Here is a 72089-nt window from a genome sequence, read left to right as displayed (position 1 = left end):
CTATGCTTTCTGGGCAAAAATATGTAGTCCAATAATCATAATCTAAATAAAACCAAACACCTTTGCCTTTATATCCAATACTAAACTTGTCATATGACTATATTTAGTATCTATGTGTTTCACATAGCTATAGGTGCTAGGATCCACCCAGGATCCCAGGCTAGCCATTATTAGGGGATCTCCCCTAAAGGTTGGACTTGCTCTGAAATTTCCTGCACATAAAGCACATTCTAATAATGCACCACATTATTCCTCCCACCATACTACAAATTCTTTCACAAGGGGCAATTCTTCAATAATAAAATAACAACAGGAATGGGTGCAAAGTAAATAATTTAACAATCCAACAACAACAATATTCAAAGCATGCTAGACGTTTAATTCAATAACAGAATTAGCACAAATAACAGGAAATTATGAAAGAAATATTATAAGAAAAGAAATGTTCTTCTCTGAACACGGTAGCAGACGGAAACGTTGAGCTCGCACCTCAAACAATCAATGTTTACCAACACTCAGGCCTAGTGAAATGGATTCAAAACAAAAAAATAATAACATGCTGATTATCCCACTGAGTGGCACCTAGCTATGTAATAAAATATATATTATTATAAGGAAATGAACAAATAAATGAATAAATAAATAAATAAATAAATAAATAAATATTAAGGAGTTTCTCTTAAAACCTTCATCATTTCACTCAGCTTGAAAAGTTTTCCTTTTTAAAACTATTTTTACAAAACCCATAATTTTGATATTCCCCAAAAATCAAAATGGTGACTAAAAATAATATTAGAATAAAATTATAAATAATTTTAAAAACAACTATTAATTCAAGACAAAATAAAATAAAATGTAATTAAAATTTATATGAACCAATTTAAAATAAAATAAAATAAAATCATTACAAAATAAATTAAATAATATATTGTAGAAATTAAATCCAACAATTTAAATCAGTTGTAAAATAGCAATTGGAATGGTTTAAAACAATACATCAAATAAAATATAATAAAAAATATTTTAAAACATTTTAATCTTAAAACTCATACCATGAATCAACTTGATCCACTACACTATATACCATGTGATGTCAAGTTGTATTCGATATTCTAAGTACCACTCTGATGAGGAGGTTAAGAGACATACTAGCAATCGGACACTTTGATGTCCCAATGTCCCAATACTAATAATCTATCATTCTATGGCCAGGGGAGAGAGAGGGGGAGGGATGACTGATGCTCACTATACAAAATACCTGCCAACCCTCTTGCCCATATCTCCCTCGGGATGGCAAATAAATATCGTGCACTAATCAACATATACAGTATAGAACACCAATATCGGATGTTGCATCTAAAATAATAAAATTTGGCAATGCAACAAACACCAAATTTTTATAAAATAATACCAAGTTTTCCAATATACTTTTCTAATCCCATAAAATTACTCACTTTTGTTCAAATCGAAATCCTAAATCCATAAAATTTCATAAACACAATTCTTTCCAAATAAATATAAATTTAAACATAATTATGTACACAGAAATATATTTTTTTGCACAATAAATTTAATGCAATTATTTTCTTCAAAACCACAAAATCAAATTGTGCATCAATTATATATAAACCACATAAATTTGCACAATATAATTTAATAGTAATTTTTATTTAATTTAAAATACATCATAGAATTTTCAAAAATTTAAACAACATAAATATATAATTATAACTGCCCGAAAATAAACTTTGAAGAAGGACAACTCACCTAAAATACACGGATCACTTGGGTCCTCCAAAGGGTCAGTCCCACGATTCACACAAGTACCTAATATTTTAATCGGGATATTTTATACAAAATTTACCAAAGGGAGCCAAAAGAAACTTTATCCAAAATTGGTAATATATTTATTAAATCGATGCTTACGATGCAAGGATCACAGATCGGGGCTTACCTTTCGGGAATCGGACCAGTGGTGGACAAGATCTGATTGAGAAGTTTAGGTAGCTAATTGTTCCCATAATCTGGTAATCCAATGAGAATTGGGCGAAACAGACCTTAAATTTGGAATTAAGGACCTCAAAATAGGTGGCAAAATGTGGTGGACTCGTCGGAAACTTACCAGTATTGATTTTGTTTTACTTAAATTTTTAGTTGTTAATTTAAGTTTATAGTTTAATTGAAATTGCCTTCTTGATTAATTTCTTAAATAAAATTAATTTGTGAAAATTTCTAGTATTTGGTTTATAGAAGGAAATTATTTTGAAGCCATTAATTCTCATGGGAGTGATACTCATATACACTTTATTACTTGTTTAATCATGCATCTTTGGGATTCATCATAATTAAATTTTTAGCTTTGTTGCCAATGATTTATATAATCTTTTATTATCGTTTTAGATTTTGGTTATCAATAAATTAGGTTTTTGGCACCATTACTGGGGATTGGATTTAGTTTTCGATTTTAAAAATTCTACTTTAACCAATATTTGAGTTAAACTAGTTAATTTTATTTTAGGAGCAACTTCTTTTCTTCGTCTATAATTTTCAGCATTTTTGTGTTTAATTTTTAGTTTGTTGGTTGTTTGTTTAGTTTTTTGTTTTTGCATTTGTTGGTGAATATAAAGGAATCAAAATCCTAAAATTGGACCTTACAATCCAAAACTTAAATGTGCTTAATGTAATCTTGCGAAAGTGAAAAGAATTCAAAAGCAAAAGTTTCAATTTCAAAAAATGTAGCTATGATGGAGGAGAATATTAACAATGAAGCTCCACCATAACGTCATTCTATTTGAGATTATTTCAAGTAATTGACGTTTGAGTATCTTTTGGTAATTCAAAGGCAATTTATCAATGTAAACAATTTTGAGTTAAAAGTGGTGCAACAAAATCAATTTGGTGGTTTTACTGGTGAGAATCCAAATACTCATCTTGCTATGTTTTTAATAGTTACAAAAATGGTCAAAATTAATGGTGTTGGAGATGATGCAATTTAGTTAAGATTGTTTATTTTTTCTTTGAGGGATGAAGCTCATAATTGGTTACACACTTTACAACTGGGTTTTATCGCCATATGAGATGTAGAGAAATTCTTGAACAAGTTTTTACCACTTTCTAAGTCTTCTTAATTGAGGAGTGAAGTTAGCGGACATAGACTTTACTACGATTTCACATGGAATGCATCAAGTGATAAATTTAGCTTGATTCTTTCCAATTATTAACCATTGGGTTCCTAAATACATTGATCTTAACTTTTAAGGTCAAGTTAGATTATAGGCAATCTTCATAAAAAAGGAACTTTTTCCTACTTGTACCAAATACCAATTTAGTTAAGCAACCCATTAAATACCCAAGACAAATTGGTTCCTCAAACTTTTATCTAGCATATTTCAAGGTTACCCAAGACTTAATAGGTCATCTCAAGCTTAATTGATTCTTGAATTGTGTTCATCCAATTCTAAATTCATTAATTACACTTTTCAAGATCATAATCTTTAAATCTAACTAGCACCCAAGTAAATTCTAATCTAATTAAAATGCTCATTTACCATAAATATTATGGTAACACAAACAATTGAAAAAGAAATCCATTTAAAAAAAAAACCAATTAAAGTTGATCAAGTTGACTAAATTGGATTTTGACATCGGACCAAGTTTGAAAATTTTTTTTAGAGATGGATTTTCGCTTTGACTCTAGTATCATTCTATAGAGTTCATTGATACAAGTTCGTAGATTAGTGTAATGCTTAATTCTTAGCTACATTTAAAACGTTATGATTTTGGTAACTTTTAAGCATTGGTATTATATTAGTATATGGGTCAGTCTTAGATTTTTTGTTTATTAGTGACCCAAAAGCCTCTATATACTCATGATGTAAGCAATTGGACTAAACAATTCATAAAATACTTAAGAAATCCCAAAAACCTCTATTGATTTGACACTTCACTGTAACCACCTATAACTTATTTTCCCCCTAATTGGGTCATTGCTGATTCACCCACTTTTGACCACCGATCAGTCATATACACCAGAACAGACAATAGCCCATCCTTTAGTAACATTGGCCACAAAAAATCATGGCCAGTCACCATTGGACATACCCAATTGTTTTGGGGAAGCTGACAGAGGCCATTTTTAGTTTTTCGGCAATCTATATATTTTTTGACTAATCCAACCCGACCCATACCTCTATCCTTCTTATCCTCTAAGTCCATTCCATACCTCTATTTCATCAAAATTACTCACTGTTTGTGAAATGCATCAAAATCAAAATTTGCCAAATTTTTCGATCAACAGTGGCAAGATTGGACCAAGGTGAGCACTCAACTATGTTACCCATCTCTTAGGCATTTCATCCATATAAAATTTATGAATTTCGGATATCATTTGGTTAGTTTTCCATTTTAAGGTTAATTAGTTCAATACAGGGTAAAATTGTGTTGTGTTTGATAAATTTGGACTAAATTGAAATTCGTACTATGTAATTAGATATTAATAAGAGCAAGGAGATGGTTCGATTCATAAAATTGATCTTAGGGTAAAAAACCCTATTTTTGGTACTCCATCCTAAAAGTTCACTGTATAATTGAATCCTTGATATCCAATTTTAGTAATCTTAATATTGTAAAAGTTAATTTCAGATAATTGGGATGCACCAATGTCTTTTTTTTTTTATGAAGCCTAAGTATTCTTGTTATATTTTAGGCATCGGGACAGTGGTTGAAGTTGACTATCAGAACCCATTCAGGATCCCTTTCTGGAGCCCTATATAAGCCCTAATCCCGGGGGAAAGCTTACCGGACCGTCCTAAGGAAAATCCTCCCTAAGGATAAAGCATGTCCCAAAAATTACCTGCATGAAAATACACTTCTATACAGTACCACCGTATTCTTCCCTCCTTACTACAGATAATTCCACAATTGGCAGCACTTCGATAAAAATATAAGAACATATATATTAGAAATAATTTAACAACAGGAGATACCTTTAAATATTCACATTCGTCCATACCACCCACTTAGTGTCGTACTACATTTTAATATTATTTTACAAACATACCAATGCATAATGTAAGTAAGAGGATAATAAAACAACAAGAATAATAATAATATTAATAACAATAATAGCCCAACTTTCCCGAAGGCGTCCATACTTGCCCAGGGGCTAACATAATTGTCCAAGGACTATCGTATAATAATAATGATAATAACAAAAATATTAATGACAATAACAATAAAAATAATCATAAGAAATAATAATAAATACAATAATAATTAACAATAGTGATAATAATAATTATAAGAAAAATAATGACAAATAATAATAATAATAATAATAATAATGATAACAATTAATGACAATATCAATAATAATGATAAAAATAATAACAATAATAATAATAATAATAATAATAATAATAATAATAACAACAACAACAAAATAATAATAATAATAATAATAATAATCACAATAATAATATTAATAACAATAACAATATTAATGAGTCACTAATGACAAATAAAGATAATTCCATAACTATTAATGATCTTAATAATAATAATAATAATAATGAGAATAACAACAACAAATAAGGATAATAATAGAAAATCCAAATCATGAATAGATAAAATCAAATCATATCAAATCAAATCAAATTTTAAAATTATAAATATTTTATAAAATATGCACACGCGTAGTGGAGCCATACACGATATCATATAGCATGCTAATACGGGATCCCTTGATATCAGTTGTTGCTAGTACTCTGCTACCAACACAGTGCGTGGTGGTTGCCTATAATGATCATCTAACCCCCTGCACTAGTAGGCAACAGAGTCATGACACTTAGCTACTCGTGGACTGCATCGGATCGTTGCCCCCGTACAATATGGTGCATAAAAACATAACATAGTATATATGTATATATATACATAAACTCGTATATACATGGAAAACAATATTTGATACACCATACTATACATCAGTGGTACCATACAGTATTTGACGTCCCAAGTACTACCTGATAGGGAGGTTAAAGGGAAAACCTGCAAGCGGTCACCTTGGTGTCTTAACGATATCGATGCTATCAACAGCCATCCTGGCCATGGAAGGGGGCAGCTAATGCTTACTATGCAATACTTGTCAACCCTTAGGTCCATGGCTCCCATAGGAAGATCCAATATATCTGTGCACTAACAACAGATACAATACAGAACACCACTATCGTGTGATGCATCTAAAACCATAACAACCTAATGCACTACACTATAAACCAGTGGTGCTAGGTGGTATCCAGTGTCCCGGGTACCACTCTGACGAGAGGTTAGGGAGAGAACCTGCAACGGTTGCCTTGGTGTCCCAATGGCGCTGATGCTATCAATAGTTATCTTGGCCGTGGAGGGGGAATGGTTGATGCTCACTGTGCATTATACTTGCCTAATCTTAGGTCCATGGTATCCCATAGGACAACCAAATAAACTTGTGCACTAATCAATAATATAGTACGAAACATTAGTACTGTATGGTGCATCTAAAACAAATAAAATCATAATCGAATAAATATCATCGAGCTCAATACATCTTTTTTAAACCCGAAAGATTTCATATTTCTTTTTAAACCATCATCATAAATCCATAAATTTAAATATTTCAATTTTTACTGCCATAAAACCAAATCCATGAATAAATAAATAATTAAATGAATAAATATATTTTTTATCACAATAATTTAATATAAATATTTTCTCAAACCTTCAAAATCAATTTATACAAAAAATTTAATTAAAACCTTATAAAATTTCATATATAATTAAATACACAAGAATATATTTTCTTATGCATCATAACCTCAACAATAAAATTAACAATACTTTAACAACAATTTAAAACTACAGTTCCCTAAATTTCGAAGATATAAATTATATGCCATACATATTTAATTCAACATAGATTTGGCATTACAAATTTAAATATCAATTTTCTTTAAATATTAAACACATACACTTTTCATAAATTACAATAACATAGTATTTATATTTATATATATATATATATACCAACATAACAAATATCAATAGTGTACACCCACATTTAAACACACACACACACATATATATACAAAATGTATATATTTACAACAATCACATATATATGTGTACATGAACATGCATAATTATACATATACAATCTAACTCAGTTTTTCAATTTTTCACATTTAGTGTAATAATTTATTCAAAAATGGCATCTTTTAAAAATACACTATCATAATTTGCAAACAAGGTACCAATGGAAAGCTAAGAGGATGAGGAACACGAAACTAAACTTCATTGAGCTTAAAGTTGCCGAGACTGGCTGGAAAATGGCTACAAACTTTTGGCCAAACTTCCCCTCAATGTATCTCACACACGGCTTGGAATTTGGACGGATGGAGGTCATTTTTGAAGACAGGAGATCAAAAAATAGGAGGAAGGACGGAGATCAAAAAATAGGAGGAAGGACTGAGCTCACAACCAGAGACCATTGAAAAATGGGAGACCATGAAATCACTGGTCAACGACTTTGGATTGCCGGTTTCGAAGTGGTGGAGATCGATATGAACCCGAGTAGCTATTTTCGTGCAAATTTGGACTCCAGGCAGCAAGGAATGGTTCTAACACTTCATGAAATCAATGAATATAATTAAGAGGACATGGAATCCAGCCAAGACAGAATCAAAAGCATCTAAAAAGGACTTGTACGGACAGCCTCTCAATTTGGCCGAAAATGTGTTGTGTTGCCGCTGTCTTTGACTTTTCTTCTTGTTTGACTTATTCCAATCAAGGGCCAACATGTGGGAATCATTATTAATCCTATTTGGAATCCTACATGGCATATGGAAGCTGATTTGGAGCCCCAACAAGCTAAAGATTTGTCAAAGATACCTTAGTAGTCAAACTAGTAAACTAGTTTTGTAATTTGATTTTGACTTTTCGTTTTAGGAAATTAGTCTTTTATTTTTATTTTTATTTATTTATTTGCTAGACAAATAAGTTTAGGAAAGTTATTATTTTAGTATTTCAATTGTAAATTCCTAATTCAAAATAAAAGAATTAATTAATCCAAATTAGTTTAGGAAACTAAGAAAAATTAGGCACTTTTCTTTTCTCTACTTTCTTTTTCTCAACACTTTGTGTCCGGTTTTGAATTAATTTTTTAGGGCTTTTGCTTTGTAATCTTAGCCTATTTAAAGGCTTATTTTCAATGAGAAATCAAGCTTGAATTTTATACAGAAAATTATTTGTGAGATTCTCTTTGTTCTTTTGAACATCTAAAACACTATTAGTGAATGAGTGTTTTAGTTTGACTTATCAATAGGCCTTCCATCACCTATTGTGGCGTCTTCATTATATACCAAAGTTTCTAATCACAGGTTGGTTAGTGGTCAAGGTGACCATTAGAACTTGAACATAATTAGATCCGGGCTAACATAATATGGGTTTAGGTGCAGGTTGTCTTAGGTTCGTATCACGAAGAGAGACAAAGATAAAGAGAGGGAGAGAGAGAAAGAAGAGAGAGAGGGGGAAAAAAGAGAAATTGTTTTGGGAGAGGGAAGAGGGAAAAAGGAAAAGGAAAAAGAAAAGGAAAATGATACAAACCTAGAGCGACCTGCCTCTAAACCCGTAACAAAGATTGAATTACGATCGTCTAATTACAAGTTATCAATGGAAGACCTCGACCCATTACCTATATTTGAGGTAAGAACCTTGGTATAGTGAAGATGCCATAATAGGGTGCGGAATAACCTATTGATAAGTTGAATATGAACTCCACAAACAAAGCTTGAAAAAGTTCGATACAGTTCTTAGAGAACCAAGAGAATCACTCTCACTTTGAATCAAAATTGTAATCTCCTCTTTATTCATGACTTATGTGCCTTTAAATAGGCAAAATAAATTACAAAGCTTTCCTAAATTTACTAAAAGTAAAGGTGGAATAATAATGGATGAAAATTAGGTCTAGGAAATCTAATTTTGATAGGTTTAGGAAACCTAGTGTGATTAGGTTTAGGAAACCTAATTTGGTTAGGTTTAGAAAACCTAATGTGCTTAGGTTTAGGAAACCTAATGTGGTTAGGTTTAGGAACCTAATTTAGCTCATAGTTTCCTAATTTGAATGCCCTTTAATTCTTTGACCAATTCAACTCTAATAAAATTAGGAAAGTAATTTAAAACCTAATAAAAACTAAATTAGGAAAGTAAATAGGCAACATGCCAAAATCCAATCAAAACGTAAATAAAATTAATATTTTCCTAATTATAAAATTTGGCCAAGCTTAGTTGGATGCTATGTCACCATATGATGCCACATCACCATGTTGTAGAAGTCCATGCATTAAACTCTCTTTCACGTTGGCATCCACTATCTCAATCATATGGACCAATTTTAGTTCATCGTCACTAATGAATTTGCTTCCTTGGGTTGAAAACACCTCTTGAATTAAACCATTTAGTACCTCTTTCAATCTCTTTGCTCGTGCTTGGGTTGTGGGTCTTGTAGACATTTGAAGTGGATCTGGACTCCATCTTGAAGGGTTTTTGATCATGTCCTCATCAGAAAAGGAAAAAGAAAAAGAAAAAGAAAAAAGGGGAGAGAGAGAGAGAGAGAGAAAATAAAATATAAAATTTTTTATTATTAATATATGGTGACACAAGGCACTTTTCCATCACTACACATGGCCCTCTTCCATCATGACATATGGCATCTCCCAAGCAGTGACACATGGTGCAAATCGAGGACTCCCTCAGTTATTTTACTACCTAGTAAAAATCTGTCTTCGAAAACATGGACATAACTTTATAGATCCGTAACTTTTGCAACTGCAGGTCTAAATTAAGCATCCCACCAGTCTTCAGACTCGTATTGATAAGCACTTTCACATAACACATGGTTCAATGCCAAAATCAATGTAAATAAAAAGTCAACTCCAGAGTCGTTGATCAGTCCGAATCGCATCTTGTTTCGACCATAACTTTTTTTTTCTTAGGTTTGATTTCGGCATACTACCAGTCTACAAACTCGTGTCGATGATTACTTTACCATGGTACCTTGGTCAACATAAAGTTTCACCCACAATAAAGGTCAACTGTGAAATCCGCTTAGTCAACCCTTATTAATCTTGGCCAAACTTGGTCAGAAATTCAAATTCGGGGCATTTTCTTGGGTCGGGGTGTGATAGTGACCTACAGTGCATTAGGAATGAGCAATATCACCGTGAGTGATTTTCTTTTCATAATATTTTGGGCATGGTAAATTTGTGATTTCATCGTATTGAAGTTTTATGAAAATTTTAATGAATTATGCTTATATAATTATATATATTTATATATATATGAATAGATATAAATGTTATCATTTTATGTGATTTTTAACAAAATTTTAAATGTTTCTAAATATTTATATGCACATGGTAAAACTTTGAATTTTGGCATTTAAGTAAGTTTTGGTAGTTTGATTTATCATGCTATGTAACTTTACATTATAATATTCCTGACATTAAAGAAATACATTTGTTTTGATTATTTTTTTTTAATATTATCTTATTATATATAATTTGCGTATGATATTGCCAAGTATATAGTATTGAGAAACAGAGTATAAAAATAAAGGGAGAATAAACTAATGGTATTATATTTTGGGATACTTATGGATTTGGGATGCAGTGCACCAATACTTTACTATGGTTATAAATTTGATGGATTATGGTTAGATGCACTTTGTTGACTGCTTCATGCTTGATTATGTGATTTTTTTAGATTGAGTGGGTCGTAGTCTGCAATGCCTCTAGGACTTCAAAGGTCGTATTGACAGTTTCCCTCTCTCCTGGTAGTCTACAACACACTAGAACATTAGGTGTGAATGTATGATAGGATTTGATAGATGGTATGGTACATAAGGGATTGGATATTTTTTATTATGGATATAAAGTTTATTTATGATAATTTGGACTATGGATAAAATGGTTATTAAAGTTTATTTATGATAATTTGGACTATGGATAAAATGGTTATTCAAACTTATTGTCACTTACATGAAATCCAAGTTAAATTTATATTGTATTTAACATTATTTTTATATTTTTTTTATGAGATATGAGTCTTGTTATAGTGGAAAATACATGGGTTTTGTGAGAATTGTTTTTCAAATAGGGGAACTATAAAACAAGTGAATGTAAGGTCTTGAGGGAAATATTTTTAACAAAATGAAATCATTTTTCCAAATTATATTTTTATTGACTATTGATGTCTCATTGTTTTGTTTTAAACTTTTTCTGTAAGCTTCAGCTGACAGGTTTTGTACATACATTTAAGCATCTTTATTGTTCATACATTATTTTGCTTTTGATATATTGCCTTTTTTTATTTTTATTTTTCTTACTCTGATGGTATTATGTATGCCTCCTTTTGCTATTTTTAATATATAAATTATATTAAGCACTTTCATTATTTTGCATTTGTTCATTTGCAATACTTAGATTGCTCTAATGGATTAGCCTAATATATATGACTATTTTATTACCTTTCTTTCTCTTGGGTCTTGGGTTTAGGGCCTTGATGTTTATGTTAATTATTTTGTAGTAACTCTACTTTAAATATTTATGATGTTTTATCTATATGGGTTATATCAAAACTAATGGGAGGTTTTTGTGGATTTTTCATAGATAATTCAGTAGGATTTTCCTAAATGGGATCACTTCAGATGTCCATAAAGGACTCATGGGGCAATCTCATCAATACACCATTAGAGGAAGCTATACAAGGTTAAAAATAGTAGATATTGTTGAGCTTGATTTGGTTCTTGATTTCATATTAAAATATCATGATATAATTTTGGTTCATTAACACCCATAAACATAATCGGTTAAATTAACAACATCTATGTCCCACTGATAATGAATAGAAATGATGACAAATTCAATATTTCCAATTTTTTTGATGAACTTTGGCTTTGGATAGTTCATTAACTACATGGCTAACTATAGTAAAATGTGTAGTTTATTACAAAGGTAAATTAGCTAAATCTTATATGTTATTACAAAAAAGAAAATAATAATAAGAACAATAATTATATAAATAAGTAAACATATTACTTATGATGAAAGTGTTTGGTAACCAGTACTGCCAACGTATAGGCAATGTAGACTACAATGCTACTAGCTACTAACACATTATAATCAAAATAGTAATCGTAATATTGACATTAAAAGAGTTTTACTTGAAAGATGCTCAAATTAAGCGACTAGTATATGGCACGCCAATTTTAGGCAACCAGTTATCCCCCAGCAAGAAACTGGAGACTATAAAATTAACAGTATCTGTAGCATTGATCACATGGTAACCAGGCCATGTAACTCTCATGGAAGTGTTGGATGCAGGACCGGTGTTATTATACTCTGCATAATATAATGTGCTTAGTGCAAGATCCTCACTCCCTGCACTCCAACCAATAGGATCTATCAAACTATCCAAAGCATTCACTGTAACCACTCTTCTTTATTTTATTTTTGTTATTTGTTGAACTTGTCACTTCATCATGCCTTGTTTGCATGGTATCGTAACTTATATAAATAAAAATTTATTTGCTTATATTTATATAGATATATTAATATTTTATTTTATATATATATATATATAGAGAGAGAGAGAGAGAGAGAGAATTTCATCGATGGCAAAGTTTTGGAGCTCTGCTATGGTTGTGTTATGGCATCATTATTTTCGATTTTCAGTTGCATTGAATGGAAATACAGTACCAATCAACCAAAATCTTCATCAGTTGCATAGTTATTTCTTTCTTCTGATCAAAATGATGCTAGTAAGAAAGTTTTTTAGGTGGCTGTGGTGGATCAACCAGAAACAGTTTCACCTATTATCATTAGTGACAAGCAACAAAATCCTGCCATGAAAAATTTAGACACATAAGCTAAATAGAGGCCCCACCGAGAATGCATTAGTCAAGGCTACAAAATCATAGTGAAACAAATTTTTGACTCCATGTGAGGGAACGCATAATCCTATCTTGACAAATGGATTTGAAATTTATGATGATGATTTAGTTATGAAATTGTTCATATTTTGAGGAACTGATTTGATTAATTGGATTATATTTTCATATATTTATTAATGATAATTATATGGTATTGCACTTGGTTTTTTATGTTATACAAAAAAGATAATTTATGCAGTTGATTTATTTAATTGGTTATATTAAATGAGAGTCAATGTCTATTTATTTATTGAATATCGAATTTTATTTAATAAAACTTTTCAAGTTATGAATATGAGTTTTGTGAAAAAAAAAAATTCAAAATGTAGAAACTTTCCAAAGTTATAGTATAAGATTTTGAGAGGAACAAATTTCAAGGTTAAATAGCTATATTCTTATATTAAATAATTTGCTCATCGATATATTTTTATTTCACATTTTATTGTTTTAATTCATTCCCCCAGATCCTGATTGTTATTAATAGTTTTCCTCGTGCATCACATCGCTTATGGTTATTCATATTGGCAACATCCCTTCTTTTATTTTTAATCTTGCTTGTATTTTATTTTATTTTTATCTCCCTTGCATTCATTTAAATTTTATAAAATATCAGTATTGGTCTGATCTACATCGATCATAATATTAGTAACATTAATTACAAATAATATTAAATTTATGTTTGGTTATGGATGTGGTGGTGGACACTAATTGATGAATTGTAGATTGGAGTTTGAGTTGCTATTATAGATAGTTTTGAAGTGTGTTGTATTAACAAAAATATATTGGGTTATTTAAACTTTATGGGAGGTTTTTGCTGTTGGAGTTTGGTGTGGTTTTGGTTTCACTTGGCCAAGAGTGTTGTACATAAGGTCTTAGCTATACACAACTTTTAATCTGATTTTTGGTTTGGTGTCTATGAGATTCTTGTATTTGTTTGTGGTATGGTGATATTGTGGCTTATTAGGGTTTTTGTTTAGAATGAAGAAGAAAAGAAGATGCTAAAGTAGGCCACACACACTAGACAGCGCAATCATATATTTTCATTTCATTGTTGTATTATATTTGTACAAAACTTGGTTCACACATGTGAAAGACCAAATAAAGTCTTTAAAGTTCACAAAATTTAAATTTCCCACCCAATAATCTGATAACAAAATGTTCAAATACGAGCTGCACATATAAGTTACAAAGATGATAAAGGTTAGGGAGATTTTAAATTCCAAAAATTGTCTCCTTCAAAATCGGGTAAAGCTCCTTTGACCTGATGGAAGCTAAGATATCTTCATCCAAACTGCCTGAATTTTGACATGTGGCATGTTGAAATATCAAAGATAAAATCTAGAGAAGATTAGGTTCAAAGGAATTGGGTAGCACCTCCAATTCAACTCAAACCCGTGGGCCATAACTGCTGAAAATCTCAGTAGTTATGCCATCTTGCAACCTGCATATCTTGGACTTATCAAGTCCTTTTTGAATCATTCTTTTTTCTATATTTTCCTTTACAAGTCTATTACAACATATAAAAAATTCATAACTTAATTCAAGTAACACAGAATACTCTAGCCCCATAATGGATCTATGTTGCTGAAAACACAATTTCCAGCACATAGCCATTTTAAAAGTACATAGCAATACCCAACAAAAAAGACAATTCCTAAGATAGATACATCAATACTTAGGCAGTCCGAAGTCATTAAAAAGAGAATAAGACCATCTAAGGCTTTGTGAAGCTTATAAACCTTCTCTTCATGCCCTTGAACTATATAGCCCTCAGGTTGCTTCATATACACTTCTTCTTGTAAGACACCATTTAAGAATGCCAATTTCACATCCAAGGGAAACACGCTCCATTGCTTGATAGCCGAAAGAGCAAAGATGAGTCTAATAGTTTCCATCCTTGCTACGGGTGCAAATGTCTCCCCATAGTCAACTCCGCTTTGTTGTGCATAACTCTTGACCACCAACCTTGCCCTATATTTACAAATGTTGCCATCCGGGTTGTATTTAGTTCTAAAGATCCATTTGAAACCAAGGACCAAGTCTCATTCTTCTCAATTATCTCATTTCTATATCCATTGCTTCTTTCTACTCTTTCTTCATCAAGGTTTCTTGCACACATGTAGGGTCACTAAGTGTAACATTACATTTTTCACGAATCTCGAATAAACAAAAACTTCTCCCCTATTGCTCCAAGGGTTTCTTAAAGTAGATCATAATCCTTCTAATTGTCTTCATCATTGTCATTTTTATCATCATTGTTTTCAATATTTCTTGTTTTATTTTCTTCTTCAAACCGTGGCTCATCCTCATTCACCAATACTCCTCCTTACTTCAATCCCATTTTAAACTCTCATCAATCTTCACATCTTCAGTTACCAAAAGCTTTTTGGTCTCTAGGTTATAGATCCTAAAACCTTTGGTAACCTCACTACATCCCACCAAGACACCAATATTTGCTTTCTTGTCAAGCTTATCTCTCATGTGTGAGTGAACATGGAGAAAGCACAAACTACCAAATACTTTAACATTCTCTAAAGATGGTTTCTTTCTAAACCACAACTCATAGGGTGTGTTGCCTTTAATGGATTTGGTGAAGCATTGGTTTTGAATGTAGGAACTAGTATAGATAGCCTCGGCCCAAAATTTCTTTGGCATGTTCTTTTCATGTATCATACATCTAGCCATCTCCATCAATGTCCTATTCTTCATCTCACACATACCATTTTGTTATGGTGTGTATGGTATGGTAATTGATGAACTATAACACTTTCTTTGCAAAAATCTTAGAGAGCTACTTTGATTTTCAACAACTTTTTGAAATTCAATCAACTTTTCAAGAACATGTGATTTGTGTGTGAGAAAATAAATCCAACACATTCTAGAGTAATCATCAATGAAGGTAAGAAAATATCTACAAGCATTCAATGAAGACACACTCATGGGACCACACACATTCAACTGAACAAGTTCTAACTTCTTCTTGGCTGTCCATGCACAAGTTTTAGGAAATGGCAACCTAGTGGAATTTTCAAGTTGACAAGCTTTACAAACATTTTTAACATCATTAATCAAAGGCATATCATTCACTAAAACATTTATATTCTTCATTGCACCATAACTAGAGTGACCAAGCCTTTTACGGCAAAGTTAAGAAATGGGCTCAACTTTGCCTCTCAAAGCTTGTTCACCATATAGTAAATTCAAACTATAGCTTTTATCTTTCAAGACAACTTTAAAGACCTCATTTCCAAAAGCATCTAATATCAAACAACCATCATAACCAAAGTTCAAAACATATCCCTTTTCAACCAATTATGTAACACTTAACAAGCTTTCACACAATGAAGGCATATATAGAACATTTTGGATAAGTTTTTTTTACCTCTATTGGTGTTTGATAAGATGTCTTCCTTTCCTTCTACATCTATGAAGCTTCCATTCCCAATCTTCACCATTGTCTTGTAGGATCAGTCAAGCTCCATAAAGTTGGATTCTTCAAAAGTCATGTGATGTGAGCAACCACTATATACCAACCAACCAAGACCACTATTTGTAGCTTTAAGGTATGTAGCCATAAATAAGGTCTCAGCCTCCTTATTTACCATATTTGCTTGTTGCCATCCTTTCTTACGTACTTTACCAACATGTCCTGTTTGTCCACAATTGTCGCAAGTTGTATCTCGCCTCTAAAAACACTTGTTCGGTGCTTGTCCATGCTTTTTGCAATTGGGGCATGGTGGATAACTCCACAGTTTTGTTGTTGTCCTCTTTGCTGTTGCCTTGTATTGTTGTTGTTGTTGGAATTGTTGTTGTTGTTGTTGAAACCTCCATAACCGGTTCCTCCTTTGTTTTCATTCTTATTCTTTTTGCTTTGACTGGACATAAAAGCACGTTCTAAGGAATCCTCATTTCTTATGGTTCTTCTTTTTTCAGTTGCTTGGAGGGCATTGATAAGCTCTCTTAAAGTAATCTAACTATGATTCCTTGATTCTTCAAGGGAAGAAATTTTAGCTTCAAACTTTTCAGGTAAGCTCACAAAGACCTTCTTTACAAGCTTTGATCGGTCAATGGCTCTCCAAGGTCTCTAATTTGATTTAAAACCTTTAGTAGTGTATTGATAACATCCTTAACCAACTTATTTTCTTTAGTCCTTAACCAACTTATTTTCTTTAGTTCTAATTATTTCAAACTCTCTTCTTAAGTTTAAAACTTGCATTTGTCTAGTCCTAGTGTTTTCTTGAAATTCTTCTTGCAACTTGAACCAAACTTCTCTAACACTTGTACAAGACATGATTATAATGAAGATGGAGTCACTCATGAAAGAGTGAACGGGTGTCACGGCCTTGAATCCTTTGACTATCTCGGCCTCATGTACAAATCTTTGTGCTTTTGTGGCATTTGCTCTCAACTCTTCAGCTTTATAACCTTCTTCCATCATATCCCAAAGTCTAAAGGCTTGTAGGTAGGCTTTCATCTTTATGCCCTAAATGGAGTAGTTTTAGACCTCTAATTTTGGTGGAATAGGTGGTACAAAACTTTGAGAAGCCATGACATAAAACTAGATTTTGAAGAAAGTAACTCTCAAGTTGGATTTTTGGTGAGTTTTCTAGTTATGTTTTTATACCATTTCAAATCGAAAATGAAAGGAATGAAATGGAGGGTTCTCTGACAAGAAAATAGCTTAGATAGAAAGCTTACAAAGTTCCTCAATGGTTTAAACAATGCTCTGATACCATGTTGGAGTTTGGTGTGGTTTTGGATTCACTTGGCCAAGAGTATTGTATACAAGGTGTTAGTCTTGTGCGCAACCTTTAATCCAATTTTTAAATTAGTGTTTACATAATTTTTGTGTTTGTTTGTGGTATGTTGATATTGAGGTTTGTTAAAGTTTACTTTCTTTTTTTCTTTTTTCTTTGTTTTTTTTTTATGAAGGAAGAAGAATAAGATGAAGAAGAAGAGAATATGCTAGAGTAGACCACACACACTAAACAACTCAATAATATATTTTGATTCCATTCTTGTATTATATTGGTACAAAACTTGGTTCACACATGTGAAGTGTATGTGAGATCAAATAAAGTCTTCAAAAGTTAAAAAATACTAATTTTCTACCCCATAATTTGATAACAAAACGTTCAAAAACCGGTTGCACATGTAAGTGTATGATGATGGTAAATGTTGGTGAGATTTTTGTTGTGATCCTTTGATTACGAAAAACACACATAACCAACACAGAAAAATAATGAAAGACAAAAAAACATAAAAATTGAGAAGAAAAAGATGTATTATTTACATTGAAACTTATACATAAAAAAACTCTTTAAAACTCCTTTTTGGAGTCTCAAAAACATGTGTTGTAATACAAGACTAAAAAATTAAGCATCTATTTATAACGCTCTAGGGTTGAAACCCTAATAGACTGGGCTTTACGGTAAGGTTGGACCTCCATAATTCTCTCTCTCAAGCTGCATTTCAAAAAAACAAAACTTGATGGTCACCTACCATCTATACTAGCTATGTCTCAACACAACTTCAACTTCTACGGTGTGACAACCATTGTAAACATATCTGCTGGATTCTCCTTTGTGTGAATCTTCACTAATCTGAACAATTGATACTCAATCATATCGCGTATCCAATGATAGCGGATAACAATATGCTTTGTTGGAGAATCATACATTGAGTTCTTACTCAAATCCATAGCACTCTGGCTATAATAATGTAACTTATAGTCTTTTTGCTTAATGCACAGTTCATGGAATAAATGCTTTAATCACAACATTTCTTTACTGGCTTCTACTACAGCGATGTACTCTGCTTCTGTCGTAGATAAAGCTACACAATTTTGTAATCTTGTCTACCATGACAGCTCCTCTAGCAAAAGTGTAAATATTACCTAAAGAAAATTTTCTACTATCAAGGTCTCTGGCCATATCTGCATCTGTATAGCCTTGCAGAATTGGATCACCTCCCCATAACAGAAGCATACTTTAGATGTACCCTTCAGATACCTGAGAATCCACTTGACTGTTTCCTAGTGTTCATTTATAGGATTTGAAAGATATCTGCTCACGGTACCAACTGCATAAGCAATGTCTGGTCTGTACACACTATTGTGTACATTAGACTTTCCACAGCTGAAGAATAAGGCTTTGAAGCCATCTCCTCTATCTCTACTTTAGATGAGCGACAAGATCTCTTACTCAAATTGAAATGGTTAGCTAAGAATCTATTTATAATGCTTTCGGCTTGAAACCCAAATGGACCAGGCTTTAGGAGAAGGTTGGACCCCCACAATTTTGAATTCCAAAGACTGTCTCTTTCCAAATCGGGTAAAACTCTTTTAACTTGATGGAAGGCTGAGATATCTTCATCCAAATTGCTTGAATTTTGACATGTGGCATGTTGAAATATTGAAGATAAAATCTGGAGAAGATAAGGTTCAAGGAATTTGGTAGAGCCTCAAATTCATTTTAAACCGGTGGACCATAACTGCTAGAGATCTTAACAGTTATGCTAACTTGCAACATGCATATCTTAGGCTTTCCAAGTCCTTTTTGAGTCATTGTTTTTACTATATTTTCCCTTACAAGTCTATTACAACATAAAAATTCATAACCTGGTTCAAACAACATAGAATATTCCAGCCCCCACAATGAATTTATTTTGCTGGAAACACAATTTCCAGCACATAGCCATTTTACAAGTAAATAGCAATTCCCAACAAAAAAGACAATTCCTAAGATAGATAAACAATACTTAGGCAATCCAAAGACATTAAAAAGAGCATAAAATATAGACATAAATATTGCTTTAAGACATTCAGCAAAACATTTTTTGTGAAAAAAGAAAGAGGGTGCAAACTTTGTTGGACTTTGGCTTGCAAATTGTGGCAAGATTACCACCTTTTCAACATTTGCTAGATATTCCGTAGAACTATTCAATTGGATTTTCATAAGCAAGACCACCTGGGAATCCTTAGGGGATTCCTACTACGATGCATCCTGTCAATTAAAGATACAAAAAATTGACCTACACATGGGATGACAAAATCTCATACAATGCATCATTAGAGGAAGCTATGCAAGGTTAGATATAAGTAGATATTTCATTTCACTTGAGTATTCATTGATCTTAATTTGGTTCTTGATTTCATATTGAAGTATCATGCATGATCTTATTTTGTTTCTTTAACACCCATAAACATAATAAGTTAAACTAATGGCATCTAAGTCCCACAATAATGAATAAAAATAGTGAAAAATTCAATTTTCCAAATTTTCGGATGAAATTTCACCTTGGATAATTCTTTATTACATGGCTAAATATGGTAAAATGTGTAGTTTATTATCATGGTAGAATTAATTAGATGTTACATGTTCTTGCACAAAAAAAAAAAAAAAAAAAAAAAAAAAACTACTACCACCATATAGGCAATGTACACCAACGATATTATTACTAGCTACTAACACATTATAATAAAAAAGAGAAATAGAACCATTATTATTAAAAGAGTTTTACACGAAAGATACTCAAATTAAGCCACCAGTATATGGCACTCCAGTTTGAGGCAACCAGTTATGTCCCAGCAAGAAACTGGCGACAGTAAAATTAACAGCATTAGTAGCATTGATCACATGGTAACCAGGCCATGTAACTCTCATGGAAGTGTTGGATCCAGGACCAGTATTTTTGTACTCTGCATAATATAAAGTGCTAAGGGCGAAATCTCCACTCCATGCACTCCAACCAGCGGGATTTATTAGACTGTCCATGAAAGTTTGCATGTAAACAGTCCTGGAGTACTCCTTCCATGGCCTCCCTAGATATGTCTTGGTACTACCCAAGTTCTCAGCAGCTTTAATAGTGCAGTTATGGATGGAAGTACCTGTGTTCTGATTCAGGTCGGTTCGACCTTGAGCAGTGATGGGATCGGATTGCCCTTGCAGTGGCAATCTAGGATATATGTTGCAGTTTTGTAAGACAACAGCAGCATTTCCAAATATGAAATCCACAGTGCCATAGATATCACATTCTCTAAAGAATTGTCTCTGTGAATGTGTGTATAAAGTGTCTTGGTACCCTTCAAAGCTGCAACTATAAAATGTTGACAAATCAGCTCCACTGCGAAGTGCTACTGCTTGTCCCTTGCTTGGGCCGGCTGTGTTGCGGATAGTTATGCCCACGGCAAGAAATCCTTGAGCCACCACAGCTGCAATATTCATATATTTCAAGAAATTTTTAGAATAAAATATGGTTGTGTATATAGAACTTCATTGCGTTTAAAACACGTGGATGTATATTAGCTTATTAATTATTTTGTTACTACTAACAGTTGTAGTCAATAAATGTTCCATGTTAATTTTCTTGTCACTTCAAAATCCCAAAATCAATGAATATTTTGAATATGCCTGAATTATTATCGGAAATGAAACTCCTAAAATTATATGGAAGATATGCCATATGTATATCATATTATTGAAGATGAATTATTAAGGCTTGCAATATCATACTTAATCTACATTATTATTGTATATCTTGTATATATTATGTGCGTTTAGGTTTCGAATATGTTTAACATGAAAAATATATAATAGCCTCCTTCAAATTATATCTACTTTGTTTTTAAATAGAGCTTACCAAGAGTTGCGGAATTGAAAGTAGTCCACCCATCTCCTACACTTCGATTTCCAGTGATGATGGTCTGACCGATACCGTCTCCAAGTATGAACAAGTACTTTTTGTTACTTGCAATGGACACATACTCTTCGTAAACTCCCGTAGTGACATATATCAAGAAGTACCCATCAGAGGCAGCAGAGTTGTTTGGAGCTACAGCAATGGCGTCATTGATATTGGTGAAATTTCCGCTTCCATCCTTACTTACAACCACGATGTCCTTGATCACGACTCCTTCATCTGCCCCCTGGAGAAGTTTTCTTCTATTCAAAGCGGACTCGTAGATCCTCCGGGTTTTGTCTGACATTTTCAATGGCAAGCGTCCGCTCCTGAATGTTGGATGACTTTTGGGCTGCAAAGTTGTAGCATCTCTTTGCTTCGGCACCCAACCGTTGGTGAAGAAAGCGAGAGAGACACTGTGTAGTTTGGAGTCACTAGAAAGGGAGTCAAGGACTGTGTTATCGACAATTCCAGTGGAGGATGTTGTTTGCAGGCCCTCCAGGCAAGTTTGAAGGTTTGTTAGAATGGAACTGAGCAATGTTTGGACGTTGTCGGCTTCCAAGCTAGGAAGAACTGTGCTGGTCTTGTTAACAGTTCCAATGCAGCCCGATAAGAAATCAACGTTTTGCGAAGCGAGAAACTTGCAATCCTCAAGAGCGCGAATTGTGGGTTGTGAAAGGGTGGAGCTGCGTGCAAGTTGTTTTTCCACTAATTTTAAGAATTTATTGGATTGGGATAGAGACTGTCGGATCGAAAACCGACCTGAATCATAGACATTGGCATTGCCTTTAGGGAGCACAGATATACATGAAGAAGGATAAGGGGTGGACTTGCAAATGGTCTCTGGGGGGAGAGGAGTTGTGGGAGAGATTTCTGCATGAGATGGAGAAGAGAGGAGACTGAGAAGAATGAGAAATGAAAACCCAATGAAAGAGAAAAGCTTAGAAGCCATGGCTTAGTTAAGACAAGGAAAAAATGCACAAAGTGGTAGGGCTTGAGGAATGCGGTTTAGGGGTTACGTGATTTGTCTTAATTTATAAGGGAGATTGAGAGGGATCTTTTGTGTAATTAATGCTTGTTTATTGAATTTTTTGATTGAGTAAACGTCTGTTGGTTTGGGTAGAGGCCAAGAATGTTATACAAATTAAAAATTAAATAGGCTATTTAGAAAGTACTAGCTATATTAATTAATCTAAAGGTGGTGGTGGTTTTGTATATATATATTACAAATGGTGTGCGCGTTCCCCTTCTGATCAATACTAGTCATTTGTCAACGTTTGGGAGATAGTGTGAACTAGATTTGTAGTATAATGTAATATAGGTTTAAACCTTGATCAAATATAGAAATATAAAAATATAAATTCTACATTGTTGATCACTTCAGGAAATAATAGAATTTTAAAAAGTAGAATTGAAAATGGTTCCAAGATAATTAAGATTTTGCTTAGGTACTTACGAAGAAAAATAATTACTGTGCTTTGAAAAAAAAAAAAAAAAAAAAAAAAAAGAAGCAAAGTGTATTGATTGAGTTCTACAAAACAAAGTGGATCTAGATCACGACAGAAATAATTGGTAAACATTTTATGCACGTAAACATTATTTTGTAATTAGATTTTTTATTTTCCTTTATTTTTTATAAGGCCCCCAAACTTTAAGCTTCTTATTTATGTTTTAAAATATTTAAAGCATATAGTTATGGAAGAGCACGAAATGAAAACAACCAATGGTGATTAATTAATGTTTGGGCACCAGAAATACTATCAGAAGGAAGTACTAGACAAGGGAATTTGTCTGGTTTGACTTTGTAATTTGAGATATAGTACATCTACCGACACATATATATCCCACGCATGAACTAGAATATCTTGAGAAATTATTGGATTCATGCTCCATTTGTTGAGTATATATGCTTGTTGATCAATCAAATTACGGACCAATATTAACAATTTTTTTTTTGAAAACAACAAAAATGAATTATTTTGTATATATTAGTAAAGTAATATGTTTTTAATTCCCTTTGGTACCATGCATTGAAGTTAATAAGCGATATAATTCTTCAAGTCTCATAACCATGTTAAGCACAGTGGGTTATAGTAATTTTTTTGAGCATTAAATTTTACAGTTACAATTTCCTAAACGAAAACTCTCTCTCTTTCTGTCTCTCGAATTTGCTTTTATGTTTTATTCTAGTTTAATAATATCCTAGCTGGTAGGAAGTTAGGTTCCAATATTGTGAGGCTGGAGAAAAAAATGTGCTATTGCTAGTTGTATTTTAATTAGAATAATACTAAAAATGTTATTTAGTTTAAGAAATGTACACATGTCATTATTAGACTAGTTTATATTTAATTACATTTATCCTTTCAAATTTTGATTTATTCATATTTATATTAGATTTATATATTGAGCAATCAAATAATGTTAGGTAAATTCTTAGGAAATAACTTACTAGGCTCAATAATACCGGTAGCATTACTTTTTTAATTAAGGTAATGAAATGGGAACTATGGTGATGTGCTGCCGGAAGGATATAATCAAGTTTCCTCTCAAATTGAATTACTAATTTGTCATATTTTTCATATTTATGCCACTTGTTGTCAAACCCTTTTAATCCGTAATTAGTTAACCAAGCAAAGGCTTTATTAGACTTGGTTGACTTATACTGCATGCTTGACCGATTACCAAGGCGGCATTCTTCATCAACGCTACTTTTTAAATTCACTTAAAACATTAATTGACAAAGATCGTTTATTCAATATAGCTAGCTAAGAAATTTAATAAAGAGGATGTTAAAGATTGACCTTGATTATAGGTTACTCTAAAGAAATATACAATATGAAGACAACTAGGCCTACTTCCTAGTTGCTAGTGTTTGAATATTTATAAGATAAGGGGTTGTTGACATATTCCTTTTGCCAGAAGTTTTAAATTGTAGAACAAGCTAAGAAAAATTCTAATATTTTAAGTTTTTATATACGTGAAAAGATTTTCGACGTGAACTAAGTATAACGGTATGTATATCTGGGAGTCCTCAACAAAATTTTATCCATCTGGGACAATGCATATACTTAAAAAGGATATACCTATTTTCATACTAACGCGTACGCATTATCAGGGACAAAAAAAAAGAATGGTCCTATTTATACTACAAAATTTAATAATCATATAATATTTTAAGGCATTTTTCAATTTTGCAAAAATATCCTTTATTAAAAGGTCACAACTACACTTGAGTACATCAAACCTAGAGATGATCAAATTTAGCCATCAAAGAGGAAAAATATATACCAAAATTATTGGCAAATCACTCATTTCAACCATGAAATCACTCATTTCAACCATGAAAACATAATTATTTATTTTTTATGACTTATTTGTTTTCTCAGTATGTATTTTTTTTTATGGTTTTATATAATCCAGACAATTGAACCCATATGGATTTTATATACCCGACATATCCTTCTTCATCCTGTATAATTGGAAGGTAAACAAACGATATTGTTTGGTATACATAATTCAACCAATTGAACCTATTTGGATTCTATATTGTAGACATATGCTGTTTCATCTGAATTATAATTAAGGAGGAAACGAATAATACGTAAAACCAGCGACTATGATGATTGACTATAATGTGATTAGCTAATCGCAAATCCTTAAATGGGCTAAATTGACAAATCCCTCTGAAATCAATTTTCCGTTAAGAAAATTGAAGGGTGTTTATCAATTTCAAAAGGAACTGATGGTAAAAATTTTATGGTATATCTATTTAATTTTACTTAAGGGTAAATTAGATATAATATGGATGTAGCTAAGAAAAATTGAATTAAAAAAAAAAAGTGTGTAGAATGTAATGTAATTATTAAATTTTGTAGTGTGAATCGACATAATATTGTCTCATGGTAAAGAAGCATTCACAGATAAATGTGCAGGTAAAAAGAACTGGTTGACTAATGACCTCATAGACAAATGCCGAAAAATGTGGGGAAACGTTGCCAGCCAGTCAATCAACTTGTGCAGAGATATCTAGATATGTGTATATTAGTCTAAAACTCTAAATGTACACATTTCCAAAGCCCATGGTAAAGAAGTGTTCAAAGTCAAAAGCTTGGACAATCGGAATAAAATTAGTAGACTTGAGATATACACAGATCCTAAGCACATGGGAAACAAGTATTCAAAGTCAAAAGCTTGGACATTCGGAAAAAATCAGTACACTAGAGATGTAAGCTTAGTTAATTAGACGATTTAGATTTGATAATTTATATTACCCATTTGCTTTCATGGATATTTATAATGTATGCTTCAGACGTGGATAAATTTTATGGGTAAATTTTATGGGTAAACTAGTAAACATAATTGCTTCAGGTAAAATTCATAGATTTATTTGTGGTATGAAATCGGTTTGACGAAGTTACAACTTTGCATTAATGATTAGTGTATTTTCCTAAAGTAACAAACCAAATTTACGATTAAATCTTGGAGTAGTTTCATTATACATATATATATATATAGTTGTTTTATATTGGAACATTCAACTTCTTATGTTGCACAATTTGATATCCGATTACATATGATTTATAAAATATTTCATCGAAGATTACATGTAATTAAGTGATAGTCACGTAACATAAGCTGTTCAACCTTATTGTATAATAAAATTTATGTATAATTGATCTCTTATGAGAAATATCCTGTTTCATCTTTGCATACAAATTGATATACATACTAAAAATTGGACGTCCCACATGCTTTCATTGTAATTTAATTTGTTACCACTATGGATTCTCTTTCCCATATTGTTGAAGTGTGGCAATTTTGCCACTTAATGGTGCATGTCACCGGCTAGCATGTACACCTTGGTATCAAATCCTTTTCTTTTATGAGTTTATATTTTTTTTTGTATGTTTTAATTGATGCAAGGTATATTTGGATAATGTTTTGTGCCTAAGTTATGTATGCAAAATTATAGGCAAAATTATGCACAAAAGAGTAGGAATGTTATACTTGAAATGCCTATGGTGCTGGATTCATAATTTCCAGCAACATAGTTCCACTATTTATCTTATATCTCAGGTTGCAAATGGAGTTTTGGGCTGAAATTTTGAGGGATGTCTACAGACATATATGGAAGATTATGGTTCAAATTTCAGGTCAAAATGACATGGGAAAGTCCATTTTCTATTCCAAACAGATTGCTGTATCTGATGGGTCCAGTATGCAGAGTATGGGCCAGTTTTGGAGCTGTTTGGCCCATGATCCGGTTCCAGAACTTTCCTAGCTCTTGGAACAATATTTATTGATGACCAAGGATGCTTCAAACCAAGTTTCATAAGCAGATACAAAGGGGAACTAAGTAGGTGAAGCTAGTTTGGTTGTTTACCCAAACTAGTTAAACAATGGGAACTTAGTTCAAACCATGTGCCACTTTTTACTATATTTGGAATAGACATGTTGTAGCTGGTTTTTACCTCTTTTGTGTATGAAAAGTTAGGTGTTGACCATTTTACTTTTTAAATTTCAAATACTTTACTCATTTTGTAAGCTCACATGCTTGGCATGTGTGAACTAGTTGTAATTTCAAGCTTATATTGTAAATGAATGAAATGGCTACACATCTAAGCCTTATTTTCAAAAGCCAACGTGTTCCTCTTCTTCTTATCTCTTCTTCAACACCTTAGAACACTTTAGGAACCCTAAAAACCAGAAAACACCATAACCAAAACCTAAAAACACAACTCACACACAACCATTCCCAAGAGCATCACCAAAAGCTTGCTTGTTGCTAACACTTCAAGCTAACTTGCTCTTGGTCATAACCTTCTCACCCCAACACATATTTGGTATCTAGTTTAAGGAAAAAAATTACACGATCAACATTTAAAACCAAGTGGGATTGAACGATAAATGAAAATAATTAGGTGAAAATGAGATTAGTGAGGGACTTGGACATCTAAATTAGTCTGTTTCACAAGATAAGATGGAAGATATATGTCTTATAGATAAAGTTAGTCTCTTATCAGTGAATTCTTCATTTATTTGGATCAAGAATACATACGTGACAAAAGCTTAACCATTAGATAAACTGATAATTAATATTTAAGTTCAAATTTAAAACTCTAGATAGAGATATGGCGACTTATAACACTCGCCGAATAACCATTCTTTACTTATTAAAATGAGGGAATCATTGAATAGATAATTAGTATGTATCTATAGACAGCTAGTCTCTCATCCGGATATCAAAATGGATTTTCCATCAGTACCTCACTTATCAGATCGTGAATCTCTTCAAGGATTGAGATTTAAAGATATTTTAGGATTTTGTCGGAATTCATACAAACTTCAAATACATATTTAAATTTCGGACCCTAAAGAAATCCAAGGGTTGATAAGTGGGGACCGTATTGAAAATTCATCTATCATTTTTATGAGAGAATGACTAATATGTTCGCAAAGTTTTGATTTAGTGGGTGTGCATGCTCACCTTATAATGTGTGTATTAAGCCACTCTACATCTAGAGAGCTGTATAATTGTTTTTCTTTTAAGTTTCTCCAGAGGCTGGAAGATGAACAACATAAAGTAAATATATGTACCTAGTATAACAAAATTATATATAATGTATTTATGGTAACCATTTTTTGTCACCATAAATGTGTGAGGTCCAAATTTCTTTTCCACAACACAAAACTCCAAGATAATGAGTTCTATTTTGGGTTTAGTAAACTATATACCTTGTTACCATTATTGTGAAAAGCATAATTAAGTATTGAAAGGTAGGTCATTGCAAATGGGCAACAAAGTAGAATAGGCAGGGTTGGAGTGGCATTAATTCCCCGCTCCATAATATCTTTAGCTTTACATACTTTGTCCTTTCTCCATTCCACGATTATTTTAAAATAGATATGAACCAGGATTCCCAATCGAGGAAACGCATTTCCTGTTTACCCATCATAAAATAAAAAATCAATTTTAATGCATACTTTTCTTTCTTTTCTTTTTTTGTTTTTAAATACAAATACATTATATAAATATAATGTTTATAAACTACAAATAAGCCATATGTAAGTATATATATATATATTCAAATAGATATTCTAGGGTGCGAACATTAGCTAGTTTTTAACTTGGAGATGCATGTAAAAGACAAAGGTTTTTAAAGAAACCATCATCTATGATGATATATTGATTACAGTTTTTTCTACAACCATCATTTTTTATATGCATCCACAAATTAAAAACTTATAAATATCCACACCATAGAAAGACTTTATACTTAAATAAAAATGTACATAATTATATGTAAAACCACAACTCGAGAAAATGCTTCAATTTTTGAACTTTTAACTAAATTTGATTGAAAGTTAACCGAGTTGATCAAATGGGTTCCACAGTTGACCTTGTCCTTTCTTATATTGATGAACAAATGTTTGATGGTGTTAGATTGATGTTTTTCCTCTGTTTTAAAATTCATGAGAACCTGCTCATGACCTTCTAATGCTAGCACAAACTTAGAAAGCAATGGGTAAGGTGCCTTTGACAACATAGCAAATATAAGATGTTGATGTTTTAGACTTGACCGGAAACATTTATCAATCTCTTATACAGGTCTTCTAATGGAAGCAACGTTATCACATGTGAAAGAGAACTTACAAATATAATGATCAATGGAAAGACCTCCATTCATCAAAGTCATGAGATGATCACAAAGGAAAATTATTTCTTTTTCATAGTTGCCAACAAATGCTCCTTTATGGATTCCTCGACTTGAAAAGTTATCTCTCATTTTAATGTAAACAGCAGCATGTTATCTATCATAGTGCCAAGTAGCCAAGTGATTAGACGCTCATCATTTTGTATCCAAACTTAATAATTTGCATTGGAAACTATGCTTGCTCAATTTTCAAGTTCTTGCAATGGCATAGCAGCATAAACTATATGATGCGTAATTTCTAAACTACGAATCATAGGTTGAATTTAAGATTGCCTAAGAAAGTAGTTTAAAAAAATAAGTTTGAGAGAAATTAAACTAGAAAATTGGTGAAAGGATTGTATGGTGTGTTTCTATTCTAAATAGGTTACATTTAGAATGATTATAGCCTCCTTAGATACCATGTCTAACTTCTTGGAAACAAGAAAGATGACTTTGACAAGTAAAGCCAATGCTTTACTTACTATCTACAAACATTCAAAATCCAAATATTTATATATACATACATTGCTACAGCTGAATTTAGCTTTGATATGCTTTACAACAATCATTTTCTCTTATCATACTTGTGACACCTCGACTCGTGAAAACACTCCGAATTTGAATTTTTGACCAAATTTGACCAAGTTGACCAAGGTTGACCAAGTGGGTTCCATAGTTGACTTTTTACTGTGAGAGGAATTTTGTATTGATCAAGATACTGTGGTGAATTACTCATCAATACAAGTTCATAGACTAATACTATGCCAAAATCGGAGCTAAGATAATAAAGTTATGGTCTAAACAAAGTGCAATCCGGTTGATCGATAAGCTCGAAATTGAATTTTTATCTATATAGATTTTGATGTTGACTCATGTAACATGTCATAGTGCTTGTAGACTAGTAGTATGCTTAAATTAGACCTACGATTGAAAAGTTATGGGCTTGTAAAGTCGTGCCTATCTTTTCCATAATTGACTTTATCGGATAGAGGGATATTTAAAGAGATATCCAATAGATGCCATGTGTGACCAACTAAAAGGTGCCACATGTCATTATCTGAGGGTGACACATGTCACCATGATTTTCCTTTTTCTTTTTTTTTCTCTCTCCCTAATGGAAAAGGACCCTCTCTCCCTCCTCCCTTTCTCCTTCAGCTTCGGCTTCAACTCTAGCCGATTTGCTGTTGTCCTATCAATTATGGGTCACATGCACTGGTTATACGAGAAGCCTATGTCACGGAGGCACCGGTCCCTAAAATTCCTTACCAGTTGTCACCGAATGGGCCTATATAGGGCCAGTGAAATTGACAACAGTGACCTCCCTTTTTTCGTTGATTCCGCCATTCTTCGACGAACCTAACCTATTTTCATGCCTTAACCCCCATATTTTTGACCCTTCGATCTCAAGTATATCTTTCATTTGTCTAAATTCCAAACCGTTTGAGAGATACAGTTAATTGAAATTTGGCTGAGGCACAAGATACAGTAAAAATTGGACTACATTGGAAGTCTTCCCCAAAAAAAATTTAACATGTAGATTCATAGTGGTTAATAGCAACTAATGGAACAGTTAATTTTACAAAAAAAAAATGTTTAAAATTAGGGAAACCTTGATTTTCGGGTGATAGGTTGATTTGGGATTACTGTGTAGCTGGACTCCTTTAGAGTCCAACTTTGCAAACCTGAGATAGCGAGAGTGAGTCTTAAAGTATTTAAAGTATTCCGGTATCGTTGGAAGATATATGTGTTAATTTTTGTGTATGTTAGACATCAGTTGGACTCGTAATGAATCGTACGATTGAGCAAGAATGGACAATATCATTAAAGTGAGTGGTCCTTTCCAAAATTATTTTCAAGTTACTATTTATATATATTTTTGTGTTATTTAAGATTATAAAAATTATTATGTATGTTGCAAAATTTAAGAAAATTGTTTATTTGTGTTTATTTATTATTGAATTTATTGTGAAATTTTATTGTTATGTTTATTTTACATAATAAAATGTATTTGTGTGAAATTAACTTATATGTGATTTAATATAATTTTTGTATAAATAAATTTTGAGAATTTTAAAAAATAATAATTCTTAGTGTATACAATATATTTGTGTATTTGAATAATTATGAAATTGAAATTATTTTGGTAATAATTAATTTCATAAAATTGTTGGATTTATGCAGATGTTTAAAAGTAAATATGGAATTTTATGGGTTTAACAAAAGTGCATCAAATACGGTGGTATTTTATCAAATTTCAGTATTTATGATATTATAAATTTTTATAATTTTTAGATCTACCATGCACTACTAATGTTCTGTACTATATTTATTGTTTAGCGTGCAAGTTTGCATGGTCATTTTGTGGAAGTTATGGACCTGAGGGTTGGTAAGTATTTTGCATAATAAGCATTAGTCGTCCCCTATCTTGGCTGCATGATGGCTGGTTATTATATTATGGTCATTTTCCGAGAGCTATGGGCCGAAGGTTGACAAGTATTTTATACAGTGTGCATCGGCTACAGGATGACTGGATATTATATGGATTAGCGTACAGGTTATCTATATGGTCGTCCTTTGTAAGCTATGGCGAGAGAGGGTATACAAGTATTTTGCACGATGAGCATCAGCCACCCTCCCCTCGACCGAAGGATAACTGAATTAGCCATGAAAAGTATTAGCAATTAGTGCCTTGGGATGCCAAGGTGACCGATTGCTATTTTCTCTCTTTAACCTCCCTGTCATAATAGTGCTTGGGACACCGAGGACTATCTGACATCACTAGTATATAGTATATTGCATCAGGTGTCATTTTCATGTATACGTATATATATATATATATATATTATGTTATGTTTATGTGTACCACCACTTACAGGGGCGACGACTTGATTCGGCTCATGAATAACTTAGTCTCGTATGTTTGCTTCCTATGAGACCAGTGGGTCAAACAGTTACTGTAGGCAACCACCCCTAACTGTATTGATAGCAGTGTGCCTACGATAGTTAATATCATGGGACTATGCATTAGCGTGCTATTTGGTACATGAGACGTACTTCCACTACGAGTATTCAAATTATGTACTATATTTATTAATTTTAATGTTATTTTATTTATTTATGATTATGATTTTATATTATTATCATTATTCATTGTTGTTGTTATTATTAGTGTGATGATTATTATTAATTGTCATAGGTATTACTTTTAGTATTTATTGTTTTTATTTATTTATTTATTATTATTATTATTTATCATTATCCTTGTTGCTAATTGTTATTGTGTTTTTTATTATTATTTATTATGATTATTATTATTGCTATTATCATTCATTATTATTATTATTATTGTTGCTATATTATTATTATTATACGGTGGCGTTCAGACAAGTATTGTAGCCTTTAGGTAAGTATTGCAGCCTTCGGACAAGTATCACAGCCTTCGGGGAAGTATTGTAGCATTTGAGCAAGTATCGTAGCCTTTGGGCAAGTATTGTGTTCTTCTGGCAGATTATCCACCACTTTGAGAGGTTGTATCACTACTATTATTGTTAGTATTATTATTATAATTATTATTATCATTGTTTTTATATTTATCTTATACCTATATTTATGAGTTTGATACATTCATGAGATGCCATAATCACGTATGATTGTAATAAGGGGGTAATGTGGGTAGACATGAATTGTAAAGATATTCTTTGTTTATTAAAGTATTTCTAGTATATGTATTTTTATACTTTGTTATTGAAGTGCTACCTCTTGTTGAAATCTTTTATAGTAAGGTAAAAGGAATAAAGTGGTAAGTTATTGAAGTGTGTTCTTTGTGTAGCAATTTTTGGAGCATGTGTCTGGACCCATCTAGGATCCCTTTTTTGGAACCTTATATAAGCCTTGATCCCAGAGAAAATCATACCATATCATCCTACAAAAAATTTGGCAGCATCTCTCTTGACGGCTGGACACGCCACAAAATTTCCTACACAGAAAATACACTTCTATGCAGTATCACCTTATCCCTCCCACCTTATTACAATTGATCCCATAAGTTTTTAGAACTTCCATAAAAAAAAGTACAGCTATATATAGGAAGGAGAAATGACTTAATAATTACACAAATACCTTTCAATTTTGCGTCCGTCCACACCACCCACTTAATGTCGTACTACATTTTATATTGTTTTACAAATGTACTAATGCATAATATAAATAAGACGCTAATAAAACAACAATAGTAATATTAAAAACAATAATGACAAAACTTTCCCAAAGGCTACCACACTTGCTTGAAGGCTACATACTTGCCCGAAGGCTTCCACACATACCCGAAGGCTATCGTATAATAATAATAATAATAATAATAATAATAATGTTAATGAATAAATAATAATAATAACAGTAGTAATAACAATAAGAATAGTAATAACAATAAGAATAATAATAACAACCATGTTAACAACAATAATGATACTAATAGCAACAATAATATTAATAATAGTAATAACAATAAAGGCAAATAAAGATAAAATTAAGATGTCAAATCATGAATAAATAAGATAACATAAGATAAAATAATATTTTAAAATTCATCATGTATTACGAAATATGCACACTCTTATTGGAGGTACATACGATACCATCTAAAATACTACGTGATCCATGATATCAGCTACCGTCGGTACTTTGCTACCAATACACCTAAGGTTGGTTGCCCATATTGGCCATCCAATCCCTTGGATTCGTAGACAGCATAGTTATGAGGCTAAGCTATTCATGGACCGTATAAGATCATTGCCCTTGTACGGTGTGGTACATACAAACCTAATATAACATAACATATATATACATATATAGGTATATGAAAAGAAAATTGATACACCATACCATATATTTGTGATGCCAGATAGTACCCGGTATCTTAGATACTACCTAATGGAGAGGTTAAAGGGAGAAACATGCAATTAGTCAATTTGGCATCTTGCGGTGCTTATTGCTTATTACTTGCCATGGCTAAACAATTATCATTCAACTATGAGGTTGGCTGATGCTTACTGTGTACTATACTTGCCATATCTGGGACCTATAGCTTCCACAGAATGGCCATCCATATATGCACACTAATCCATAATGACATCCATCCTGCAACCGAAGGGGAGACAATTGATGCTTGGTTTGTATTATACCTGCCTACCCTTACAGGGCAACTATGAATGTAACCTGAACACTAATCCATTCCAACCACTAACGGCCAATGAGGGGGGAGGGCTACTGCTCACTTTGCAAATGTACTTGCCAGTCATTAGGTCTATGGCACCTACAGGATAGTCATAACAAATAATCATCTACAAAATGATCATATATACTTGAGTACTATTGATAGTACAGAATACTAGTATTGTATGATGTATCTATAAACTACAAAATTTTATAAATCTATCAATTTAAATATTTCAAATTTTACCACCATAAAACCTAATCCATGAATAAATAATTAATTAAACGCATAAGTATATTTTTTATCACAATAATTTGACAAATATTTTCTCAAACCTTCGAAATCAATTTATACAAAAAATATTATTAAAACCACATAAAATTTCACATATAATTAAATACATTTTATTATGCATCATAACCTCAACAATGAAATTAGCAATCATTTAACAACTATTAAACAAATGTATGCACATATTCATGTATCCACAAAAATATATATATATATATCAAACTAACACATATCAATAGTGCACACCCACACGTATACACACAAACATATTTATAGATATATATATATATACATAACGTATATATTTACAAACATTCACATACCTATTTGTACATAAACATATATATATATATATATATCTACAATCTAACTCAAATTTTCAAATTTTCACATTTAATGTAATAATTTATTCAAAAATGACATCTTTTTAAATACTTCATCATAATTCACAAATAAGGTACTAATAGAAAGCTAAGAGGATGGGGAACACTTTACTGACCTCCATTGGCCTCAATTTTGCCCATGGTGGCTGGAATGTTTCGGCCAAATTTTCCCTCCACGTATCTCACAAACCATTTAGAATTTGACTAATGGAGGCCATTTTTTTAGATCGGGGGACCCAAAATAGGGGGAAGGACCGATCACATGGTCGAAAGCCATCGGAAAGTTGGCCAATTGGAGGAACACCAACTGAGGGAGTTCGATGCTGATCCCTACGTGTCTACCGGCCAAGCAACCAACGTCCACCATGACATGTGGCACCTTCCAAGTAACGACATGTGGTGCAATTTAAGGACTCCCTCCCAGTAAAAATTAATCTTGGAAAAGATGAACAAGTTTAAATACTCATAACTTTTCAACCGCAGGTCCAAATTAAGCGTGCCACCAGTCTACGAATTCGTATCGACGAGCACTTCTATATAACACATGGGCTAATGCAAAAATCTATTTAAATAAAAATCCAAATTCAAACTCGTTGATCAGTCCAGATCGCATCTTATTTTGACCATAACTTTCTATTCTCAACTTCGATTTTGGTATAGTACCAGACTTTGAATTGATTTTGATGAATACCTTGCCATGGTACCTCAGTCAACATGACATTCCGCCCACATTAAAAAGTCAACCGTGAAAACCATTTGGTCAACCCGGTCGACCTTAGTCAAACTTGGTCAAAATTCCAAATTCGGGGCATTTTCTCAGGTTGTGGTGTTACAATCTACTCACTCCCCTTATAAAAATTTCATCCTTAAAATTTAAAAGACCTAACTAGGAGCAAAGTCAACAAAGACTTGCACTTTTAACTTGGACTATTTGGTCACATTATCCCCTAATCAACCATAACTATATAGTGATTAACTAACCACCCGGGTATACCACCACACCATATCTCAAAAACTGCCACATGTAACAAAACCTGGAGCTTTGATACCACTCTGTCAAGATCCATCCAGGATCCCTTCCTAAAATCCTAGACAAGCTTTGATCCAAAGGGAAACCCTACCAAATAGTTCTATAGAAAATCTGTCAGTATTTCCCCTAAGAGTTAGACATGTCACAAAATTTCCTGCATAGAAAATAGACTTTTATACTGTATCACCTGATCTGTCTCACCCTACTACAATCAATCCCATAAGCTTTCAGGACATCAATTAAATAAAAAAAAAAAACAGTTATAGATAGGCAAGAGAAATGACTTAATAATAACACAAATACCTTTCTTTCTCTCTTCACCAATAGATGAGTGCCAACGTAAAGAGATGCTACAGCTTCTACATTTTGGAGCGAACACTTTCTCTTGCATGTATGTTCAACCATTTTTTTAGGTTTGCTAAGGTTCTCATATATGTTTTTGGTAGAAGTTTATTTTTAAAACAAAACCTATTGAATCTTTAGCTATAATATAAAACTGAATGGTCATTTTAGCTTTTATAAAAAGTACTAATTCAATTTTACATGTCAGTATTTATAATTTTTATGAGCTAGAAATTTAATTAGTTTCTTATGCTTCTAGCCACCATTTGTAGGCAAAATTTAGTATTGGTTAGAATTTGCATGGATAACACAATAATTGGGCACATGTAGCTAAATTATGAGGAAAGGAGGTTCAATTTGATTGGAAACCGAGACAGAGAGAGAATGATGCTCACTAGCTTCTCGTCGTCAATCCGGACACATCGATTAGAGATCTTGCTTGAAATTTTGGTAGTTGGGCCGTCGTTGGGTGGACTTCATGGTGGTTTGTGCTATTTTGACGATCAGAAAAGGCTCAAAGTTGATGAAAATTGATCTGTAGTGGTGGCCGGTCATGGATCATCAGTGGGTCAAGTTTGGTTCACCTATTCTTAGGTTTTTTTCCAATGTGTTTGGGGACTTTTTTGGTATTTTGCAAATTTTTTATCCCATATCTTGCTTCATGAAGTATTGATAGGCTTTTGGATCACTAACCAATAAAAACATATACTAGTTTCGACATAGATAAAATATTTATAATAAAAAATTTTCAAAATCATAATTTTTAACTGTAATTATAATTAGGCATACCACTAGTTTAAGAATATGTATCGACGAGCTTTACACTATGATCTAAAGAGTCAAAGCCAAAATTAATCTTCAAAGAAAATTCAAACTTAATCCCACTTAAAAATCAAATTTGGTCAACTCTGGTTAAACCGTTCAAAATTCAAATCAGAGTGTTTTATTGAAATGGATGATTACAACTCATGATTAAGATCATTCCATATATGATAATCGAATTAATAAATATGAATACTTTATACATGATGAAAATTATAAAAGATTGAATGTTTATCTAATCCAATACTATATAATCTTATTATATAAAGTACTTCCATTTTAATTCACTACATTAGCAATCTAGATAAAATTGTTCTATTCTCAATGCTAATGGACCATATTAGTAATTTTAATTAATTAAATATTCCAAAGCTTTAATTATTAATTATGCATTTTTTTATATATAACTATTATATATTAAGTTCACATTAATAATTTTGAAATTTTTATGATATTTATAAAGTATTACTAAAATACATGCAACCAAAAATAAATATAATTTTATTTGTTAATCAATCCAATACTATATAATCTTATTGTATAAAGTACTTCCATTTTAATTCACTACATTAGCAATCTAGATAAAATTGTTCTATTCTCAATGGTAATGGACCATATTAGTAATTTTAATTAAATAAAGATTCCAAAACTTTAACTATTAATTATGCATTATTTTATATATAATATTATATAATAAGTTCACATTAATAATTTTGAAATTTTTATGATATTTATAAATTAGTTCTAAAATACATGCAAGTAAAAATAAATATAATTTTATTTATTAATCAACAATAAATTTACAATAATATGCTTATAGGATACCATCCTTAAAACATGTATATATGACAATAAGTAGCGACTTATGATCTAATCATTTCTCTTTATATTTTTATTGCCGAAGATTCTTTTTGTTGTAATTCGGTAGGTCTACGTGTTTATAAGTCAAACTTTATGGGTGCATTATTTTATGTAAGCACGTCCTCAAGCAAATAGAAAAATGAAAATATTTATAAGGCACGTCTTGAGACAAAATTTCTTTATCTAATTTGTTTTTTCTTGTGGTGTTCTTGGGTGCCTAATACTCATCCAGTCACATTATGGTCTTCCATAATATACTTTAATTTTAAAGTCGAAATGCATACAAATGTTGGGGGCTTCTCTAGGCACGCAATACGACTTGACTTGGTCCACAACTGGAAACAATTTTTTTGCAAAAAAAAAACGTATACAATCTAATTCAGAGCTTTCCGAATCAAATAATTCCATTTTTTTTATAAAAAAAATCGACTTTTATATATTGTAGAACTAAAGCATCTAATCAAGAATTCCCATTTTAATACATAATCATCCTTTATCCAATAATAAAAATACATAATGATCCTTTGGTACTTAAAGAGTTTCTTATTATTATTAATTAATTCTTTCAAAAATGAGAACCCAATAATCAATTTATTTTTTTATTTTTTATTTTTATTTCTTATATTTCCGATAGAGAATGTCTTTGGAGATAACCGAATAATTGAGTACTATATTGCAATATAATTCACCATAAAAAAAACTTCAATCAAGTCATAAGACCTTCTCAACCAAACCTCTTTATTATTAAAGGAAATTATGACCAAATGACTGATCTTCCATCCAAGGAGAGGAGATTTCACCCAAATCTAGTTGAACCCAGGACATGGTAGTATATGCTGACTGATTTTTTTGAATTTGCTAATTTTAATAATTTGCTTAAATAAAGTGAATAACATAATGATTCTTTGCTAGGACATTGAATATGGTAATAGCTACAATTGCATAGTAACTTAGCAATTTTGAATTCAATTATATAGAGTTTAAATATAATATATATTATTCTTATAGGGCAATCTAATGGTAAAAGCTACAGTTTTCTTAGTTTAAGACGTGAGTTCAAAAATTCAAATCTCATCTTTAATATCGAATAGAAGAGGATGCTTTATGTGAGGGTAAACTCCCCAGTTTGGGGAGTTATCCCTAATTAAAATCCCTCAATTGTACGTATAAAAAAATGAAAATAGAAAAGTAAAATAAAATAAAATAAAGTAAAAGATCATTAAATATGAAACTCTCAGCGAAATGAAAATCCTAAAGTATTTTGAATTGCAAGATGAATTCAACCAGCGAAACGAAGAATCGCAGAATCCATTGAGTTACCTGTGCGAATCTCATGAGTTCACTTTTTTATGTTTAAATTTTTCAATGTCTAAAATTAGATACTACCACCCGAAAGTAATAGGCACCGACGTCCCCCACCTTGACAAATTAAAATGCATAGAATTAGAAGACAACCACCAATTGCAATTGTATTATTAAAAACAAAAGTAAAAACGAACACAACAAAAAAGGAATGAAGAAAATAGCAACATGTATTATTAAAAAGAAAAGAAGATGAAGAATATAGCAACATGTATAATTAAAATCACGAGACTAAATTCTAGCTAGCAGGTCCAAGAACAAACATTCGTATAACATTTTTGGCTCTGTAACCACCTTCATGGCTACGACTAACTCAAAAAGTTGGAAAGCATTGAGCAGCTGAATTCATGCACGTTTACGTCACAGAATTCTAACGCCCTTGTTTACTTGACAGTTACTCAAAACTCTCAAATGGTCAAGCTTTGCCGCCCTCTTTTTCCCCTATATATACCACCTCAAAATGCCCTAGAATCTCATCAACTAAATCCACCCTCTCGAACTCTTCTAAGTTCTACTCTTTCTTTCTCTAACTTCTCCAAACGAATCAATGGCTTCCAAGCCATTCTCTTTCATATGGTTTTCATTTCTCATTCTTATCCTTCTTCTCTACTCCCCATCATCTTCTGCAGATATCCCTCTGACCACTCCTCTCCCACCAGAAACCATTTGCAGCTTCACTCCATATCCTTCTACTTGCTTATCTGTCCTCCCAAAAGACAATGCAAGTTTCTATGACTCTGGTCGGTTTTCGATCCGACACTCTTTATCGCAATCCAATAAGTTCCTAAAGCTAATCGAGAAACAACTTCAACGCAGATCCACCTTCTCTCAACCCACAATTCGTGCTCTTCAAGATTGCAAGTATCTTGCTTCTGAAAACGTTGATTTTTTATCGAGCTGCATTGGAATTGTCAACAAGACAAGCAAAGTTCTTCCAAGCTTGGATGCTGAAGATTCCCAAACCTTGCTCAGTTCCGTTCTAACCAATCTCCAAACTTGCCTGGAGGGCCTGCAAACCACATCTTCCACTGGAAGTGTCGATAACGAGGTCTTGGACTCCATTTATGGTGACTCCAAACAGCATGGCGTGTCTCTCGCTCTCTTCACCAAAGCTTGGGTGCCTAAACTGAGAGATGCCACAGCTTTTCGGCCCAAGAATCATCCTAGATTCCGAAAGGGACGCTTGCCGCTGAAAATGTCGGATGAACACCGAAAGATTTACGGCAAGGCTTTCCATCGGAGAAAACTTCTTCAAGCAGGAGATGAAGAAGTTGTGGTGAAGGACATCGTGATAGTGAGTAAGGATGGAATTGGAAACTTCACCACCATCCACGAAGCCATCGCTGCTGCTCCCAACAACTCTGCTTCTTCGAGTGGGTACTTCTTGATATATGTCACTGCCGGAGTTTATGAAGAGTATGTGTCCATTGAAAGTAAGAAGAAGTACTTGTTCATACTCGGAGACGGTATCGGTCAGACCATCGTCACAGGGAGTCGAAGCGTAGGAGATGGATGGACTACTTTCAACTCTGCAACTTTTGGTAAGTGTTAATAAAATGAACATTTAAAACCATCAAACAACTTTAGAGCGCATTTGCCAGTGGTTCCTAGAACTCTGAAAGCTCTAAAATAGGATATAATAATTGTCTATGTTGTTTGGCAATATATATATATATAAGAGCAAATTTAAATAATTTGTTAAAAAAAAAAAAAGAAGACCTATTTATTAATGTTAAAAGAAGCATCAACTAAGTGATTTATGAGGGAATCACTTCCTGTATAGAAGAGAAGTAATTCCTACAAAATCAATTTGTTTTTGGACAGTATATATAGTAATTAATATTTGCTATGTTTGGTATACGTAGACATTTAAAATTGGCACAACAGACAATTTTTTTTGTAACTCGACTATCCAATAAATGCTAATATATAATAACTTGCAGCTGTGGTGGCACAAGGGTTTCTTGCCGCAGACATAACAATCCGAAACACAGCTGGACCAAGCAAAGGGCAAGCGGTTGCCCTCCGAAGTGGAGCTGATTTATCTACGTTTTATAGGTGTAGCTTTGAGGGGTACCAAGACACCTTATACGCACATTCCAAGAGACAATTCTATAGAGAATGCAACATCTATGGCACCGTGGATTTCATATTCGGAAATGCTGCTGTCGGCTTACAAAACTGCAACATATATCCAAGATTGCCAAACAAAAACCAATTCAATCCCATCACCGCTCAAGGCCGAACTGACCCGAATCAGAATACGGGTACTTTCATCCATAACTGCACTATCAGAGCTGCTGAAGACTTGGGAACTACAAAGACATATCTAGGGAGGCCATGGAAGGAGTACTCAAGGACTGTTTACGTGCAAAGCTTCTTGGACAATTTGATAGATCCTTCTGGTTGGCGTGAATGGAATGGAGATTATGCTTTGAGCACATTGTATTATGCTGAGTATAATAACACTGGTCCTGGATCAAATACTTCCATGAGAGTTACATGGCCAGGTTACTATGTGATCAACGACACTGATGCTGCTGCTTTTGCAGTGTCCAATTTCTTGCTGGGGGATAGCTGGTTGCCTCAAACTGGAGTGCCTTATACTGGTGGGTTAATATGATGAGCAAATTACATTTTTGGAAAGTCGTTTTTGCTTTTGTTTTTGTTTTGACGGATGTTCATTTTCTAGTGAAGATGTAATAAGCGTTAGTTCTGGCACGCCGTGGTGCATGTTAGTGGTGTAAACACTCCTGCTGCATGCATATATGCTTTCATGCTCAGACTTAAATTGGCATCTTAATTTATTGGTAAAATTATATGTTTTCTGGTCAAAATGAGCTGATTAGCTGATACGAACCTAGGACGACCATCTAATTACAAGTTATTAATGGAAGATCTCAACCCATTACCTATATCTGAGGTAATAACCTTTGTATGGTGAAAACACCACAATAGGGTGTGGAATAACCTATTGATAAGTCAAATTTGAACTCCACAAGCAAAGTTTGAAAAATTCGATATAGTTCTTAGAGAACCAAAAGAATCACTCTCACTTTGAATCAAAATTGTAATATGATTTTTATTCATGACTTTTGTGCCTTTAAATAAACAAAATAAATTACAAAGCTTTCCTAAATTTACTAAAAATAATGATGGAATAATAATAGATGAAAATTAGGTTTAGGAAACCTAATTTTGACAGGTTTAGGAAACCTAATGTGGTTAGGTTTAGAAAACTTAGTTTAGCTCCTAGTTTCATAATTTGAATGACCTTTAATTCTTTGACCAATTTAACTCTAATAAAATTAGGAAAGTAAATTAAAATCCTACTAAAACTAAAATAGGAAAATAAATAGGCAACATGCCAAAATCCAATCAAGATATAAATAAAAACTAATGTTTTCCTAATCTAAAATTCGGCCAAGCTTAGTTGGATGCCATGTCACCATATGATGCCATATCACTATCTATGTCATCAAAACACTCCACATCATCATGTTGTAGGATTCCTTACGTTAAGCTTTTTTCATGCTAGCATCCACTATTCCAATCATATGAATCAATTTTAATTCATCTTCAGTAATGAACCTCTTTCCTTGAGATGTGAACACCTCCTGAATTAAACAATTTAGTACTTTTTTAAATCTCTTTGCTTTTGCCCTGTTTATTGGTTCCATAGAGATTTGAAGTGGCTTTGGATTCCATCTTAAAGTGCTCCTAACCATGTCCTCATTATTGGCCAATTTAAGAATACGATTGCATTTCACTATCTTTCCACAAATCACTTTTCTTTTTTTTTTTTTTTTTTTGGTGAATCACAAATTACTTTTCTTAATTTGCCTACATATATATAATTGATACAATAAGGATCGTGGCTGTGCTTAAATTGGAAATTGTACGTGGTTCTTACCAATTCAACCCTCAAATTGGACCATTTAAGGTAGATCGGACAGGGACTATATTGGGTTGGGTTGGGAAAAGGAAGAGTAATTGATTATCGGGTACACAGGCATCAACTCGGGCTTTTAGTTTTTTATTTTTATTTTCATGCTTTTGGGTTTTCATTTATATATATATATATATATATATATATATATATATATATATATATATTTTTGTGAGTGAAAGGATTTTAGTATTGACTTTTAGAATTTAGAGGACCAATTTCTCTCTTGATATTGTTTTACTTTTAACACTTCAATAAAAAAAAAAATATATATATATATATATATAGATGATTTGAAAATAACTCGGTGCACTTCATCTAATTCACGAAATACCTAAGTTTCATTAAACCCTAAACACTTTATTAGTAAGTCAGTACACTACTTCTAATTATCAAAATAGACAAATTTCATACATTATCATATTAGTAAGTCAGTATCCTCCATCTAATTTTCAAAATAGGCAAATTTCATGCACTTTCGTATAAAGCCCTAACACTTGGTAAAAAGATACACCTAAAACATTTAAACTTTGAACGCCTTTCAATGAAAAAATGTAATTTTTTTCGCTTTAACCAACAAAACATAAACAGTTTTCTGCATGTAACACTTTATCTTCTGAAAAGTTGATTACGGTAAGGCTACAAAGAAAGGAAGCATGATTTTTATAATTGTCGGAGGTATATGTTCAGTTTTGGTTACCCAACCATTTTTAGGACACTGCTTCATATTACCGATTAACCTACAGATGTTCAATTGCAAGCCATCGAACATGTCTAGGACATTAAATTGCATATCAGCTAAGGATCTAACTTCACTCGGCCTTGGTCAACAGAAATATTCACAAACTGAAACAAAACCCAAAAAATTAAAAAAAATTAAAAAAGGGATTTTCATTAGAAAAATCAGGAAAAAAATAAAATAAAATAAAATAACCATGCCAATAACTTACCTTTCCATACCGAGTTTATCCCCATGAAATGACTACCGATTACGAAAATTTAACTTCAATGATAAATCTATGAAAAGGAAGATGAAAATGCTGGATATATATAGTGGAAGGTGTGGAGTTAAGGTGAGATGAGATGGGGTGTATTGTTGAAGCAGAATGGTACAAAATTAGACGATTGATTTCATCAAAGTGTAACAAATTAGTATAGAGAGAGGGTAAATATTTGACTTCGTGCAATAGTTTAAAGAGGAAATTGCATAAAACAAATAATAAAAGTCTTGGAGACAATAACATGAATGAAAGTTAAGTGGGTGTCTTGTAATATATTTTTTTATTATCACTAACATTACCTACTTGACTATTGATCAACTTGAGGAGGTTATATGAAATTAAATAAAATAAAACTGTAAAATAAAAAAATAAAAACAAAGATTTTGTCTATGTTAATTATATTTAATTGAAAAAGATGTAATTGTAATTTTATATATATATATATATAATTATTCTCCTACCAGGATGTTTGGGTAGTCTAATCTTATTAACATTTTGATTGATTCAAATACTATGATTTAAAAAGATCATATAAATCTTGTAAGATACTAAAATTTTCTATCTTAGAAGGTTAAAATAAATATTATCAAAATTTATAATAAACTTTAAATGTATCTTTAAGTCTTAGTTCTTTAAAAAATTTAAATATTAATAATGAGATTGAGAGTTTTTGTATATATATATATATATATAAATTGTTTTCAAAAACGAAGACCATTGGTAGCTCCCGAAAAAAATTAAATATTAATGATGAACATCCTGATATTTTTTGTATATATAAAAGTTGTTTACATAAAAGAAAACCATTGGTCATTAACGGCTTAGGTGCTCTTTTATAATAAAACAATTAAAAAAAATAAATTAGTTTTATAATGCAACTTGCCCCTAAAAGAAATTATTTCATTAGCTTTTGGTCCATATCAATGAGTGAAATAATGCGTTGTTTTCCGCACCACTTATGCTGGCTGTCCATGTCGGGAGAAAATCTTCGGTGCAACGTGGTACCACACCAAATAATTGAATGACATTTATTAAAAAAAGAATCATAATTTAGTGACAAGTGTTAAGTTTGGCATGTCATTTAAAAATATCCAGTTCACTATTTAAATTTTTTTTTTTCAAAAATATAAATCCTTATTGAAAAATAAATAAATAGGAAAGGGTATATTTTTGTTGTCCTTTTAGGTTTCATTCTTTTCCCCTTCCGCCATGGCCTGCAGTCACTGGTGGCTATTGTGAGACAAGTGGAAAATTGTAGGGACCAGGACTGGACTCAGACAAGGATCTCCATTTTTTAGGCTTTTATGGTCCTGTATGAAATTTGTGGTGGTGGTATTGATTCGGTGAACCAAAATGGAGGATTTTGGTAGAATCAGTAGGCATTTCAAGATGTAATTTCTATGTATCCGATTTTGAAAAGGGAAGAGATAAATTGGTTTTGAGAATCGGGGCTTATCCTCCAAACTCAAAAACGGCAGGCCATCGTCGTTACTTTTGTTGCCGGTGAATGTTGATAAGAGAAGAGGAGATTTGAAATCTAAAAACATATTGATGAAAATTTTCGAAAAAAAAAAAAACTGAAACGAAGCCTAGCAGCCGCCGCCAGCGATTCTCTGACAGCAATGGCTGTTGGTTTCTATATGAGTATCTAGAAAAAAATGAAATTAAATATATAAAAGTAAATAAAATGGCAATTTGAAAAAGATGACGTGGTAAAGTTTTAACAGACGGCATTAAACTATTTGTGGTGGTACCGAGTCAGCTGGTACCACCGTTGTACCGAAGATTTTCTCCCATGTCGGGGCTTATGTTACATAGGAAATCCGCTTTCCATGCACGAGCTGTTCTGCAAATCCCGTGACTCTCTGGTGGGCTCTCAATCTCCTGAATCATTGAATGAGGTTTCTATAAAGTGTATTCTTCTTTGTTGTCCTTTTATTCTTTTCATTTTATGACATTTCCAGCAGCATTTTTGCTTGTATCTATCTGTACAACTTTGTACCTGTTTGAATTACTTGTAAACATCCATTTTCCCCAAAAGCCTAAGATAATTGAGGAGATAGACAGAGCTACAAAGTATTGTTATCTGCAAGACTTTTTTTGGGTGAAAATCTGCCAGACTGTTTGCTATAAATACAGATCCTTGAAATTTTATTATTACAGTGAAATAGATTCAGGATTTCAGATTTCAACAATGGTACGTCAACCTGACAACCTCTAGCCTTTTCGTTTTGCAGAGAAATATTTATATCATTACTGTGGCATTCAAAATTTGGATTAAGGAGTTTTAAAGAGTTGGCCAAAAATTGTCAGCATATAGGTTAAGATCTTGTTTCATCAATATATATATATATATATACAGTTATATAAGATAAGATCTAGGCGCATCATCATGGATAATTACATCTTGTGGACCCATACGATTAGAGAAAGAGAAAAGTCTTTTTAAGCCCGTGACCGACCGCATCTCGTGCTCGGCACAAAGTATCCAGTGTTGTCTTACAAGATTCAAGGGTGGCTCCCTTCTTATCCATCCCTAAATTACTAAATTACCGCTGACTTATTTCGAATTTTCAATTATGCCACTATCATAGCTTCCCATTTTCAACTCTGAAAGTCTGGAATCAATTTGTCATTTAGCCCCATGTCTTTGCATTAAAAAATAAGTAGAAAGCCTATCTTAATGTCATTTAGCAACAGAATTCCCTCCAACATGGGGCAATTGTTTATTATATATAACAAAATACATGCTTATTGTATTGAGGATCAAAACACAAAATGTCCCAAATCTCTCTCACCACCAATAATTCAAAGGGTATTTTAGTATTTCAACACCGCGTAATTTTCTCTGCATCTTATATAAAATGGTATGGGTTCTCACTCCCCATGCAGAACCTCAACACATATTACGAGCTCTCTCAAGTCCCAGCCATGGACTTTAGTAGACTTACCATTTCTCTCTTCTTTGCTCTTTTGATCTCTACTACCACAGCCGTTGATCCTTGTGCCTCAGAATCTGATAGCTCAGATCTTTCTGTCATACCTATTTACAGCAAATGCTCACCTTTCAACAAGCAAACCAATTCTGGGTCCTGGGTCAATACAGTGATAAACATGGCCTCAAAAGACCCAGATCGGGTCAAATACCTATATAGCCTAGCGGCCCAAAAGACCCCCTCCGCCCCAGTTGCTTCGGGTCAGCGGGTCCTTAACATTGCCAACTATGTGGTCCGAGTCAAACTCGGAACCCCGGGTCAGCTCTTGTTCATGGTTCTAGACACCAGCAATGACGTCGCTTGGGTCCCATGCTCCGGATGCACTGGTTGCTCCTCCACCACTTTCTCACCCAAGACTTCCACAACTTACGGGTCTTTGGACTGCTCCATGCCCGAATGCACCCAGGTCCGTGGACTCTCTTGCCCGTCTACTGGATCTTCCACGTGCTTCTTCAACCAATCTTACGGTGGAGATTCATCATTCTCCGCTACCCTCGTACGTGATTCTTTCCATCTCGCCACCGATGTTCTCCCCAATTACACTTTCGGGTGCATCAATTCCATTTCGGGAGGCTCAGTTCCACCCCAAGGGTTATTGGGTTTGGGTCGTGGATCCATGTCCTTGCTCTCACAATCCGTGTCGCTCTACTCGGGCGTCTTCTCATACTGTTTACCCAGTTTCAAATCCTACTACTTCTCCGGGTCACTCAAACTCGGACCCCTCGGCCAGCCTAGATCCATTAGAACCACCCCACTTCTACGTAACCCACACCGACCCTCACTCTACTACGTGAACCTCACCGGACTTAGCGTGGGACGGGTTTGGGTCCCCATTGCTCCAGAGCTCCTTGCATTCGACCCTAACACCGGAGCTGGAACCATCATCGACTCCGGCACAGTCATAACACGGTTCGTCGTACCCATTTACAGTGCGATCCGGGACGAGTTCAGGAAACAAGTGAAAGGTCCATTTTCAACACTGGGGGCCTTTGATACTTGCTTTGCCGCGGGCAATGAAGGCATTGTCCCGACAATAACGTTGCATTTCACGGGGTTGGACTTGACATTGCCGTTGGAGAACAGCTTGATACATAGCAGTTCAGGGTCGTTGGCTTGCTTGGCAATGGCGGCTGCTCCGAGCAACGTGAACTCGGTATTGAATGTGATAGCCAACTTGCAGCAGCAGAACCTTAGGATCGTGTTTGATGTTGCCAACTCTCGTTTGGGCATTGCCCGTGAGCTCTGTAACTAGATTTTGGCTGTTAACTATGTTTCTCTCTAGATTTCTTTGGTTGTGTCCAATATTGTGTGTTATAGGATTGGTGGGACTAAGAAGAATGAAAGGATAAAACCTTATGTTCTCTTTTGGAGATATATGATGCAATGTAATATCTTCAACTGCATGTGATTATGGCGAAAATGATTGTAGCCTTTAATTATCTATCCATATGCCTTCCAATGGCTCTTGCAGCATACATTTTCAACCCCCTTTAGGCTTTCGTTGTAACTTTTTTTTTCTCTTTTCTACCTTTCTTTCTTAATTTTTTTTTCCCCCCTTATTTTTCTGTCTTTTCCGTAATTAGATTCTATCCTCGATGATAAAATTGCTGTCCCATTCGCTAGACGTGAAAAAAAAATTAATTATAGATCGATGGAATGGTATCTCGCTTTACCATATATCCATATAGAGGATTTCTTACACTTAAATAAAAAAAAAATAAAAAATAAAAAGCAAGTATTGTAAGCCCGTGAGCTTGCAATTTCAAAAAAGCAAACGAACCAAAAAAAAAAAAAAAAAAAAAAACCGAAAAAAACAAAGGTACACGTAAATCAAGTATTGTAACTTTTTCTGTCACAATATTAGATGGGATTGACCCACATATGCTATTTCTAAAAAATTGAATGGGATAATCATTAGATATTTATAAATTATACTACCATTGATATTTAGGTACTTAAACTATTATTATTGTTGTTGTTTTTGAGAAATTGATTCCTAAAATTGCTAGTTTGTTAGATCCTCAATCTCCAACTAATTTTGTATCTAAAATTTCATTGTTATAAAGGATTATATTGAAACTTTTATATAGTTTAAAGATCACATGTTGTAAAGCTCTAACAAAGTGCTAAATATATTTTCAATAAATAAAATATTTTTTTATTAATAATTATCTAAAAATCTTAAAAAATTATTTTTTTAAAGAAAATGAAATTGGGAAATAATATTTTATCCTTTGAAATATTTCTAAAAAAGATAAGTATTTTAAAATATGTATAAATTATTTCCCAAAAAAAAATATTTATTCTTAAAATCAAATTCCATTTAGCTAAGATTCTTTTTACATACTTCTTTGTTTAATGTAAAATATTATTTTAAAATTATAAAATGTATAAATCATATGTGCCAATAATTATCACTACAATTAAAACTTATTTTAGTGAAATTTCATTCAGTGTCAAATCAGTACAAAGTCTTACAAATTGGATAGTTAATAACACTTGTTCAAAAATGTCACTCTTCAATGCATTATTAGTATATTAGCACATACTTTAACAGACATTTAATTAAAAAAAATCATTAAATTTTGGTTTAGTTACAATTGTCTCTAGTGTTACTAAATTGTATTTACAAATGAATTATTAAAGTGACGTGACATTCTGCTTAAATGCCCCTATGGTATTATGAATAATAAACAATTCTTTTGTATTTATAAGATGGTCTGTGACATTAAAAATAGCACTAATGAAAAGCATGACTAAATTAAATTTATAGATTATTATTAAATGAATTTTAAGTATATTTTTATTGAAATAATGAATTTTCATATTTAGAAGATAAATTTGTAACATTTATAAGTACATTAAATTTTTTATGAAGAATTTATGTGTTTCTTTTCTTGACAACATATAGAAATTAATGTTTATCCCTTTATATCATAGAAATCAGTAACAAATTTTTTTTTTCTACATTATATTATGTTAGTACTATTGTAACATAAACAATTAAACATGTATCAATTGCAGCACTATAAACTTAGGATCTGTATATATGTATATATTGTATTTGATGTATTAATCTTTACATACAGCTATTGATTTATCAAATTTTTTAAATCTACCTACAAAACCTAACACAAGAGTAGTGCCTAATGGATATACTCCTTTCTAATCTTGCTCCCTCATGTTTTCACCAAAACAGGCATCGTAAATGCCTCAAAATCTTAATCTCAATTATGTGTATCGTATTATTCTCACTTTTGACTTATTCCTAACTTATTTATATATATGTACAAAAATAATTAATAAAATAATAATAGTAATACAAATAAATATAATACATAATGAATGATAATAATATAATAATAAAAACATGGAATAAATTAATTAGGGTTTAGAGAGACATTGTCCTTCAGACTAATGAGCTAACTGAAGTATTAAAGAGAATGTGTGTCCAATGGCTCTACTGAAAAAAGTCAATGAACAAGTCAGTTCCATTATTGGTATAAACATGCCATGTAAGTGAATCACATGATTATGGCTATTCCACATAAAATATCTAACAGTCTTCCACTTGAATTGGATAATCATCACAAATAACAACAAACTCACTTACTATATAATCTTCCAAATCAAAATACCATTTCATATAAGTATATTGCATGCCGACATGTCACAACAATATACCAGACTAGGTAATAGAGATTCAAAATCTCCCAAAAAACTAGATATCATTTCAACTGAGCACTTTGCATGTCATAAACTCAATATACGTAATAAAGATTTACCTTACTATATGCAATCCTCCATCACATGATACCATTTCATTCAAGCATATTGCATACCGACAAAGTACAACAACATACTCAAATTAGGTAGTAGGGACTCACCATGGTACCTGTGTACAGGTACACTTAGAGATGAAAGTCCTATATAGGCCTGCTAGCATAAGCAGCAACAATATGTTTAATAAACATCTCATAACAATGATCCACATATATACATGGATTATTCACAAGCTAATACTTAATCATATATTACATAAAACATGGACATTAATGCTAGATTATAAAACTTTCATTGATCTATAGTAATCTCAACCGTTCCACAATTCCATAGAGGAACATATGCTTCTTAAACAAGTCTATAGGATTTTAATAACATAATCACTTTATCAAAACTAAAATTTAGGATAAACCATTTTGCAATTAAAATAATAAATCAACTAATAAAGTTGGCCACTGCCAGCTTTAGCCGCCCAATCTGGGCACGTAGTCGTTCGGCCAACTATGAAAATTGGCCGATAGGATTGCCGACAACTGAGTTTCATTGGTAGCCAACGCATGGCATTAGCAAGTGGTTGAAGAAAAGGTCAATTTCAACCAACCCCAAATAGAGAAGGAGAGATAGAGAGAAAGATAAAGAGGCATTTTTCCATTGTGGAGAGAATGGTGATAGGTGGCACCCCTTGGAATTTTTTTAAAATCCCTCCACATGCTTTTGATAAAACTGTCTGGTAAATTTAATCTAAGAAAAGTAAATGCAAATTTACAGATCCATATCTTTTCAACCGCATTCCCAATTAAGCATGCTGCTTAATACGAACCTAGATCAACTCGTGCCTTAACCCAAATTATATTAACCCGGATCTCAATTAAATTCAAGTTCTTATAGAAACTTTAACCCCTAACCAACCTGTGATTAGAAACCTTGGTATAATAAAGATGTCACAATAGGTTATGGATGCCCTATTGATAAGTCAAAACCAAAACACACACTCTCTAATGGTGTTTTAGATGTTCAAAGAGAACAAAGAGAATTCTATCTCACAAAATAAATTCTGAATATTATTGAAGTTGTGTTCTTCCTAAAAAATAAGCCCTTAAATAGACTAAGAAAGAAAAAAATAAATCTTAAAAATAAAGGTTGAATTTCGGCCAACATTAGGAAACATCAAGTGTGGCCAAAATTTCACTTACTTTCCTATGTATATTTTGTATTAATTAATTCCTTATTTTGAATTAGGAACTAACTAATTTACAATGGAAATAATAAAATAATAACTTTCCTAAACTTATTTGTCCAGAAAATAAATAAATAAAAAACCACTAAAAGACTAATTTTCTAAAATAAAAAAGTTAAAATCAAATTCGGAAACCAAATAACTATCTTTTTTACTAAGCTGCCTTTGACCAATCTTTGACCAATTTAAGCTCCAAATTAGCTTCCATATGCCTTGTAATATGCCAAATAGGATTATCATTAAGTCCCACATGTTGCCTTTGCTTGGATCAAAGAGAAAATGCCAACTCAGCGAAATACAATAAAGCAGTAACAAAATACAGTAAAATCGGCCAAACTTCCTCCTATGCGCACACCACCTGTTTGATTGCCTTTGAAGCTGCCTTGACTTGCTTTCATGACCTCTTAGAGATATGTATTGAATCTATGAAGTGTTGGAAAGAGTTTTTACTTCCTAGAGTCCATATATTCACGAAAACAGCTATCTAGGTCTGTATCGGCCTCCACCACTTGGATGCTTAAAATGGGTCTTGTATCTTTGGGTATTGACAAGCCCTTTTAAGAATTAATTACTCCCTATACAGAGGCAGCCATGTTGTCCTTAAATGTATTAGCTTGAGCCCTAGTGATTGGCCCGGTCTTCATTCATATTGGGTTAGTTCCCCAGCGGATTGTCGATTGTGCAGGTTCGGCCAGATTCTCCCATGAAGTGTTGGAACAATTTCTTGCTGCCTGGAGTCCATATTTGCACGAAAATAGGTACCCGAGTCTATATCGGCCTCCACCACTTGGATGCTTAAAACGGGTCTTGTATCTTTGGGTATTGACAAGCCCTTTTGAGAATTAATTACTCCCTGTATAAAGGCAGCCAGGTTGTCCTTATATGTCTTAGCTTGATTCCTAGTGATTGGGCCGGTCTTCATCCATATCAGGTCAGCTCCCCAGCGGGTTTTCAGTTGTGCGAGTTCGGGAGGATTCTCCCATGAAATGTTGGAACTATTTCTTGTTGCCTAGAGTCCATATTTGTACGAAAATAGCTACCCGAGTCCGGATCGACCTCCACCACTTGGATGCTTAAAATGGATCTTGTATCTTTGGGTATTGACAAGTCCTTTTGAGAATTAATTACTCCCTGTATAAAGGCAGTCAGGTTATCCTTAAATCTTTTAGGCTTGAGCCCTAGTGATTGACTCGGTCTTCATTCGTATCGAGTCAGCTCTCCAGCAAGTTGTTGGTTGTGCGGGTTCAGACGAATTCTCATCATTCCCCTCCTTTTGAAAAGAATTTTTCCTCAAATCAAAGTCATCACCTGTAATAAAAGGAGACAAGTCAGCAACATTAAATGTAGCACTAACATTATACTCACCTAGTAAATCAAGTTTGTAAGCATTATCATTTATTCATTCCAAAACTTGGAAAGGTCCATCTACACGTGGCAGAAGCTTGGACTTCCTTTGTTCGAGAAACCTCTCCTTTCTTAGGTGCAACCAAACCCAATCTCCAAATTCAAAGACAACTTGTTTTCGGCCTTGATTAGCACTCCTTCTGTATTGCTCGGTACTCCTCTCAATATTTGCCTTTGTTTTCTCGTGAATCTACTTTACAAAATCAGTTTTTTTATTTTCCATCTAGATTAGCACGTTCACTTAAAGGTAAAGGTGTTAAATCTAATGGAGTCAAAGGATTAAAACCATAAACAATATCAAATGGTGTATATTTAGTGGCTAAATGCAAGGATCTATTATAAGCAAATTCAACATGTGGCAAACATTCTTCCCATGTTCTTAAGTTTCTACAAATTAAAGCCCATAACAATATAGACAAAGTCCTATTTACTACTTCGGTTTGTCCATCAGCTTGTGGATGACAACTAGTTGAAAACAAAAGTTTAGTTACTAACTTAGCCCACCAAGTTTTCCAAAAATAACTTAAAAACTTAGCATCCCTATCCGAAACAATTGTTCTAGGCATACCATGCAACCTAACAATTTTCTTAATGAATAAGTTAGCAACATTAGATGCATCATCAGTTTTATTACATGCAATAAAATGTGCCATCTTAGAAAATCTTTCCATAACAACAAATATTGAATCATTGCCTATCATTGACCTAGGTAAACCAAGAATAAAATCCATAGATATATCCACCCAAGGAAAGGTTGGAATCGGCAATGGCATGTAAAGATCATGCGACATCAATTTAGATTTGGCTTTTCGACATTTCGAGCATCTTTCACATATTCTTTCTACATCTCTCCTCATGTTAGGCCAATAAAAATGTTCTTACAGAAAAAAAAAATTTTAAAACACCAAAATGACCCATTAAACCACCATCATAACCTTCCCTAAGTAGTAATTCCCGAATACTACAATTAGGCACACATAGTTTGTTTTTCCTAAACAAATACCCCTAAAAAATGTAAAAATGATTAAAACCATATTGTGTAAAGGTCCTAAAGATTTCCTAAAGTCACTATCATGCTCATACAGATCCTTTAATTGTTCAAAACCAAGCAATCTAGCATCTAAGGTAGAAAATAGTACATACCTTCGGGATAAAGCATTGACAACCACATTTTTCTTACCTTTCTTGTAGCGAATCACATATGAAAAGGTCTTAATGAATTCAACCCACTTGGCATGCCTTCGGTTAAGCTTCCCTTGGCCTTTTGATATGCTTCAATGACTTATGATCTGTGTGAATCACGAACTCCTTTAGCATCAAGTAGTGCTGCCACGTTTCCAAAGCTCTCACCAAAGCGTACATTTCTTTGTCATAGGTCAGATAGTTTAATGTAGCTCCATTTAATTTCTCACTAAAGTAGGCCATGGGTCTTCCTTCTTGTATTAAAACAGCTCCAATACCTACACCCCAAGTATCACACTCAATTTCAAAAGTCTTAGAAAAATTTGGCAAAACTAGTAAAGATGCATTGGTTAATTTTTCTTTTAACAAATTGAAAGATTTTTCTTAACGCTTTTTTTGAATAAGCCAATTCATTTGAGACCCTACAGATCCACTTTTTTCCGTATTCAAAGATCAGTCCATTGTCTATGTGTTTTCACATCGAGAATTCTTTTTAGATGAAGAGATGTCAAAGGGGCTTCTTCGAATTTGAACTACTCTTTCTTTCAGATAAAGAATGAAATTAGTCTAATATCTGTACCCACATAAATTCACATCCCCGAGGATTTCATTTAATTAGGAATTGATTATAAATCATACAAATTTTTTCCTAGTCGGGTCTTAATCCTGCAACGGGTCCCGAGGGAAAAGTATTTCTAAATTTATTCTGTCCTCTCATATATGATTACGAGCCGAACCAAGAAAAAATATTTTTTCTTGGTAGGTGTGATCCATTGGACATAGATCCAATTTTTCAAAGATGTACGGTCTAATGAGGCTACTAAGAAATATTTACTCATGGGTGGGGCAAGTTTTTCTATTCTGGTTCATGGTTTCTTTTGGCTATATGGTTCATCCAGGGGAGAGATCAAGCTTTAAGAAATACTGAATGGTCTTATCAATAACAAATGTATAACTCCCTCGGAATTTCAATTTCGCTTATATTCATCACTATAGGAATTGGGTTCAAGCTTTCCCTAGCCCCTTCTTATCAATGGACTCCTGATGTATACGAAGGAATGCAGTTCGTTCGATAAATGCCTACCTCTCTATCTATCTCTGAGATGTTTGGATTTTTCAAAACTCCATGGACATGCAGAAGAGAAATGCTATCCCCACTCGGACCAAAACATAACTTTTACTTGTTCAAATAACAATTAATGTGAAGCAGGGTCAAGAACAACAAATCTCTTTATGATAAAGAGATTCATTTTACAAGCTCATTATTACGGGTAGTTCCTATAGAGGATTAGACTAATGACGTATACAATACTTGAATTGTCATCAGGTTTTACTACAATTAATTGAAATGCATTTGGATAACATACATTTTCGATTGGGTATGGCTTGGAGGGTATGGCTTCGACAATTCCCCAAGCCTACCAATTGGTTAACCATAGACATATTTTAGTTAATGGTCGTATAGTAGATATACCAAGTTATCGTTGCAAATCCTGAGATATTAATACAGTAAGGGATGAATAAAAATCTAGGGCTTTGGTTCAAAATTATCTTAATTTAGCCTCCTCTGAGGAATTTAAATCCAACATTCTTCTTACAACTTCATTTAAAGGCGCTATGATGGTGCTAAAGTCCTTGACAAATCTTCGATAGAAACTAGCTAAACCATGAAAGCTCCTCACTTGATTGATAGATGTTATTGTCGGCCACTCTTGGATTGCTCGGACTTTAGATTGATCAACTTTGATTCCTGCAGCACTTACTTCAAATCCTAGAAAAACAAGCTCATCTTTATAAAAATCACATTTTTTCATGTTAGCAAATAATCTTTTCTTCCTAGGAATATTTAAAACTTACCTAAGATGCCTCAGATGTTCATCAAGATTTCGGCTATACACTAAAATATCATCAAAATACGCAACCACAAATTTACCAATAAATGGATGCATAACATGATTCATAAACCTGATTAAAGTACTAGGTGCATTAGTTAAATCAAAAGGCATGACTAACCATTCATACAGTCCATATTTAGTCTTAAATATGGTCTTCCATTCATCACCTTCTTTCATCCTAATTTGATAGTATCTACTTCTAAGATCAATTTTACAAAACATGCAAGCACCATGCAATTCATCCAGCATATCATCTAATATAGGATTTGGATGTCTATATTTAATGATGATATTATTTATAACCCTACAATCAATACACATATGCCATGAACCATCTTTTTTAGACACTAGCAAAATAGGAACAGAACACGGACTCATACTCTCATGAATGTAACCTTTTATCTAAAAATTCACTTACCTGCTGTTGTAGCTCCTTTGTCTCCTCGGAATTACTTCTATATGCAGGTCTATTTGGTATGGCAGCCCCTAGAATAAAGTTAATTTGATACTCAATCCCTCTAATAGGTGGTAATCCATTTGGAATTTTATCTGGGAAAACATCAACAAATTCCTGCAAAAGAAAAGTGATAGAACTTGGCAATTCAAGCTCTTCAAGGTTACCTTGTTCATTCAAATAAGCATCTCTATAAATCATAACCAGTAAGGGTTTATTATTCAAAAATTCATTTGTAACCTCACTTAAGCTTAGATAAAAATTCTTGTTCTTCTTTTCTTTTCTCTCTCTTTCCTTTCCACTCACGGATTCAATGTCTTTTACATCACTCTCGGCTTTTGCACCAAATTTCTCACTCTTGGGTTTATTATAACTCTTCCACTCAAACTAGGTTTTAGAGGACTTACTTTGGAGAGCAATCTCACCTTTCCCCTCTTGAATGGATGGTGAAACCATTGGTGCCATACTAGCTTTCTCTTTGAGCCTCTCGGCTTCCCTCCTTTGTTACATTTATAATTGGTCTCTAAAAACCTCCTTCAAGTTCAATGCTCCCGCTTAACCTTCTTGCCTTTAAACTTAAAAACAATGGAGTTCTCTCTCCTATAATGTATGGAATCTTTATCAAATTGGCATGGCCTCCACAACAATACATGACCAGCATGGATACAATACACATCACATAATACAACATTCACATATTTATCAATGCTGAATTTTACTTTGGCTTGTTTATTTACTTTCATCTCACCACTATCATTAAGCCATTGTAATCTATATGGTTCTAGATGTTTAATAGTTGTTAAGCCTAATTTATCAACTACCATGCTACTAATTACATTTACACAACTTCCACTATCTATAATCATACTACATATGTTACTTTGAATTTTGCATTGGTGTGGAATATTCTCTCTCTTTGAATGTGATCCTCATCCTTATATATAGTGAGGACACTCCTTGCAACTAAGCTTAAGTCAACCTTCGAAGGTTGGAGTGTTTTGAATTCCTCATGCTTATCCTCTCTAAGTTCTTCATCATCCAATTTGGCCTCATCCTCACTTTCCTCAATTTCGGATTCTAGTTCACTATTACCTTTCAACACTATGATTCTTCTATTCGGGCATTGATTGGTAATGTGTCCTCATCTCTGACACTTAAAATAAACAATTTCTCTAGATCTTGAAGTTTTAGGATTATATTTACCTTCAAGTTTGTGTGCTTGGACAGATTCGGTTCTAGCCTCTCTCTTTGGCCCATTTGAACTTTCTTCTCCAACTTTCGATTTTGACTTGTTTGCATAGGTAGGATTGTTTCTTGAGCCACTTTGATTTGACCTCCCACTGTTCGAAACACCCCTCCTCTTAAATTGATACTCAAATTTAATAGTCATATGCAACATCTCCTCCAATTCCACATATTGTTGCAATTCTAGTTGATTAGCTATCTCACGATTCAACCCACCAAGAAACCGTGCCATGGTTGCTTCTCTATATTCATTCATGCTCAACCTCATCATGAGCATCTGCATCTCCTTAAAATAATCTTCCAGAGACCTACTTCCTTGTGTTAAAGATTGGAGTCTTTGATGCAACAACCTATGGTAATGAGCCGGTATGAATCACTTTCTCATGGCGCCTTTCATTTGTCGCCAAGTAGTAATCAATTCATCACCTATTCTCCTTTAGGTATTTTTTTCATTTGTCCACCATTGGAGTGCATAATGTCCAAATTCCATTGCCTTCACCTTTGCCTTCTTGGTCTCCGAATAGTTGTGACAATCAAAGATCATCTCCATTCGTTCCTCCCATTCCAAGTAGACTTCCATATCACTTTTTCCCATGAAAGGTGGAATGTTTACCTTAATATTTTCAAGATCTTCATCCTCATTCCTTGCTGGTCTCCCATGGATTGGCCTTCCTTGAGGTTCAAACATTTCATCAAACCTCTCATCAAAGTCATCTCCAAAATTGCCTTCCCCAAATTCTTCTCTAAATCACCTTCGGCCTCCTCAACCTCGACCTCGGCCACCATGAGTATCAAACCTTGTATTTAGCCCTCCTTTGATGTTTCTAACCTATCCATCCTTTGATTTATGTGATCAAATCGACCATTCATCCACTGTAATTGCTCCAAGATGGCCTTCATGTCCGTGTGCACATATCCACTCCCCGAAGCTCGGGAATCACCGTTGAATCCTACAGATTCTTCTTCATTAATTCTCAATGGTGTTTCTCCTCTCCTCATTCTTGAATCTACCATGTTAGAATATATAACACAATAATAAAATAAAACCTTACCAAATTCACTCCCTTACATATTTCACTCAAACAAGGTCTCAACATTCATATTTGCACACTAGTTTTAGTTTTTACCCTCTTTTAAACTCACACGCTCTTGTCTTTTTCCACTCAAAGAATTAACTTAAAGTTCTAATTAAACACACTTAAACAGCAACTAGATCACAAGTGTTCCTAATTTAAACTTATCAATAAAACAGCAATTAAAATAATCAAATACCAAGTGAATTTTAAACATCTAATTCTCGGCTTTTCTAAGCAAAAATAAGGCAATTTAATAAAGCAAATTTCAGAATCAATAAGAGCTGGACCAGATAGTAAGAAATTAAGAATTCAAGAATAAAATCTAGAGAAAGAAATTCAAACACGAACAAGAATCAAATTGAATAAAAATATAAGAGAGTTGTTGGTGGTTGTTCTTTGTAACTCAAGTTTTTGTATTAAATCCTTTAACTAGTTTTAATCCAATAGTTTTAGCATCCAAAATTCAAATATCCAGCAGAAAATTAAAGTTCCAACAACTCCAAATAATGAGTAAATAAGCAACAACTCAGCAGCTCCAACAATTTCCAGCAAACAAATCAAACTCCAAAGACAAATTGCAATTTTTTTTTTATAACACTTTTCTTTTTTCTTTTTTTATTCACTCACAGAATGTAAAACAACTCTAGTAGCAAAGATCAATACCAAAAATAGCAATTCCAACACCAAAAATCCACCAAACCCATGACCAACAACAACAAAATGCAAATTTGCAATTTTTTTTTTGGGTAAATTTATATATGTTGCCGCAAACACACTTCCTTTTTTTTACTTTTTTTCTTTTTGAATATATGAATGCAAATATTTAAGATCAAAATAGCAAAGAAAAATCAACAATAAAATAAATTGTTAAGAACAAGGATAAAAAACAACGAACAAATTAGGAAACAAAAATATGGTAAAACAAGGAAAACCTAACTTGACTAGGAATGAGACTTTTTTATTTTTTTTTAATATGCAGAACGTGAATGATGATAGAAGAAATTTAACGTAATGCTAAAATTCCAAATTAATACAAAACAAAATAAAACAAATAAGATAGATCAGACCTGAACAAAATTTGGCTCTGATACCAAAAGATACGAACCTAGGTCGACTCACGCCTAAATCCGTATTATATTAGCCCAGATCTCAATTAAATTCAAGTTTTTATGGAAACCTTAACTCCTAACTGACCTATGATTAGAAACCTGGGTATAATGAAGATGCCACAATAGGTTATGGATGCCCTATTGATAAGTCAAAACTAAAATACACAATCTCTAATGGTGTTTTAGGTGTTCAAAGAAAAAAAAGAGAATTCTATCTCACAAGATAAATTCTGATTATTATTGGAGGTATGTTCTTCCTAAAAAATAAGCCCTTAAATAGGCTAGGAAAGAAAAAAAAAAAAAACCCTAAAAACAAAGGTTGAATTTCGGCCAACATTAGGAAACATCAAGTGTGGCCAAAATTTTACTTACTTTCCTAAGTCTATTTTTGATTAATTAATTCCTTATTTTGAATTAGTAATTAACTAATTTACAATGGAAATAATAAAATAATAAATTTCATAAACTTATTTGTCCAGCAAATAGATCAATAAAAACCAACTAAAAGACTAATTTCCTAAAACAAAAAGTCAAAATCAAATTAGGAAACTAAATAATTATCTTTTTGACTAAGCTGTCTTTGACCAATTTAAGCTCCAAATCAACTTCCATATGCCTTGTAGGATGCCAAATAGGATTATCATTGAGTCCCACATGTTGCCCTTGCTTGGATCAAAGAGAAAATGCCAACTCAGCGAAATACAGTAAAGCCAGCAACAAAATACAGTAAAATGGGCCAAACTTCCTCCCATGCGCACACCACTTGTTTGATTGCCTTTGAAACTGCCTTGACTTGATTCCATGAACTCTTAGAGATATGTATTGAATCCATGAAGTGTTGGAACCATTTCTTACTGCTCGGAGTCCATATTTGCACGAAAACAGCTACCTAGGTCCGTATAGGCCCCCACCACTTGCATGCTTAAAACGGGTCTTGTATCTTCGGGTATTAACAAGCCCTTTTGGGAATTAATTACTTCCTGTATAAATGCAGCCATTTTTTCTTAAATCTCTTAGCTTGAGCCCTAGTGATTGGCCCCGTCTTCATCCGTATCGGGTCAGCTCTCCAATGGATTGTCAGTTGTGCGAGTTCGGGTGGATTCTCATCATTGCTTGTCTATGGACTCATATCAATGAGAACTATCACATGGTACATAATTTGAAAAAATCCATAAAAATAAAAAGTCAACCTCGAGTTCGCTTGATCAGTTTGGACTGTACCTTGTTTTGATCATAACTTTCTAATCTCTGCTTCGATTTTGGCATACTACTAGTCTACGATCTTAGGTTGGTGAGTACTTTTCCAAGGTACCTTAGTCAAGGTAAAATTCCTATTGTAGCAAAATTTCAAATGTAGAACGCATTTTTCAACCTCGATCAACCTTGTCAATTTGGTCAAAAGTTCAAATTTAGAGCGTTTTCTTAAGTCAAGGTGTTACAGTTATACATGGAACTACTAGGACATTGTTTAATTTAATCATCATAGATACTGAGTGAATGAGACTATTACCAAGATGAGCAATTCCAAATTCTAACCATTCCTAATGACTCACTTGTTGCTACCTTGATATTCAATTTACTTTAAAAGACTGTTACCATCAGCCACAACATAGAAGCACCGCTATAAAGAAACTAAGAAGGATCTTTCTTTATCAAAGCAGACACAACGCTAGCAGTTGGGATTTTGATTATTAGGCAAATTTGAATTCACAATGTAGTTTCCCAAGTTTGTTGGCATCTATAAGATTGGAAATTGACCAAAGTTGTTCTATCTAATCACATTATTAAGTTGAGAACCTGGTAGGTTGAAACCAATTTGCACAAAAATTCCAGGAGAAACCACAACATTAGGATACACTGATCCAACTGGATGAACAAAAGGAGTTCCACTTAAATTTGCAAAATTTCCAGTCAACATTTGGGAACCATAGTCATATTGTCCTGTTGTTGGATTACTGGGAAAGCCAGATTGAATTCCAGCTAGAAAGCCTCTATGATCATATCCTTGCAAAATTGGAGGATGTTGTTGAAAAGGTGGAGTCTACCTATAGTAACAGACAACGCCTACATGTCCCATTCAACCACAAACTTGATAATGAGTTTATTTCCTCTTCCTCTAACAAAATGACCTTTTCCTTTATTGTTATAACCTGCATTATAACCTCGATTGCCTCTAGTTTCTCGAGTAAAACATTGAGAATTTGGACCATAAGATTGGTAATTACTATTAAATTGATAACCAATGTTTGATGAAAATTTTACATTTATTTAAGGATTACTAATAGAATGAGTATTTTGATTCTCATAACTAGAAACATTGAAAGCCAATGGTCCTAACGAACTCACAGAAAGACCAACATGATTGACAGAGGAATTTTTTGAATTGGCACTAGAAGATTGACCAAGCACATAACTCATACCAAATACTGCATCCACACCAATATGATGTGTAGTATTAACAATATTTGCAGAATTATTGTTACCAATGTTCATAGTGATAATAACATTATATCTTCAAGTTTTCTCTCATAAGCTCATAACCTTGAACGCACCTCTGTTAAGATGATTAAATCCAACCTAGAATTAAGATTCTCAGAGATTGTATCAAATTCTAGACCAAGTTCTCTAAGAATGTAAAATGCAAAATCAGTCTCATGAACAAATTCACTCACTGCTTCAAGCTTGTCTACAATCATTTTCATCTTAAACCAAAACTCATTGATACTCATATCTCCTTTCTCAGTAGATTGAAGTTGAGTTCGAAGCTCTAGAAGTTGAGATCTAGAGTAAGAAGCATATCTAGCTTCCAAAGTTTTCCAAACATCATATGTGGTTTGCAATCCAACCAAATGACAAAGAACTTCATGAGAAATCGCCACTCGAATCCAACTAAGCTAAAGCTGATCTTGTTTTACCTAATATTCAAGTTCCTCATCGATTTTGAGAATAGCTTCAGATTGTTCAATTTCTAGATCTGTGTTCTTCTTCAACATCGGACCCTTGGAGAGCATGAATTTCTCAAGATTGTAGCCTCTAAAAGCTTGGAATAATCTGTGATTTCTATAGAATGAAGTTATCTTCGTCCAATTTTATTATACTGTTAGAAAAGGATGAAACAAGTAGAAGCATGAATTTTAAGTAAGCCATATGGCATGCTTTAATACCATGTAAGGAAAAGAAAGCAAAAGAAAATGCAAAAAAATAAAAGAAAACCAAGGAAAAATAAGAAAATAGAGAGAGTAATTCCAGAAGATTCCTTTATATATATATATATATATATATATATCAAGAACTACAACAATTACATAGCTTCATAGTATTTATATATCATAGATATTAAAATGAACTCTCCCTTACTTAAGTAACACGTGGACAAGATTAACCACTATAACAAAAACTGAGTTGGATGTAATTGTTTAAGTTAGATATTCAATGATGTTGCTAAGGTAAAAGTCCTAATGTGGAAGTCAAGAGACGTCTTCAATAACAATAGACAAACTCATTTGTTAAAAAGCTCTCTACCTATTTGTTAAAAGGAATCATGAATTACAATAGACAAACCCAGAAGATGATTTCCTATAGTCCTTAAATCAAAGCAATAGGCAGCAATACTTGAGGAGAAGATGGGTGAGAACTTCTAGACCTAATGGTTTAGGGGCAGTGGTGCAGGCGCAATGTGGTCATGAATGACAGATCAAAGGATGGGCATTAGAAAGCAGAAGAAAAAGTCGATGCCGTAGCAGAGGTATAGGAAAAATTGATGGTGGTAGAGAAGTCTTTCCTCTCAATCACGCCATTATGGGGATGATTAAAGTATAAGGGTCACCACCGTGATGACAAGAAGGAGGGACTTGGATCCGAAATGGGCAAAATCAGAGGATGTTTTTGGATTTTGACTTAAGGGTTTTAAAATGGTTTAAAATTTTGGCTTAAGTGAAATGGAGCATCTGGATGTGGCCAAAATTTTAGAATTTTCATAGGTTGGAGATATGTAAACCACATTGTTTAGAACTTAAACAAAATAGTTGTAACTTTTTGTTATCAGTATCGTTAATTGATTGGTTGAAATGGACCTCTTCAATGACAACTTGTAAATCTTTGTCACAATCGAATTCAAATATTTGGGGCAAAAAATGGCGCCAACAAATTTTGGAGGCATCAATGACAACAACTGTGTGACAAGATGAAAATTGTAACTGAATATATGGCTAAAACATGATAATGTGACGGGGAAAATTTTTATCACTACTATGATACAATACTATGACAATGAAAATAATGTCATAGATGATGGACCTTAAGTACAAATTTTATAGCGGCGACATAAAATTTGTCGCTATTGCTCTTTTTTTTTTTTTTTAGTGTCATATATTTCATAATTGATTGAAAAATAATTGTGGTACATTTGTTAAGTATAAACTTAATTTATGGTTAAGGATAATTGCATGAATTTAATTTTATGTTCGAAATAAGCAAAATTTGATTTGTTTGAATAATTTCAAAAGTGCATGAGAATGACTTTTGATAAATTAGAGGGGATCATTTTCATAAATTCACCATGTCTAGTTTAAACTTTTTTCATTTCTACCCTTCTATTTTCATTTGTTGCACAAACTTACCTTTTAGATTGGGTTTCCTTTCATATTATCCCTTTTAGACATAATTAGATTTTTCCCCCAAAAAAAAAAAATAAATAAATAAATTAGATAATCATACTTAAAATTTAAAAGTGAAAAGACTAAACCACGCAGTCGAAATCACTAAAACACACAACTTCCTTTTCAAAACAAAATAAAAATAAAAACTTCAAAAATATTTCACCAAACACTTGCCCATTTTCTTAGATTTATCTAGCAAATGTGCCCATATTTATTTATTCATTTATTTTTCTTTTTGGCTAAAAATGATTATAGTAATAAAAGTCATAATTAGTTAAATACTGTTGGGGTGAGAAGGTTATGACCAAGAGCAAGCTAGCTTGAAGTGTTAGCAACAAGCAAGCTTTTGGTGATGCTCTTGGGAATGGTTGTGTGTGAGTTGTGTTTTTAGATTTTGGTTATGGTGTTTTCTGGTTTTTAGGGTTCCTAAAGTGTTCTAAGGTGTTGAAGAAGAGATACGAAGAAGAGGAACACGTTGGCTTTTGAAAAATAAGGCTTGGATGTGTAGCCATTTCATTCATTTTACTATATAAGCTTGAAATTACAACTAGTTCACACATGCCAAGCATGTGAGCTTACAAAATGAGTAAAGTATTTGAAATTTAAAAAGTAAAATGGTCAACACCTAACTTTTCATACACAAAAGAGTCAAAAACCAGCTGCAACATGTCTATTCCAAATATAGTAAAAAGTGGCACATGGTTTGAACTAAGTTCCTATTGTTTAACTAGTTTGGGTAAACAACCAAACTAGCTTCACCTACTTAGTTCCCCTTTGTATCTGCTTATGAAACTTGGTTTGAAGCATCCTTGGTCATCAATAAATATTGTTCCAAGATTTAGGAAAGTTCTGGAACCGGATCATGGGCCAAACAGCTCCAAAATGGGCCCATACTCTACATACTGGGCCCATCAGATACAGCAATCTGTTTGGAATAGAAAATGGACTTTCCCATGTCATTTTGACCTGAAATTTGAACCAGAGTCGTCTATATATGTCTGTAGACATCCCTCAAAATGTCAGCCCAAAAATCCATTTGCAGCCTGAGATATAAGATAAATAGTGGAGCTATGTTGCTGGAAATTATGAATCCAGCACCATAGGCATTTCAAGCATAACATTCCTACTCTTTTGTGCATAATTTTGCCTATAATTTTGCATACATAACTTAGGCACAAAACATTATCAAAATATACCTTGCATAAATTAAAAACATACAAAGAAATATAAACTCATAAAAGGAAAGGATTTGATACCAAGGTGTGCATGCTAGCCGGTGACATGCACCATCAAGTGGCAAAATTGCCACACTTCAACACTCCTCCTTGGCAATTTTGTATGAGACATTGAGAAGTCCTCTCAATATCTCAAATCTCTTCTTTCCCAATGGCTTGGTGAAGATATCCGCCAAGTTCTCCTCGGAAGTCACATACTCCAACTTCACTTCACCACTTGCTTCAAATTCCCTTAAGGAATGATACTTGACCGGTATATGCTTGGTCCTCCCATGTTGGACTGGATTTTGTGCAATTGCTATTGCTGAGGTATTGTCACACAATATTACCGTGGCTTCCTCTTGCTTCAAGCTCAAGTCCTCCAATAATTTCCTAAGCCAAACACCTTGGTTAGCACAACTTGAGCAAGCAATATACTCGGCTTCCGCGGTGCTTTGTGCAACAGTTTGTTGCTTCTTGGAATTCCATGAGAAAGGACCATTTCCAAGAGTGTAAATGTAGCCCGATGTGCTCTTGCTATCATCCAAAGAACCAGCCCAATCACTATCACTATAACCAAGCAAAGCTTCATTCATGCCATCCTTGTACCATATACCAAAATCACTAGTACCTTTCAAATACCTTAGGATTCTTTTTGCACAACTAAGATTATTTTGTGATGGACTATGCATAAATCTTGACAAAACAGCCACACTAAACATGATATCTGGTCTAGTAGAGCATACATATAAAAGGCTACCAATTAAACTTCTATAGATGGAAGGATTTACCTTTGGAGAATCGTCATCCTTCACCAACTTGGTGCCTTCATTCATAGGTGTGGCAACGCTATTACAATCTTCCATGTCAAACTTCTTGAGCAACTCCTTCACATAGCTTTCTTGAGATATGAAGATGCCCTTGGATGATTGGACAACTTCAATTCCAAGAAAGTATTTCATCTCTCCAAGGCTAGACATCTCAAAGTTCAATTCTAGCTCACTTGAAGTTGCTCACTTCTTTCTCATTACCACCGGTCACTAGGAGGTCATCAACATAAAGAGAAACCAACACCATGCAACCATGAGTCCTAATATACAATGTAGGCTCATTAGGACTCCTCCTAAATCCATGCTTTGTCAAAAAAACCATCTATCTTGGCATACCATGCCTTAGGAGCTTGTTTAAGGCCATACAAGGCCTTGTGTAGCTTGTATACCTTCTCTTCACTTCCTTTCTTCACAAAACCTTCGAGTTGCACAACATAGACCTCCTCCTTCAATATTCCATTCAAGAAGGCTGACTTCACATCAAGGTGATATACTTTCCAAGACTTTTGTGCCGAAATTGCAAGAAGAAGTCTTATGGTTTCCATCCTTGCAACCGGTGCAAAAGTCTCTCCATAATCCACACCGGCTTGTTGTGCATATCCTTTGACAACAAGCCTTGCCTTGTGCTTATTTATGGACCCATCCGGATTGTACTTGGTCCTAAAGATCCACTTCACCCCAATAGCATTCTTTCCCTTCGGTTTTGTTACCAAGCTCTAAGTGTCATTCTTGTTTATCACATCGATTTCATCTTGCATGGCTTGTCTCCACTCTTTTCTTGCCATAGCCTCATGGACATTGATTGGATCACTCAATGCCACATTACACCTTTCATAAATCTCATTAAGAGGTCTTGTGCCTCTCACACCATCACCAATCTCCAAATCAGCCCCTATGGAGATTTCTAGCTCATTCTCATCATATTCATCATCATGGGCAGCACCTTCATCATTTCCTTGTTCCTCATCATTATCATGAGCTTCAAGCCGATTGTCTTCATCCATACTAGCCAACTCCTCCTTACTACAAACCCATTTAGCTTCCTCATCAACTTTCACATCTCTACTTATCACAAGTTTCTTGGTTTCCAGGTTATACACTCTATATCCCTTGGTCACATCACTATAGCCAACCAAAACACCAACTTGTGACCTTTCATCAAGCTTTCCTCTCTTCTCTTGTGGTACTAGGATGTAACAAATGCTTCCAAATACCCTTAGATGATCAAAAGAAGGCTTATATCCAAACCAAAGCTCAAATGGGGTTTTACTCCTCAAAGACTTGGAGTAAAGCCTATTTTGGATGTAGATGGACGTATTAACTCCTTCGGCCCAAAACTTCTTTGGCAAGCCACTTTCAAACAACAAACATCTAGCCATCTCCATGATGGTACGGCTCTTCCTTTCACATACACCATTTTGTTGTGGTGTGTATGGTGTAGTGAATTGATGAACTATACCATGATCCTTACAAAGTTGTTTGAAAGCCTCACTTGTGTATTCCCCACCATTGTCCGTCCTTAACACCTTTATAGTGCAACCGGATTGATTTTGCACTAACTTCATAAATTCTACAAACTTCTCCAAAGCTTGTGATTTTCTTTCAAGGAAATACACCCAACACATTCTTGAGTAATCATCAATGAAAGTTATGAAATACTTGCTGCCATTTAAGGATGGAACACTCATAGGACCACAAATATCCGAATGTATAAGTCCTAGCTTCTCCTTTGATCTCCAAGAACAAGATTGAAATGCTAGCCTAGTATGCTTTCCTTTTTGACACACTTCACACACATGTTCTTGCTTCTCCACCAATGGCATGTCTCTAACAAGTTCATGTGTGCCTACCAATGACTTAAAGCTAGCATGACCTAGTCTTTTATGCCAAAGTTGAGAGGTGTTCTCAACTTTGGTGTTCAATGCAACCGATGCACCATTTTCATCCATATTAAACCTAAAATTCTTGTTCTTCATTCCAACACACATTAATTCATTTCCATGTGGATCAACTATAGTGCATGTCATGTTTGAGAAGTGTAATGCATATTTGTTCTCAAGCATTTGACCTACACTAAGTAAGTTCTCACATAAAGAAGGTACATAGAGAACATCATGGATAGTTTTGATACCTTTGGTGGTGTGTATCACCACATCTCCTTTGCCTTTCACTTCCATCAAGGCTCCATTTCCAATTTTGACTTTGTTGTGGCTGCTCCTATCCAAGTTTGTGAACCACTCATGCTTGTGAGACATATGGTGTGTTGCTCCACTATCAATGATCCATCCTTCATCATTCTTGATGGTACTAAAACAAGTAGCAACAAACAACTCTTCGGATTCACTATCACTTGCATTATCTTTAGCAACATTTGCTTGTTGCTTATCTTTCTTGTTAGCCTTGCATACTCTCTCCACATGACCCTTTTGTTGGCATTTATGGCAAAATGCATCCGGCCTCCACCAACACCTTCTTGGATGATGACCTTTCTTCTTGCAATGGTGACAAGGTTCATAGGACTTCCTCTCGGGTTTGCTAGTTTCACCTTTCTCCTTTATGACCTTAAGCTTGTTCTTCTTTTGATTTTGTGTCTTTTGATGTTGTTTAGACACAAATGCAGCCTCCATTGATTCTTCATGTCTAATCCTCCTCCTTTGCTCCGTAGCTTTCAAGGCATTCACCAACTCGGTCAAGGAAATTTCATTTAGGTTCCTTGACTCCTCCAATGAAGATATCTTAGCTTCAAACCTCTCGGGCAAGGAGACCAACACCTTCTCCACAATCCTTTGGTCACTTAACCTTTCACCTAGCACCCTAATTTGATTCACCACATTAAGAAACCTTGTGGTGAACTCCTTAACCGTTTCTTTGTCTTTCATCTTGATAGTCTCAAACTCCCTCCTTAGGTTAAGGATTTGCATTTGCCTTGTCCTTGCACTCCCTTGGAACTCATCTTGAAGTTTGTCCCAAGCTTCTTTGGCACTCTCACATGCCATTATCCTTGTGAAAATGGTATCACTAATACAAGAATGAATGGCGGTGAGAGCCTTGAAACCTTTAGCCAATTCCTCCTCATGGTGCTTGATTTGGTTGACCGTTGCCCCTTATCTCAAAGGCTCGGGTTCTTGAGGATTTATGGTGACCTCCCAAAGACCATAAGCCTTCAAGTAGGCTTGCATCTTGATACTCCAAAAGTTGTAGTTCTCCCCATTGAAGATAGGAGGAGAAGGAGTTGAAAAACTTGAAGAAGCTATGTGAATGTTGCTTTCTAGTATGAAGGAATATGAAAATATATTTGTGCTTTCAAGTATCTCTTCACTCTCAAGGAACGAACCAGCCCAAAAACCTCACAAATCTCATAAAAATGTGCCTTGCTCTGATACCACTTTGTTGGGGTGAGAAGGTTATGACCAAGAGCAAGCTAGCTTGAAGTGTTAGCAACAAGCAAGCTTTTGGTGATGCTCTTGGGAATGGTTGTGTGTGAGTTGTGTTTTTAGATTTTGGTTATGGTGTTTTCTGGTTTTTAGGGTTCCTAAAGTGTTGAAGAAGAGATAAGAAGAAGAGGAACACGTTGGCTTTTGAAAAATAAGGCTTGGATGTGTAGCCATTTCATTCATTTTACTATATAAGCTTGAAATTACAACTAGTTCACACATGCCAAGCATGTGAGCTTACAAAATGAGTAAAGTATTTGAAATTTAAAAAGTAAAATGGTCAACACCTAACTTTTCATACACAAAAGAGTCAAAAACCAGCTGCAACATGTCTATTCCAAATATAATAAAAAGTGGCACATGGTTTGAACTAAGTTCCTATTGTTTAACTAGTTTGGGTAAACAACCAAACTAGCTTCACCTACTTAGTTCCCCTTTGTATCTGCTTATGAAACTTGGTTTGAAGCATCCTTGGTCATCAATAAATATTGTTCCAAGAGCTAGGAAAGTTTTGGAACCGGATCATGGGCCAAACAGCTCCAAAACTGGCCCATACTCTACATACTGGGCCCATCAGATACAGCAATCTGTTTGGAATAGAAAAGGGACTGTCCCATGTCATTTTGACCTGAAATTTGAACCAGAGTCTTCTATATATGTCTGTAGACATCCCTCAAAATTTCAGCCCAAAACTCCATTTGCAGCCTGAGATATAAGATAAATAGTGGAGCTATGTTGCTGGAAATTATGAATCCAGCACCATAGGCATTTCAAGCATAACATTCCTACTCTTTTGTGCATAATTTTGCCTATAATTTTGCATACATAACTTAGGCACAAAACATTATCAAAATATACCTTGCATCAATTAAAAACATACAAAGAAATATAAACTCATAAAAGGAAAGGATTTGATACCAAGGTGTGC

General features: G+C 33.4%; 3 protein-coding genes across 4 annotated transcripts; 2 read left to right on the top strand and 1 right to left on the bottom strand.

Annotated features, from left to right (window-relative positions):
* Positions 1-20550: 20550 nt before the first annotated feature.
* LOC107421292 (probable pectinesterase/pectinesterase inhibitor 7) lies at positions 20551-22682 on the bottom strand. Its single transcript, XM_016030512.4, has 2 exons — positions 21659-22682; positions 20551-21230 (listed from the first exon to the last, which is right to left on the bottom strand). Exons 1-2 carry the CDS (start codon positions 22647-22649, stop codon positions 20551-20553), a joined length of 1671 nt encoding a protein of 556 aa, XP_015885998.3. The 5' UTR covers positions 22650-22682.
* Positions 22683-30622: 7940 nt separating this feature from the next.
* Positions 30623-42317, top strand: LOC107421295 (pectinesterase). Of its 2 annotated transcripts, XM_060817691.1 has the most exons (4): positions 30623-30662; positions 40204-40236; positions 40342-41235; positions 41638-42317. In XM_060817691.1, exons 1-4 carry the CDS (start codon positions 30623-30625, stop codon positions 42315-42317), a joined length of 1647 nt encoding a protein of 548 aa, XP_060673674.1. The 2 variants fall into 2 exon arrangements, with proteins under 2 accessions (XP_060673674.1, XP_015886000.4); XM_016030514.4 differs by lacking the exons at positions 30623-30662; positions 40204-40236 and having other exon boundaries at positions 40242-41235.
* A 5114-nt stretch (positions 42318-47431) lies between these two features.
* LOC107421296 (aspartyl protease AED3) lies at positions 47432-49115 on the top strand. The gene has a single exon (XM_016030516.4). The coding sequence runs from the start codon at positions 47531-47533 to the stop codon at positions 48890-48892; it is 1362 nt and encodes a 453-aa protein (XP_015886002.3). The 5' UTR covers positions 47432-47530; the 3' UTR covers positions 48893-49115.
* The last annotated feature ends 22974 nt before the right edge of the window (positions 49116-72089 follow it).

This window comes from Ziziphus jujuba, chromosome 5 (genome assembly GCF_031755915.1).
Source record: "Ziziphus jujuba cultivar Dongzao chromosome 5, ASM3175591v1".
Classification (NCBI taxonomy): Eukaryota; Viridiplantae; Streptophyta; class Magnoliopsida; order Rosales; family Rhamnaceae; genus Ziziphus; species Ziziphus jujuba.
This window is presented reverse-complemented; position numbering and strand designations above follow the sequence as displayed.

What these genes read in the sequence shown, in the direction of transcription:
- LOC107421295 (XM_016030514.4), top strand. Translation starts at nt 40,242, where the DNA reads ATGGCTTCCAAGCCATTCTCTTTCATATGGTTTTCATTTCTCATTCTT. An exon ending in TTTCAACTCTGCAACTTTTG is followed by an intron (nt 41,236 to 41,637) that starts GTAAGTGTTAAT and finishes AATAACTTGCAG; the next exon opens with CTGTGGTGGCACAAGGGTTT.
- LOC107421292 (XM_016030512.4), bottom strand. Translation starts at nt 22,649, where the DNA reads ATGGCTTCTAAGCTTTTCTCTTTCATTGGGTTTTCATTTCTCATTCTT. An exon ending in TTTCAATTCCGCAACTCTTG is followed by an intron (nt 21,231 to 21,658) that starts GTAAGCTCTATT and finishes TGAATATTGCAG; the next exon opens with CTGTGGTGGCTCAAGGATTT.
- LOC107421296 (XM_016030516.4), top strand. Translation starts at nt 47,531, where the DNA reads ATGCAGAACCTCAACACATATTACGAGCTCTCTCAAGTCCCAGCCATG.